Consider the following 72,089-nt stretch of genomic DNA (forward strand, 5'->3'; position numbering starts at 1 on the left):
TACAGTTATGCATGCTTAGTCAATGGAACGGGGATTATGCAGATCTGTCTCAGAAGACAGTTCTAGACCAGTCGATGAGAGACTCTCTTCCGTGGTGGTTGCCTCAGGAGCATCTATCGCAGGGGACATGCTTTCGGAGACCCTTTTGGGTGATTGTGACCACGGATGCCATCCTGATGGACTGGGGAGCAGTTGGGACTCATTGAAGGTGCAGGGACTTTGGTCTCACAAGGAATCTGCTCTTCCCATAAACATTTTGGAGTTGAGAGCGATCTTCAATGCCTTGATGGCTTGGCCTCAGCTAGCCTTAGCCCAGTTTATCAGGGTCCAGTCAGAAAACATAACCTCAGGGGCTTACATCAACCACCAGGGGGAAACTCAGAGTTCCTTAGCCATGCAGGAGGTGGCTCGGATCATACAGTGGGTGGAAACTCACAAGTGCTGTCTTTCTGCCATCCACATTCCAGGAGTGGACAACTGGGATATTCTGAGCAGACAGACTTTTCATCCCAGGGAGTGGGAATTCCATCCGTAAGTGTTCTCCAGGTTAACCATCAAATGGGGGGTACCGGAATTGGATCTGATGGCATCTCATTAGAACGCCAAGCTTCCAAAGTATGGTTCAAGCTCAAGGGACCCTCAGGCCTTCCAAATAGATGCGCTGGCAGTTCCTTGGAACTTCAGGTTAGCATACCTCCGTTTGCTCTCCTTCCATGAGTCATTGCTCGTATAAAACAGGAGAGGGCATTGGTGATTCTAATAGCACCTGCTTGGCCATGAAGGATCTGGTATGCAGACTTAGTGGAGATGTTGTCTCTTCCTCCTTGGAGACTTCCTCTAAGAAAGGATCTTCTGCTTCAGTGTCCTTTCCTTCACCCAACTCTTGTTTCTCTGAAGCTGACTGCTTGGAGATTGAACGCTTAGTTCTGTCTAAGTGTGCATTTTCCGAGTCGGTCATTGAGACCATGATTCAGGCTCGTAAGCCTGTTACTAGATATTTACCATAAGATATGGCATAAATATTTTATTGGTGTGAAGCCAAGGACTACTCTTGGAGGCCTATTTATTAAATGTCTGTCGGACCTGATCCAACAGTGGGAATCAGGTCTGATTGACATCGCTGAATGCAGAAAGCAATACGCTCTTCATATTCAGAATTGCACCAGCAGCTCTTGTGAGCTGCTGATGCAACACCGCCCCCTGCAGACTCGCGGCCAATAGGCCGTCAACAGGGGGTTGTCAATCAACCCAATCATACTCGATCAGGTTGAATTCCGGCGATCTCTGTCTGCCTCATCAGAGCAAGCGAACAGGGTTATGGAGCAGCAGTCTTTATTATTATTATTATTATTATCGGTTATTTGTAGAGCGCCAACAGATTCCGCAGCGCTTTAGACCGCTGCTTCATAACTGTTGTTTCTGCCGAGTTTAAAGACTTGCCAGAAACATGGGCCCTCAAGCTCCATTCAGAGCTTGATAAATGGGCCTCTTGGAGTAGAGTCAGGATTCCTAGGATCTTGTCCTTTCTCCAAGAAGGTCTGGAGAAGGGTTTGTCAGTACTCTGAAGGGTCAGATTTCTGCTCTATCTGTGTTGCTGCACAAGCTTCGGGCAGAAGTGTCAGATGTGCAATCGTTTTGTCAGGCCTTTATCAGAATCAGACCTGTGTTTAAGTTTGTTGCTCCACCTTGGAGCCTTAATCTTGTTCTTAAAGTTTTTCAACAGGCTCTGTTTGAGTGGCTTCATTCAATAGATATTAAGTTGTTATCTTGGAAGGTTTTGTTTCTTACTGCTATTGCTTCGTCTCAGAGAGTTTTGTAACTCTCAGCTTTGCAGTGCGAGTTGCCTTATCTAATTTTTCATGCAGATAAGGCAGTTCTTCGTACAAAGTTTTGTTTCCTTTCTAAGGTTGTTTCGGATAGAAATATCAGTCAGGAAATTGTTGTTTCTTCTCTCTGTCCTAATCCTTCTTCTCATAAGGAACGTTTGTTGCACAAACTGGATGTTGTCCATGCTCTTAAATTCTATTTGCAGGCAACTAAGGATTTTCGGCAGTCTTCTTCATTGTTTGTTTGTTTTTCTGGAAATGTAAAGGTCAGAAGGCAATTGCTACTTCTCTTTCTTTCTGGTTGAGAAGTATAAATCGTTTGGCGTATGAGACTGCTGGACATCAGCCTCCTGAGAGAATCACAGCTTACTCCACTTCTTCCTGGGCTACAAAAATGAAGCTTCTGTAGAACAGATTTGCAAGGCTGCAACTTGGTCCTCTTTGCATACTTTTTCCAAATGTTATAAATTCGATACTTTTGCTTTGGCTGAGGCTTCTTTTGGGAGAAAGGTTCTTCAAGCAGTGGTGCCTTCCGTTTAGGTATACCTGTCTTGTCCCTCCCTAGTCTTCTGTTTCCTTTAGCTTGGGTATTGGTTCCCAACAGTAATTGAGGACTCCGTGGACTCACCATATCTTAGGAAAGAAAACAAAATTTATGCTTACCTGATAAATTTCTTTCTTTCCGGATATGGCGAGTGCATGTCCCATCCTGTATTGTTAAGACAGTTTTTTTACTAAACCTCAGGCACCTCTACACCTTGTGTTTCTCCTTTTCTCCATTTTCCTTTGGTTGAATGACTGGGGATTGTGGGAGGGGAGTGATACTTAACAGCCCTGCTGTGGTGCTCTTTGCCTCCTCCTGCTGGCCAGGAGTGATATTCCCAACAGTAATTGAGGACTCCGTGGACTCACCATATCCGGAAAGAAAGAAATTTATCAGGTTTAGGTGTCCAGTATATTTGTATAGATTTTACTGGACAGCCTGCTAAAATATCGGACTGTCCGGTTAAATACTGAGCACCTGGCAACCAGTTTTCCCTCGAAGGCAAGAGAGTGAGTCCCGATGTGCAAGCTTGCAAAAATAGATGTTTAGCAGTTATACAACAGAGTCCTGGGAAGAACTCTTCAGTATACTCTCCAGCTATGCTGGTATCCAGAGAAGTAGTTTGCAAACCACTCAACCACAAAATGAAAGAGACCGTCCTTAGGTACACGGTCAGAATCCAGACACATTCACAGTCATCCAAAGCTCACCTTGCATGTCCAGCAAAGTGTGTGTACTAATCTCACTGTCTTGTGGTCCACACTTGCTGATATGTACAATTGATTGAAATGAGCATAATGTGTTTTAGTGAAATAGATACAAAGTTACTTCAATTCTTTAATCACAGTATCATTTTGTTTTAAATAGAAGAATAATGAACTGCAAATAATACAATTGTGAGACATTATTATGTATCAATTATATCTAAATGTGGTTCACACAATCATGTCTCACAATTGTATTATTTGCAGTTTATTATTCTTCTATTTATAACAAAATGATACTGTGATTAAGGAATTGAGGTAACTTTGTATCTATTTCACTAAAACACGTTATGCTCCTTTCAATCAATTGATGAGACTATCTAAACCTGTTGAAGCCACATAGAATCATCTTGATAAAGGCCCACAGGTGGCTGAAATGCGTAGATGATTACAGCAGGACAGGTTCCTGACTTTTTAACACAGAGTGTTCTGTTTGTTTTTATATAAATATCATTCCTATGCGAACACAGAGAAAAGAGAATCTGATTGGTTGTAAGAATCACGTGACCGGAGACACAAGAGTTTCACTGCTCTGAGCTGAGTTGAGACAACGAGGAGGCTTCACTCATAATCACCTAGAAGTGTACATATCAGCAAGTGTGGACCACAAGACAGTGAGATAAGTACACACACTTTGCTGGACACGCAAGGTGAGCTTTGGATGACTATGAATGTGTCTGAATTTTGACCGTGTACCTAAGGACGGCCTCTTTCATTTTGTGGTTGAGTGGTTTGCAAACTGCTTCTCTGGATACCAGAATAGCTGGAGAGTATACCAAAGGGTTCTTCCCAGGACTCTGTTGTATAGCCGCTAAACATCTATTTTTGCAAGCTTGCACATTGGGACTCACTCTGTCTCCTTTTTTTTACCCGCTAGTGGTATATTAAGGATTATTTTAACAATCCCCCTTTTTTATACTTTAGTTTTTATTTAATTTAGTGTTTAATATACTAGTCAAATTGTGATTATTCATATTGGTGGTTGTGATTGCTTTTGTAGCACATTTTTCTTTTTCACTTATGTTTGCACTCTGGGATTGGCTGTAGAGGACAACCCCCTTTGTTAAGTTGCCACATCACACCCTTAGAGTTAGTTTAGATACTTGTTTTCACTTTTTATTGTCAGGGCAGGACTGGTCTCTTGAGAAGTGAGGCAAACTGCACAACTTTATCTACAAATAGAAGGACAAGATTTATACTTGTACTGACATTAGACTGTCTAAAAAAACAAAACAAAAATGTATCTTTCATAAATTATCCTGTATGCAGCATGTCTTCAGGTCAGTAATTCTTCCTAGTTGATCAAATTATTTCTGTTGTGCGCAGAGCCAATAATTTCATCACCATGAAAAAGAAGCCAGATATGGTGTAGTATTTGGTGCCAGTTTTTTTAACTGTCTGACTAGACTTCTATCTATTTGCTATCCAGACAGTTTCCAATATGTTTTGTTTAGGAATCATTATTTTCATGCCTGCTTACATCTCTTGTTGAATGTCTCCAACCTGAATATTCATCGGAAGCAAACTGTACTACTTCCTATTTTGGAAATAATTTGCAAAGAGCACAAAAATTTCAACTGTACTTTGTAAAATAAAACGTTGTACAGTGCCTTGTAAAATTATGCAAGCTGTCAGAGACATTACTTTTTTAAGAGATTTCCTCTTGTGCTTCTGAAAAGTCTATAATCCAGCTGATTTAATTAGTAGATCATTTATTGTTCTTTCACAAAAGGAGTTTTTAGAGGCTAACCCTGTTATATTACTTGAACTGGATCAGGGGAGTAACTAGACCTCACTGGGCCCCTGGACAAAGGCTGTAAGAGGGCCGCCAATTTCTTCAGTGCCCTTTTCCCTTCCTGGTTGTTTGTAATCAGCAGAAGCTGAGCTGACAGCCACATATATGCAAGAGAAGCTGTTTCTGTGTGACTGTGGGCATCCTTCCACCTTGGTTAGCCAAAGGATATGCATTTCCAGTACAAATATGCTGGCAGGTTTTCTGTACAACAACATTTTGGTGGCAATCTTGGTAGCCCTACCACCATATTTGTAAAGGCAAATCCAAATACTTATCTTACACTGTGAGCCCTTTAATTTGAGACCCCTTTAGTTACTTCCCTGGTCTGACCCTTACTCCAAACATGTTCATGAATAATTCCTTACAGCTTAATACTCAATCTCGAGATACTTAGGGGCCTATCTATCAAGCTCCGAAAGGAGCTTGACGGCCCGTGTTTCTGGCGAGTCTTCAGACTCGCCAGAAATAGCAGTAATGAAGCAGCGGTCACAAAGACCGCTGCTCCATAACCTGTCCGTCTGCTCTGAGCAGGCGGACAGACATCTCCGGAAATCAACCCGATCGATTATGATCAGGTTGATTGACACCCCCCTGCTGGTGGCCCATTGGTCGTGAGTCTGCAGGGGGCGGCGTTGCACCAGCAGCTCTTGTGAGCTGCTGGTGCAATGCTGAATACGGAGAGCGTATTGCTCTCCGTATTCAGCGAGGTCTGGCGGACCTGATCTGCCAGACCTTGTTAAATAGAGGCCTTAGACTCACATTTTACAAAAGGCATAAGTGGGCTACAAGTTTCTGTACTCATTGATTTTCTACAACAAGGATAGCATTTCCAATGTGCCTTCTATGCACAAGTGTGTTGCTTCCTTTAGTACTTTAAGGGACAGTAAACACCTTGAGATGTTTATATAAAATGTTTAGATGGCATAATGAAACAACTTTTATATATATATATATATATATATATATATATACATTCTCATATTTAGACATGTACAGACGTGGCCGACAGTTTTGGTACCCTTGCATTATAAAGTATTGGTAGCTTTGCATTTTAAGAGAGAAACACAAAAAGACCAGACTGGAGTTTTACAAAATGCATGTTGGCAAGTTGGCAAGTCACTACCTTTGTAGAGCTTTTTGGCAAATCACAACAACTCCATGTTTACAGAAGGAAAAAGAATCTTTCACAGAAAAGAACACCAACCCTACAGTGAAACATGGAGGAGGCTCAGTGATGTTTTGGGCATGATGAAATCAGAAGACTATCAAGGCATTCAAGAGTGAAATGTACTGCCCAGTGTCAGAAAGCTGTATCTCAGTCGCAGAACATAGGTTCTCCAGCAGGAAAATGACCTGAAATATATTTTAAAAAGCACCCAAGAATGGATGAGAAGAAAACATTGGACTGTTCCAAAGTGTCCTTCTATGAGTCCAGATCTGAATACCATCAAACATCTGTGGGAAGAACTGAAACTTTCAATTGGAAAAAGGCACCCATCAAACCTGAGAGACCTGGAGCAGTTTGCTTAAGAAGAGCGGGCCAAAATCCCAGTCAAAAAAGTGTCAAAATCTTATTCAGAGCTACAGAAAGCACTTGATTGCAGTTGTTGGAGCCTATTTATGATTGTGCGAGTGGACATAATCCGATATTGTGGATCATGTCTGCTGCACATTGATAAATTCTGACAGCATATGCTCTTGGCATTTATCATTGCAACAGATTGAACCCTGCAGATTCGTGGCCAATCGTCCGCTAGCAGGGGGTGTCAATCGACCCGAACATATTCGATCAGGTTGATTTCTGGCAATTTCTGTCCACGGCCTCAGAGCAGGCGGACAGGTTATGGAGCTTGATAAATATGCTCCATTGTCTTAAAAGGCTGTCTTTCAAAATATTAGGTTGAAAAACAATATTTTTGTCCGTCCCGTTCTTATTTGTTTTACTGTATAAAGTAACATGTGAAGTTATAAATCAAAAGTTAAGTACTGTTTTATTACATTTGAAATAAAGAATGGTAGTTGCCAAATACTTTTGTAAATTTTTACTCAGTGCAGAGAAAATTGTAAATTTTCCTAAAAAAAGTGAAAGGGTACCATCTATCTATGTCTCTATATCCCTATCTATCTATCTATCTATCTATCTATCTATCTATCTATCTATCTCTCTCTCTCTCTCTCTATATATATATATATATATATATATATATATATATTATAGCCCTTTGCAGTCAAACACCTTGTCATATATGTATATGTAAATATATAGGGGCCAATTTATTAAAGTGCGGACGGACATGATATGATTTAGCGTATCATGTCCGCCACACATCGATAAATGCAGACAGCATACACTGTCTGCATTTATCATTGTACAAGCAATTCTTATGTCCTTTATAAAAGCTATTTAGTTGTGCTAATGTGTCAAGGTAGTGCAGGAGCATATTTCTTTATCGTGCACACTAACGTTAGTGCGCAACTTGTAATCTAGCCCTAAGTCTTGTCTGATATGTTATTCTATAGCAACACAACATAAATGTCTTGTAATAACAAGATGTCTACTGTCCCTTTTATTAACCTGTTGTATATTGACTAGTCTCTTGGTTTGAATTAGGTTTTGTTCTGTTGTATATTTTTCTGTTTTATTATTTTTGAAAACTGAGGAGCTTAGATCACTTTAACCATAGAAATCACATTGCAACTATTTACTTCATTTTGAAATCAAGCTATTCCTACTTGGGACCTCTTGTTGATTTAACCTGCTTTCTGCTCTTCTTACCTATGAAGCTGGCAAAACATTTGTATATGTTTTCTGTCTGCTTTGTGTTTGCTATGTATCACATATGACTATATGGCATGTGAATGTGTTAAAACTATTTCTGCACATAGACAACTGTAACTTGTATACTGGCTGTTTTTTCAGAGTTTATATTTAACTGCTCTTGTTGGAGACAGCAATGGTAACTTATTTTGTATTTATGCTCTTTTTGTGGATATTCAGCATTTTTTATTTTTTTTATTGTGGAAGCATGAAGGCTCTGTTTTATACTGTAATAAAGGAAACACGCCCATGATAACTATTTATAGCCAGATATAACATTTGTTTAGCAAGTTACACAGTACTAGAGCATTTAAAATGATGACCTCACCAAGAAACAAATGCAGAATATTTATTGTAATTTTTGCATGGGATAAAGGAATGAACATTGTATAAGCCATAGCTCTGTATAGCTATATCATTTTCTAGAATTGTGCATTAGAATAAAACAAGGGCAGAGCTAGCATATGTTTAATGGTTTATTGATTTAGAAGTCTTGGAACAAGAAACTTTGCTGAACTTATTTTCACTTTTTGTCGGTTGAGGCTGTCTCTTCCTTCACAGTCGTGTGGACTTTGGTAGTGGTCGTGGTTGTGGAGCTCACATTGGTACCTAAAAAGATAAAGATGATCAAAAACTCGCTGGTATGGAAGAAATCATGCAACATCTTTTTTTAGCCTTATGTTGTGTATGTGTCTTCCCTTCGTAGCCAGAAACCTACATTGATAGATAAACAGCTTCAAAGCAAAAATTTGACTTTCTAAAAATCATTGAGGAACCTCACAGTACTGGAGAAACTTTTTAGATAATCTCACCAGAGCGGAGAGGTTTAGATAATATGTACCAAAGTGTGATTCCCAAACAGGAAATAGCATTCTTATGTCTAAATACATTCTCCCTAGTTAAACTGATTTTTGTAATAATTCTATCTGTAGATAGTGTGAATAGTATTTTATATCTAGCCTTAGTGATTTAGTAATGGGAGATCATGTATTGAGGCTCTTGGGTTTGGGAGTGTACTAACCAATGGGTGAATTGGGTTGTGTAGGATCTTTTCAGTGTTATGGGAGCTTACTTTAGGGGAGGTATCTCGGGAGTTCCTTGGGTATTATAGTGGCTGGTGTCAGAAGCCTTTTATCTAAGCTTTAATTTGCTACAAATTGATGATGTACATTGTCACTAAACCGGTTTGGTCCTTTTATAATACAGCTGTACAAATTGAAGTGCTATACAAAATGTGTTGCCAATAAAAGTTTGGTTAGTAGCTCCATTTGTAAGGATTATCTGAGTATTTACAAGCTTCTTTTAACTTGAGAAGATTTTACCAATGCGCCAATAAATATTACAGTTTTCAGAAGTACCAAATGGTACGAATGCCATAAAAGGGAAAGGGAGGAGACGGAGATATCAGGTTTGATTAAAGAGTTGTGAAAAGGATAAAAAGGAAATAAAAGCAGAAAGGATGAAAGGAAAAAGTTGAGATACACTGTAGAGAGTAAATAAGTTTTACCTAGGAAAACAACTTTAAAAAATAGAAAGATAATAAAATACTGATATAGGGACATATTTATCAAGCTCCGTATGGAGCTTGAGGCCTCTTGTTTCCGGTGAGCTAGAAGTTCTGAAGAATTTATGAAGCAGCGGTCTAAAGGCTGCTGCGTCATAACTTGTCTGCCTGCTCTGAGGCGGCGGAACGAAATCAACACGATCAAATACGATTGGGTTGATTGACACCACCTGCTAGCGGCCGATTGGCTGTGAATCTGCAGGGGGCGGCATTGCACCAGCAGTTCACAAGAATGGGCAGCGATGTGCGGCGGACATGATACGCTACTTTGTATCATGTCCACTCGCACATTGTTAAATATGACCCATAGTGTGGAAAAGAGAATAAAGGAATCAAAAGGAGGACAGTCTTACGACCACTGCTTCTTAACTTACGTTTCCGGCGAGCCAGAAACGTTGGGTATAGAAAGCAGCATTCGCTGATTTTTTAATCTACCCCTTAAGAGAGACCTTTTGAAAATGTGTTCTGTACAGTGAGTTCTGCACCTTTGGGCTATATTTTTAAACTCATAACTTAGCAGTTTCAAAATTTATAGTATGAAAACTGTAATTAATACAGTTGGAAAATATGAGAATAGTTGCAGCCACTTTCTTTCACAAGAATACTATTTCCCACACACTTGTTTTTTAATGAAAAACTTGCCCAATCAGGAAAAGTAGTTTTCTCAATCAAAGAGTTTTCTCAATCAGAAAGTTAAAAATATAAACATTGATCAGATTGTTTAATACTACTCAAAATGGATTTGGATTACAAAAGTTTCATTTTACACATGTAAATTACGTTTTCCTTAGTCCCTATGCAAAGGAGTTTGGTTTCGGGTATATGTTCACATTATTTTGCCTGTTCTTTGCTACTTAAAGGGACATGAAACCCCAAAACGTTCTTTTACAATTTGGATAGACCATACAATTTTAAACAACTTTTCAATTTACATCTATTAGAAAATTTGCTTCATTTTCTTGTTATCCTTTGCTAAAGGAATATGACTGCACTACTTGCAACTAGCTGAACACATCTAATTAACCAATCACAAGGGACAAATGTGTGCAGGTACCAATCAGCAACTTGCTCCCACTAGTATAGGATATGTGAGTACTCTTTTTCAACAAGAGATACCAAGAGAACATTTGATTTATCTATGATTTCTTATCCCCAACAATATAAATACAGCCTATATATTTCATATTCTAGTGAATATTTCCATTCTCCCCCATAAAGAACAAACTTACCTGAACTCTCTCTGTTTGTTCCACTCATGCTGTAACAACAGAAAAATTAAAATATTTAGACAAGATTGCTTCTAAATGAACATTTAGGGGCCGATTTAACAAGGGCTGAATGGTCCCTGATGCGCCTGTTTCTGTACAAGCCTTCATGCTCGCTGGAAACAGCAGTTATGAATAATCTGTCTTAAGCCTATGACGCTGGGGACAGCAATGCCCCGATCGTATACGATCGGTTTGATTGACACCCCCTGCTAGCGGCCAATTGGCCACAAATCTGCAGGGGGCGGCATTGCAAAAGCAGTTCACCAGAACTGCTTGTGCAATGTTAAATTCAGACAGCATATGCTGTCGAAGTTTAGCGATTTCAGGCAGACATGATTCGCTACAGCGAATCATGCCCGTCCACCATTTAGTAAATCGGCCCCTTAGAATAAAGTGTCTATCCAGCCATTATCAACATATTTCCACCTATAAATAATCTCTATCCTAGCACTTTTCAACACAATAATCTTCCATTCTAGAACCTCCTAATAATGATGAATAACTAATGATGTTATCCCAATTTCTTTTTTATGATTTGTTTTAACAAAGAAAATAGTTTATTTCATTGTCTGGAATGTAGAATTATCGTATTAGGGCAGCAAGAGGCAATCTTTGTACGATATTGGTTCCTACCTTATTGCAAGGATCTACATTATGCAATAAAATGTAATTATTTAGTCTGCATCATAAGTATTTCAGGGATTGAATCAATACAAACTAGGCAGCTGCTTAGAGTCATCTTATTTTTAACTAGTCTTGTTCTACAATCTAAAATTATGACATAATACATAACAATGGTCTAATGCATGGAACTACAATATAATGTTCTTTTGTCATTAAAGCAGAGAATACAATTAAAAAAAAAAAAGTTTCCAATTTACTTCTATTATCAAATTTGCTTTGTTCCCATGATATTCTTTGTTGAAGGTATAACTAGGTAGGTGTCTGGAGCACTACATGGCAGGAAATAGCGCTGCCATCTAGTGCTCTTGCAAATGGATAACATTCTTGTAAAACTGCTGCCATCTAGTGCTCTTGCAAATGGATAACATTCTTGTAAAACTGCTGCCATCTAGTGCTCTTGCAAATGGATAACATTCTTGTAAAACTGCTGCCATCTAGTGCTCTTGCAAATGGATAACATTCTTGTAAAACTGCTGCCATCTAGTGCTCTTGCAAATGGATAACATTCTTGTAAAACTGCTGCCATCTAGTGCTCTTGCAAATGGATAACATTCTTGTAAAACTGATGCCATCTAGTGCTCTTGCAAATGGATAACATTCTTGTAAAACTGCTGCCATCTAGTGCTCATACAAATGGATAACATTCTTGTAAAACTGCTGCCATCTAGTGCTCTTGCAAATGGATAACATTCTTGTAAAACTGCTGCCATCTAGTGCTCTTGCAAATGGATAACATTCTTGTAAAACTGCTGCCATCTAGTGCTCTTGCAAATGGATAACATTCTTGTAAAACTGCTGCCATCTAGTGCTCTTACAAATGGATAACATTCTTGTAAAACTGCTGCCATCTAGTGCTCTTGCAAATGGATAACATTCTTGTAAAACTGCTGCCATCTAGTGCTCTTGCAAATGGATAACATTCTTGTAAAACTGATGCCATCTAGTGCTCTTGCAAATGGATAACATTCTTGTAAAACTGCTGCCATCTAGTGCTCATACAAATGGATAACATTCTTGTAAAACTGCTGCCATCTAGTGCTCTTGCAAATGGATAACATTCTTGTAAAACTGCTGCCATCTAGTGCTCTTGCAAATGGATAACATTCTTGTAAAACTGCTGCCATCTAGTGCTCTTGCAAATGGATAACATTCTTGTAAAACTGCTGCCATCTAGTGCTCTTACAAATGGATAACATTCTTGTAAAACTGCTGCCATCTAGTGCTCTTGCAAATGGATAACATTCTTGTAAAACTGCTGCCATCTAGTGCTCTTACAAATGGATAAGATTCTTGTAAATCTGCTGCCATAAAGTGCTCCAGACTCATGCATTCCCCTGCTTTTAAACATAAGATACAAAGATAATAAAGAAATTGTTTTAATAGAAGTAAATTAAAAAGTTGTTTAAAATTGCATTTGCTTTTTTAGACAAGGGAGCCTATTTATCAAGCCGTCAACCGCAAATACGCTGGAATTCCACAGCAAAATTGTGGCGAGCCGGTTTCGCCTTATTTATCAAAGGCTACATACCAGCAAAAGTAGAATTTTGTGACGTAACATACGATCCGCCGGTCTCAGTCCGACACAGATCGATGCTTACTTCATTACAGATGATCTGACTACTTTTGCTAGTTAACAAATATCTACCAGGTACGCTCTGCACTATTCCGGCCCAGCGTACCTGATTTTTTAATCCGCCGCCTCCAGGGCTATAGGAATCAATGGGAGTCTTAAAGCAACGAAAGCTCATGTTCGCTGCTGCCCAATATCCCATTGATTCCTATGGGAGAATAAAAGTTATGTTTACACCTTACACCCTAACATGTACCCCGAGTCTAAACACCCTAATCTGCCGCCCCCTACACCACCGCCACCTACATTATACTTATTAACTCCTAATCTGCCGCCCGACACCGCTGCCACCTACATTATACTTATTAACCCCTAATTTGCCGCCGCGACACCGCCACCTACATAAAAGTATTACCCCTAAACCGCCAGCCCCCCACATCGCCATAAACTAAATTAAGCTATTAACCCCTAAACCTAACAACCCGCTAACTTTATATTAAATATTAACTCATCCCTATCTTATAATAAATTTAAACTTACCTTTAGATTTAAATTAAACTATATTAAACTATTACTTAATCTACCCTATTAGACTAAAATTACTTTAAACCATATTAAATTAATAATTAATCTAACCTAACTTTTAAAATAAAAGTACATTAAACTATATTAAACTAATAATTAATCTAACCTAACTTTTATACTAAAATTACATTAAACTACAAATTAAATTAACTAAATTATATATTTAATCACCTAACCCTACTCAAATAATTTAAATCTACACTTTTTGTAACTTTGTAATTTTTTAGTGTAGAATTACATTTTTTGAGTAGGGTTAGGTGTTTAAATATATAATATAGTTATTTTAATTTGTAATTTTATGTAATTTTAGTATAAAAGTTAGGTTAGATTAATTATTAATTTAATATAGTTTAATGTAATTGTATTAGAATAGATAGAATAGATTAATTATTAGTTTTATATAGTTTAATGTAATTTTATTATAATAGTCAGAATAGATTAATTATTAGTTTAATATAGTTTAATGTAATTTTAGTCTAATAGTTAGGGTAGATTAATTAGTAGTTTAATATAGTTTAATTTAAATATAAAGGTAAGTTTAAATTTATTCTAAGATGAGGATGAGTTAATATTGAATGTACAGTTAACGGGTTGTTAGGTTTAGGGGTTAATAGGTTCATTTAGTTAATGGCGATGTGGGGGGCTGGCGGTTTAGGGGTTAATACATTTTTAAGTTGTGGTGGGATCCGGGAGCTGCAGGTTAGGGGTTAATAAATGTATGTAAGTGGCGGCAGTATAGGGGGCAGCAGATTAGTGGTTAATAAGTATAATGTAGGTGGCGTGGGCTCTGGGAGCGGCGGTTTAGGAGTTAATAACTTTATTTAGTTGCGGCGGGGTTCGGGAGCGGTGGGATAGGGGTTAAACAGTTTAGTATAGTGTGGGTGCTTAGTGACAGTATACAAATAAAGCTGTGAAAAAGCCGAAGAGCAGCGAGATCGATGACTGTTAGTTAACAACAGTCCGCTGCTCATCACCCTGTACTTGGTGCGTGGCTTTTTTGTTAAATAAGGAGAGCGTATTCATGTCCGCGAAAGCGAAGTTAGGCAGTGTCAGGCGAGCGTATTGGTCCCGGCGAATGCAGCACAGTTGACGGCTTGATAAATAGGCCCCAAGATCTGCATTTTGTTAATGCTTAGTGGGCACACCTAATATTTTATGTTTGTGACACTCACTTGTCATGCTCCTCCAGCAGTTTACGGTAAGTGGTAATCTCTGCCTCTAGGTGAGCCTTAATTTCTAAGAGGGCCTTATATTCCAAGTTCTGGCGTTCCTGGTCAGAGCGGAGATCCCCCAGCTGGGCTTCATTGCTGCTAATCACTGACTGAATGTGGTTTAGCTGGGCAGCATAACGTGACTCGATCTCTCTTTGTGAGGCCTCCAGGCCAGCTTTCTGCACAGAAATCACAGATATATAATTTACAGACAACTGGTGATAGAAAAGTATGGACCAGATTACGAGTGGAGCGCAAATGAGTGATAAGGGGTTTATCGCAGGTGTTTGCACTCGTCAGGTTTACCGCTGGTATTACAAGTTGAAAGTAAACGCAATTTACATAAGAATGATTACCGTTACTTCAGAGCTCTAGTTAACTATTTCACAAAACATAAAAGTTGCACAAAACACATCAAGAATACATTACAAAGTTTAGTTACACCCATAATAACAACATCTTTATATGTATTTACAGATACATACATATATATATATATATATATATATATATATATATATATATATATATATATACACAGTTAAACACATACATGCATATGTACACATCTATAAACATATATACAAGTGCATTGGGGCCCTTTGCAGTAAAGAAGATGAAAACATGTTAAAGCAAATTATCCAATATTAATTTTTAATAAAGGTTTTAACTATGTATTTACTGTAAATATTTCACATTTCAATGTTCTGCACATAGCAGAATATGTTCTTTGTATTTATAAATAGATATTCCTAAATATATATGTATATATCTACACCTATATATATTCATGTATGTATGTATGTATGTGTGTGTGTATATATATATATATATATATATATATACAATATACTGTATGTATGTATGAGTGCACTTCTCTCTGTGTATATATATATATAGATAGATAGATAGATAGATAGATAGATAGATAGATAGATAGATAGATAGATTTTGTACCAAAATACCATCAGATATGTATGTGACTAATGTATTTATGATTAAATAGAACATATTTTTGTATGTGTGGAATGTGAAATATTGATATTTGCATGTTGGGTTAACGCAAATGAGAATATGCAATCAGGTTTGCGCAAGAGTGGGGTGTTTTTTCCACTTTTTTCTGCTTTGACTTCTATGGGGGAATATGTGAAAACGCACACAATATTCTAAATGGATTTTTGCGCTTGTAAAACAGTTTACTCTCAACTCGTAATATGAATGCAACTCGACGAGCTCAAAAAGCTTACTTCTAGCGCTATTAACGCTTGAGAGGAGGCATTAATTTGCTCTTCACTCGTAATCTGGCACTATATATTTTAAACTTCTGAATTTATACTTGCGTTGTCAGGTTTCATTTCTTATTTGCGTTGTGAGTTACATGAACTGTAGGTTGCCATGATTATATTGCTACTTCCCCCATGTCCATAAACTCTTGTGTAAACATTACTAAAATGTTTGTCATGGATGAGCCCAGCAATATATTACACTCATTCTAACAACAAAAGATGTTCATTCCACTGAGATTACTGGGGATTCATGGAGGGTGGGGAGCTTCATATATCTCAACAAAGTAAATTGTTTTGTTTCCTAGACACAACCTAAGGAGCTTGTAGCATCTTAGAACTTAAACACTTATTGTCTTACAGTTTGTTGTCCTCCCCCACCAAAAAAAAAAATAACCTTAAACTTTTTCAGTTTAGAATTTGCCATAGTTTTATCTTTTTATGCCATTTTTTGCATGAGCCTTAAAAATGATTTCAGTTGATGTACTAAGTATATGAAACTCTACATGTACAATTTTTACACAAAGCCAAATATTCATGTGCTCAATTGGCATTTTGTATCTGAGGACTCTGGTAGTGCAAAATATACTTGTTATTTATGTTAACCTTTTCAACTCCATGTTTATTCATAGTCTTTATCAGAGGCAAATATTGAGTTGTCCACAGACTTATGTGCTAAAAAAAAATCTATTTTATTTTACTGTTTTTCTTGTTCACAAAGCCTGAGTATAGTTAGTAAAATGGTAAAAATGCATTGATTCACTATAGATTTTCATGCAGAAGTAATTAACTTTCTGTCTATATTGTTCTTACACCAGTGCACTATGTAGAATTCTTATTATCCACTAAGTACAGTACAGTGATCAATTCACCATATTCTTTACACATACAAACACATATGCACACACACACTAACACACACACTCACACATACACACACATATATACACAAACACACATATACACATATATACGCCCATACATATATACCCATACACATATACACAAACACATACCTACACATAAGTACACACATACATATATACCCATACACAGACACATGTTCACAAACACATAAACACACACATACATATATACAGACACATATACAGAAACACATAACTACACATACATATATACCCACAAACACATATATACACACATACACCCACATAAACACACACTTACATATATACACACACATATACACAAGCACAAATACACACACACATATATATATATATATATATATATACATGTACACTCATACACTCACACGCATACAGAAACATATACCTACATATAAACACACACATACACATATATACACCCATACACACACAAACATATACAGAAACAAATATCTACACATAAACACATACATATATACCCACAAACATATATATATATATATATATATATATATATATACACACACATAAACACACACTTACATATATACACACACATATACACAAACACAAATACACACACATACACACACACACACATATATATATATATATATACATACATATGTACACATATACACCCATACACTCACACGCATACAGAAACACATACCTACACTTAAACACACACATATACACACATACACACACAAACATATACAGAAACAAATACCTACACATAAACACATACATATATACCCACAAACATATATATATATATATATATATATATACACACATAAACACACACTTACATATATACACACACATATACACCCATACACACAAACACATATACAGAAACACATAACTACACATACATATATACCCACAAACACATATATACACACATACACCCACATAAACACACACTTACATATATACACACTCATATACACAAGCACAAATACACACACACACACACACATATATATATATATATATATATATATATATATATATATATATATACATGTACACTCATACACTCACACGCATACAGAAACATATACCTACATATAAACACACACATACACATATATACACCCATACACACACAAACATATACAGAAACAAATACCTACACATAAACACATATATATATACCCACAAACATTTATACACACATACACACACATAAACACACACTTTCATATATACACACACATATACACAAACACAAATACACACACACATATACATAAACAAATATCAACACATAAACACACAATTAAGCTGTACTTTATTTTTAAAATGTTTGTATAATATTAAATTGTCTCACCGTGCTGTATTGAGATTGAAGCTCAATTTCTAAGCTCTGCAAATTGCGACGGAGCTCTGTGATTTCAGTCTTACTGCTCTGCACCTGTTCTGTGTGGGTTACGACCTCCTTGTGAAGGGATTCACTCTGGAAATGATAAATATGTAGCCATGAATAACCACACTAGTGTAACCAATAGGACAGACATTGGAGAGACTTTATACCTGAGTCAGAAACCAAGCCTCAGCATCCCGACGGTTCTTTTCTGAGAGGTATTCATATTGCTCTCTCATCTCAGACAAGATTTTACTTAAGTCAGTCCCAGGAGCAGCATCCATCTCCACATTAACTGTTCCACTCATCTTTTGACCCATCTCACCCATCTCCTGCAAGAAGAGACCAGGAAAGACACAGATTAAGAAACATAGTCCAGTAGCTATTTTTTCCACTGTAGTATACATAATTTTCCTATTGCCTCTAAGTCTATAAGAAACCAATTTAGTTATATATCAAAATCTCTACTTGTGTGATAGGGATTCTATGTGAAATTTAAAGGGACAAGCACCTCCCTCTAACTACAGGTTCAACAATTTTGGAACCCAGGTTTCATTGCATGTATCTGAAGCAGAAGTTTTTGTACATGTGCAAACACGTCAGAATTGGAAAGCAGTGATTTAAACATGGCAGCACCCATGACTAGAAAGAGTGGGAATCATCTAAACATTATGTTTATGAAATGTATTTAGCATTTAATGTCCCTTTAAAAAGCAAAGTAGGTTTTAAAATAAAATATATGGAAAAAGTGTATGGAAGCATGTAAAACCTTGCATTTGTGTGGTATAATATATTATTAAACAATAACTAACCTCTTCATGGTTCTTCTTGAGATAAGCCAGCTCTTCCTTCAGGTTTTCAATTTGCAATTCAAGGTCAGCTCTGGAAAGGGTCAGCTCATCAAGTACTTTGCGCAAACCATTGATATCCGCTTCCACACTCATCCGCAAAGAGAGCTCATTCTCATACCTGGAAAACAAAGATCTCTTTTGAAATGATTGAATACAATTATACTTTTTCAAGTTAAAAATAATTCATTTGCCTCAAATGTTTGAGGTTTCTCTCAGTAGAGATGAATATAGCTATTGTACTCAGTTTTGACAAGTGACCTGAGGGATTAACCAATCACATGATGCACAAAAACATACAACACTTTCTCTTGAAAGGTATTTGCAAAGTAACTTACTTCAGTTTGAAGTCATCAGCAGCCAATCTTGCATTGTCAATAGCCAAAATGACCTGGTTGTTTTCAATTGAGGCATTGAGAATCTGTATGTTGAAAACAATTATGTATATTTTACACATAGTATATACCAGCAATTAAGCACTGAAAAAGATCTTTATACATAAATAAATGTTATCAATGCTGTCATTTTCTGAGCCATATTTGCATTGTTCTTCAGTCCACGCATCAACCCTTTGAAAAACCTATTGAATATTCTTTATCTAATCTTCAATGTTGTGGCCAATTAATACTACACTAATCAATATATGATAACATATAGCATAAATATTAAAGTATCTAAATTTGAGTTATGTGTCCCTTTTTTATTCCCACTATGAACATCAGTCGCCAATAATGGTATCTTACAAAAACGGCATTGACCTGCTCACCTTTTGAAACATATTACCGTCTTAATGATAAAACTCCCTAAACCCTGATGTTAACTACAGTCAACTAAATTTAGTAACTGCCTCTCAAGATTCTCCTGTTTTTCCTTCCTCTAATTTTAATTTGAGACCATTTACTAAAGCTATCACATCTCATAATTTTTTCAGTAAATGCACTTCTAGATAAACAAAAAGGTCACTTTTTTAGCGATTTACAAATACTCTGTTTGTCATGTTAACAAACTTCATGCAGAGTTTTTGCAAATCGTGATGACTATGTTTATCTTTATTGTGTCCAATTAGAGCTATCCCTAATGGGTGTTTCATTGTCCTAAGTAATCAATGTGTACTATAAAGCTGGTTAATTCAATTTGCAGCATTTTGGTTACATAATTTGAGTTCCACCTTCTGGTGTGGGATACACCCAATTTTTAAAGCATAAATAAATATATATATATATAACACACAGAGAAAACCCAGCACTCACTTACAAGCTCTCAGCTAAGATTTAAAAGCAAAAATGGAAAGGTTAGTCACGGCATCTGGCCAAATGGGGCAAGCTCAGGGTCTCAGGTATTGGAAAGGACCTTGACGTGGTACCTGAACTTGTCCCATTTGGCCAGATGCGGTAACTAACCTTTCCATTTTTGCTTTTAAATCTTAGCTGAGAGCTTGTAAGTGAGTGCTGGGTTTTCTCTGTGTGTTGTATTAATTTGTTTTGTAATTTTCCCTATGGTTCTTGCACCCAGACCTGTCTGGGGTTGACTGCTTGTGGCTCTGGGGACAGCACAGCTTCCTGTGAGTGCCAGTGGCACCCAGGGCTGAGCATGTTGCAGGGTCATGGGATGTGTACCCGGTCCGGTATGAGAGTGCAGTTCCCTTCCGTGTTTTGTGTATATATATATACTGTGTATATATATAAATATACATATATATATATATATATATATATATATATATATATATATATATATATATATATATGCTCTATATTAGTGCTGTATATTACATTTTTGTTTTATGTCCATTTATCAATGCATCATACAGCTTTATGAAAGAAAACTGTGGGCATTAGAGAGCAAGAGAGATATGTTGGGTGTTTGGAGGGATGTGGTAATTCGAGACTGGATGAGAGAGATAAGATTTAGTAATGTAAAGTGACAGACATATTGGGAGTAAAGGTATTGAGGGAATAAGAAAATAAATATAGTATATGCAGACTAGAAGTATATGTGAATACTGTGGTTAGAGTTTAAAGATGTCAGAACAAACACTTGGCATAAGAAGTATCTAACAGCTAAAATAGGATCATTGTGCATTGATAATCTGTATTATTTTCCACAAGAGGAAGAATGTGGTATGACAGAAACTTTCAACAAAGCCACACAGGAAGGGATATTACAAAGATCTGCCTAAACAAACATATGGCTCAGTTAAAGGGACATGAAACCCAGCATTTTTCCTTTGTGATTTAGAAAGATCATGCAATTTTAAACAACTTTCCATTTTACTTTAATTATCTAATTTGCTTCATTCTCTTGATATCCTCTATTGAAATGCATATCGAGATAGGCTTAGTAGCTGTTGATTGGTGGCTGCACATAGAAACCTCATGTGATTGGCTCACCCATGTGCATTGCTATTTCTTCAACAAGGGATATCTAAAGAATGAAGCAAATTAGATAATAAAAGTCAATTTGAAAGTTTAAAATTGTATTCTCTATTTGAATCATGGAAGAAAAATGTGGGTTTCATGCCCCTTTAATGAGTAGTAACTATGTGACATAACCTCTCAGAATAAGCAAGAATTAAAGCGAGAGAAGCAAAGTTTAATCAAGATCAATATGAATAGCAAGTTAAGGAGCTGACAGAGCTTGTTTTCTTAAGCAATTCCATTATTGCTTTCTATGCAAGGCAGGTTTATGATATATTACAGATTGCTTCAGAACAATCTTTCTCTATTGTGTTAAAGGGACAGAAAAGTCAAAATTAAACTTTCGTGATTCGGAAAGAGCGTACAATTTGTAAAGAGTTTTCCATTTATCAAATTTCCTTTTTTTTGGTATTCATTGTTGAAAAGTATACCTAAGTAGGCTCCACAGCAGCAATTCACTAAGGAGAGCTATCTGACGATTGGTGGCTATACAAATATGCCTCTTTTCATTGGCTCAACAGATGTTTTTAGCTAGCTACTAGTAGTGCACTTCTGCTTTGAAGTTGGCTTTAACTATGCAGGGGTTAAGTGCTTAATTATATGCAAACAATAGTTCAGCAATAACATGCTCTGACAAGTAATTAGAGGATTTTATTTTTGCAATTTTATGTCTCTTTAGAATAACCCTTCTTGCAGCTTTACTCCCATAACTTTATGCAGAATACCTTATCCACCCCTATAAGAAACCCTTCATGACCCTACTAATGCAACACCCCACTAGTCACCAGAGCTTTTTCTTTCTGCACTCTTATGTCTCTGTAATTTTATGTATATGTTTGCCTTTTGTGCTTAATGTACTAACTAATTACACCTTTGAATCTTTTTTCTATGCAGATATATATTTTGTTTTGAATAATAATAACCTGTTTAAGATTTTTTTCAGCTCTAGAAGTGAAAACAAAAATTTGAATGCAGCTCTTTGCATGAAAAACACTTTACATGTTACATACCTTCTCACGTAACTCATCAATTGTTGTGTAGTAGTGAGAATAGTTCTGCTCGCGCACAGTGACTGAACCTTGCTTCTCATACCACTCATGGATTTTGCGCTCAAGGTCACTGTTGGATTCCTCCAAGGACCGAACACTGTCTAGGTAGGTGGACAGGCGGTCATTCAAATTCTGCATAGTATATTTTTCATTCCCAGAGAGTAAGCCATCTCCCCCAGAAGAGGAATGACCTGCACTGTGGACAGAACCACTGCCAAAGGATGACACAAAACCATACCCAGGGTGGGCACTTCCAAAACCAGAAGACATTTGTCTAGGAATGCTTTGGGAAATCCCTGAACTTCCATAGCCCCCATGAACACTTGATGCTCCATAGACACCCCTGGAGAGCCGGGAGGAGACACCACTTCCTACTCTAGAAGAGCTACTTTGAGCAAAGCTGATACTCATAGTGAACAGAGACTGACAGAAGTGTAGAGTAGAAAGGCACCTGCTGAAGAACGCCTGTCCTAAACTCACTCAAGCCCTCTTTATGCTGCTCTCAACTTGTGTTGCCATGGCAAAGCTCTGTAGTTGTTTTATGTCCCCACCTATCTGGATAAATACCAAACTGATACCTTTCCAAACTTATAACAGATTCCATTGTAACTGATGCGTATCAGGATTTCTCTTGTTTTCTCTTTTAACAAAAGAATCAGTCCGTACGAGCAGTTCTTTCCCTCAGGCTATGATTGTAACACGTGGGTCACCTTTCACTGATACCAAAGCTAGGGCCAAATAAATAATCTCTCTCACACACACATGCCCATATACATACCTACTGTACATACTCACACACACACACACATACATGCCCATACACACACACACACATGCATACACATGCACATACAACACATACATCTGTGCACAAACTGTAAAAACTACAGAAATAAGAAAAATGGAGGAAATTTTGCATTTGTAAGAATTCTTTGTATTTTTATTCTACTAACAAAGAACAAATACAAGAAAAACAACATATGGCAATTGAACCCAAAAAGATAAAATCCCACTGTAAACTATGCAGCTCATTTGGCATCATTTACTATATTTCTAAATTAAAGGAAACAATATTCATACATTTTAGTCATTTGTTTCCATTTATGTTTTTACTTAATTTTAAAGCTGTGCTAGTTGCTGCCACAATAAAGCTTGCATCAAACTGTGAACAGCACCTAAATAATGAAGTATATTGGTTTCTGAGGTACTGAGCTTGCAACTTGAAAAAATGAAGGATTTTTTTTATTTAGGACAAACACAAATAAATATATTAGACTAGAATTTCTAATAAAAACCTTCAAGTATGTTAAAGGATTTTAAAGGACAGTAAAGTCAAAATGAAACGTTAATGATTCGGATAGAGCATGCAATTTTAAACAACTTTCCAATTTTCTACTGTTATCAAAGTTGCTTTGTTCTCTTGGTATCTTTTATTGAAGAGTAAAACTAGGTAAAACCCACAAAGCCATAAATTTATCTCTTTCGCCCCTGTTACTGAGGAAGAGGTTTCTGCACTTATACCCTCGACCCCATCCTCTCACAGCTACTCCCCTCCCTCTCTTCTACCCTTACCCCTATACTCACACACATTTTCAACCTCTCCCTATGTACCAGTATATTTCCCTCATCTCTAAAACATGCACTGGTCACACCTATCCTCAAAAAACCTTCTCTCGATCCAACCTCCCCATCCAACAATCGCCCTATTTCCGTACTCCCTCTTGCCTCAAAGCTTCTTGAAAAGCTAGTATATGCACGCCTTTCCCATTTCCTTACAGTAAACATCCTCCTTGACTCACTGCAATCTGGATTTTGTCCCCATCACTCCACAGAGACAGCAATCGTTAAGGTTACTAATGACCTACTTGAAGCAAAATCCAAAGGCCACTTTTCTCTGCTTATCCTCCTTGATCTGTCCGCAGCCTTTGATACTGTTGACCATCCTCTTTTGCTCCAAACCCTTCAATCCTTCGGTATTTGTGACACTGCCCTCTCATGGTTCTCTTCCTACCTGTCTAACCGTACCTTTAGTGTAGCCTTCTCTGAGGCCTCCTCTGCCCTGTCACCACTTTCTGTCGGAGTACCGCAAGGCTCTGTCCTCAGTCCCCTTCTCTTCTCAATCTACACGTCATCATTAGGTTCCCTAATAATGTCCCACAGGTTTTTATGCCAACAACACCAAAATCTACCTCTCTGCACTAGATCTTTCTCCGTCCTTGCTATACTGTGTCCCTAACTGTCTTTCTCACATCTCTTCCTTAAAGGGCCACTAAACCAAAAATCTTTCTTTCATGATTCAGATAGAGAATACAAATTTAAACAACATTACAATTTACTTCTATTATTTATTTTGCTTCATTTTTTAGATATCCTTAGTTGAAGAAAAAGCAATGCACATGGGTGAGTCAATGACACAAGGCTTCTATGTGCAGCAACCAATCAGCAGCTACTGAGCATATCTAGATATGCTTTTCAGCAAAGAATATCAAGAGAATAAAACAAATGAGATAATAGAAGTAAATTAGAAAGATGTTTAAAATTGCATTCTCTTTCTAAATCATGAAAGAAAAAATGTGGGTTTCATGTCCCTTTAAGCTAAATCTCTCCAAAACGGAGCTCCTTATTTCCCCCCCTTTTTCCAAAATCTCCACCACAATCTCTTTATAACTGTCAACAACTCCATCATTACCCATAGCTCGCATGCCCGATGTCTTGGGGTCACATTTGACTCAGATCTTTCTTTCACTCCTCACATTCAGTCCTTGGCAAAATCCTACCGCTTCCACCTTAATAACATCTCTAAAATTAGACATTTCCTTAAACAAGACACAACTAAGATTTTAATCCACTCTCTCATCCTTTACTGTCTCGACTACTGTAGCTCTGTCCTTTCTAGTCTCCCTAGCTGCCGCCTAGCTCCTGTACAATCCATAATGAATGCTTCCTTTTGCCTCCAGGATTAAACACAAAATTCTAACTCTGACATACAAGGCCCTGAACTGCATTTCTCCCCCCTATATCTCAGACCTTGTCTCCAGATACTCTCCCTCCCGATCTGGTCATGATCTCCTACTCTCCTCCTCTCTTGATACCTCCTCACATTCCCATCTACAGGACTTCTCCAGACTGACTCCCATCTTGTAGAACTCTCTACCTCGCTCCACAAGACTCTCCCCAAGTTTGCTTCAAGCACTCCCTAAATACTACTGTTCAGGGATGCATACAACCTATACTAACCTTTCCTTATACCAGTTCCTCTCCTCCATTGCTATCCCCTTGAACCCCCTTAGCATGTAAGCCTAAGAACCCAACTGTTTGCAGATCACCTTCATAAGAGCTGACTACAACAGTGTGACTCTTGGCAGGGCCCTCTACCCATTTGATCCCTATAAATGTTACCTTGTATACTGCCTATGTTTATAGTGCTATAGAATCTGTTGGCGCTCTACAAATAACCGAGAATAATAATAATAAAAGAGTCATGCATGACTAAGGGTCTACATGACTCGAAAGAGGAAGCTTGATACTCAAATAATATAAATCTAATGTTGAGTAAACTTCTGCAAGCATAGTTTCTGACTGACTGGCTAATCTGGCTTCCTTTAGCATGCATTGTTTCCTCAGGGTGATGGGAAGGTGCTTGCATGTGACCAAACTCTTATGGTCGCTCTGCTAATGTGCAGTTTCAGTAATTTAGTGAAAGTCAGACATTAACTGTACAGCAAATTGTCAGACCCCACATAGCTGCATCTCTTTGCCAGTCCTGATTCCATCCGTGTACTGTGATGTGCATGGTTTAATCTTTACACTTCAGTTGCTCTTTCTCAGGCTGATCTGCTGCATTCACTGAGAAATGGACCGTAAATGTCTGTCTGAGCAGCGCAGCAGCCATCTTTCTTTAGGACAAATGTATTAATATCTATGGGGAGTGAGGGCAGAGCCGCACAGGCGCCCCTCTATGAAAGGGATGGGTGAATGTTTTTCAAGTTTCAAAAATGAAACAAATTTTAACACATTCATTTCTTCGTTTTGAATTTTGAATGTTTGGACAACATTCTAACAATCGTTTAATGTAAAAGTATTTCTAACGCTATTGTTAAATGTAATCTTCAATTAGATTTTTTCTAATTCAAAGTTTAATAATTCAAATCTAATTATGCAAAATTTGAATTAGAAAAGTTTGAATCTATTTATTTGTAATATTATTTCTTAAGTTCTTTTTAAATTTAATATTAAATTTATGCAATATTCGAAATAGAAAAATTCAAATTGATGTATTTGTATCTATTATGTATAAATTTTATAAGTTTCCTAGCACATAAACTATTGAACTTCTGAATAGTATTTGTTAAATCAAACGTTACATTTAAAATTTTAAATGTGGATATTCGATCGAATTATAAACATTTAAAAATTTAAGTAACATTCGAAAACCAGAAATAACATTTGAAAACTAGAAATAACATTTGAAAAAACCAGAAATAACATTTGATTACCGAATTTTATTGGTTTCTTGTTTTTATCAACAATCAATTGTCCAAAACAAATGTCCACAGGACTATTTATCCTACCAATCTAATTCCACTTTCACCACTTTTGCCCATCCCGAGCTGCAGACACATGCATTCACTGCCTAATTATAAATACGGTCCTGCAGTGACCCTGAGGTTCAAACCCTTTATAAATCTTGGAACTATGCACTTAAAACACCTCAGCTCTTACCACCGCCCATCTTGCACCTCTAGTGGAATACCCTTACCCCACCCATGAAACACCATGAATCACCCTGGCTACGCCTCCATCCTCCTAGTCCCAGATACTAGCCAGGAAATGCTGACAATGATGAAAAAAGAAACAGACATATACCATTTATGGTTTCATTCCAGTAAAAAATAATTTTTATTTTATTAAACGACCATTAAATATAGATGAATTGCATATTAACAAATGCACAATAAAAGAGAATTCAAACAAGTAGTAGAATGTTTTTCTGACAAATGTAAAATTTGTTAATTTGTTCCTGCTTCCTGTATTATGTGACATCCATCAGCAAATCACAAAACACATATAAGTTTACACTGTGAACTCTTGCACATGCTTAGCAGGAGTTGGTGCCTCAGAAATTGTGCATATAAAAATATTTGGCATATTTTAATAATGGAAGTAAATTAGAAAGCTTCTTTTTTCTTACGTAAAATGATGATGTTCCACAGTCCTCCATAACATATGAGATATTTTCCCAGCACTAGGAGGAGGTCAAGAACCCATATGAGAGCATAAAATCCTCCCATCTCTCTCTTTTTGTTCTTGGCCTCATAGGAGTTGGTTGAGAATAGAGGTGTTCCAGCTACTTGTTTATGGATTTAAATTTGGGAGCTAAGACCAATTTGAGACCTAGAGTCCCTGGAAATTATCATTCACAAAGAAGACAGAAGAGAAACTTCACAGCAGCTGAATTATACAGGGCAAAGGAATACCCTGTTATAGCTCAGTATTTCCCTATGGGACTTCAGCCATAACTACCCTCAGGCATCACAGGGACTTGTCCTTATCCTCTCCCTGAGGGATACAGGTATTTCCTACTACAATCCTCTGCAGTACCCATACCTGCACTGGCTCTGTTCTGGATACTGTCGAAACTGCGTTGACAAGGGTTTGACATGTCTGGTAAGCCAGTGGAAGGGTGCTGCTCAAGGTAATTGACTTAACACAGCACACACACAGCCCAGAGGCTAAATGCAGGTACGTACACAACCAAGGTACAGTGGCACCACAACGGCTAGCTTCCCTGTTATTTCAATAGTTTAGAGACTATTTGATTTCACTCGCAATATATATATCTTAAAAGGGGAGTGGTGCTGTGCAGTTAGCACTCTCAGCCTGGACTCTAATTAGGAGAGATAAGTGTAGATAAAATATATTTATTCGTATATAATTAAAATAAGGGACCCAATGTGAGAACACATTAAAAACAACTGAAGATCTATTGCCGTAATTCCTGTTATTAATATAATATTGCCTTTGAGATACATTTGTATCAATGCAGGAACAAATTTATCTCAAAGGTAGTATTATATTAATAACAGGAATTACGGCAATAGATCTTCAGTTGTTTTTAATGTGTTCTCACATTGGGTCCCTTATTTTAATTATATACAAATAAAACTTATATTTTATCTAAACTTATCATCTCTCCTAATTAGAGTCCAGGCTAAGAGTGCTATATGTGCAGCCTTTTCTTGAGGGGTTTCCCTCACCAGTACGTAGCTATTTGCAGGCAGGGCTGTCTTTAACACAATGCAAAAGGGGCAGTTACCCAGGTCCTAGTCTTTGTTGTGGGGCCCAACAGTCCTAAAAAAAAAAAAAAAAAAAATTTTTTTTTTTGGTTCCTGCCAGACTGCTGATGTCAGTCCTATCATGCACAGTCAGTCCTAATAATGTCACAGTAAAAAGTTCTCTGCTTATATTTATTTGTGAGAAACTATGCAGTGCCGTGTCATGTGACATGCCAAGCTAGTGCCATGTGCTGTTTTAGGTGTGCACTGTGCAGCACTGAATGCTAAGCCCTAACTCGGCATCCAGGCATCCAGCCAATCCCACTGCTTCAGAAAAATTCCTGCTGGGGTTACCTCTGTTACCAGGTAACTGGCTGCTCTGGTGGTGGGCATTGTTCAGGGTAGCGCTGACTGTAGGCGCATGCAGAAAAAAGCTGGAGCAGCAGGCATGTGAGGATTTGAACATCTGTGCAGCTGCAGACACTGCTCTCTTCAGTCTTAAAGCTGTGTGACTTGTCTCACACTGTATCCATGCAGCCTTGGACAGACAGCATCCAGTCTGCTTTTACCATTAGCCCTGCTCTTTCTGCTGTGGCCCTCAGATCAACTAACTTAAGTTTGTTATGGGAACAGTGCTTTGTAGAAAGGAGTCAGTGGGAAGAATAAGTAAGTGCATGCGCGCCCTTCCCCCATGCAGCATTGTCTAGTGCAGGGTGAGAGGGAAGTGACATGTGCTTCTGTGGCTGATGTTTAGGGGCCTATTTATCAAGCCGCCAACTCTGGAATTCCGCAGCGTAATTGTGGAGAGCTTTATTCACCTTATTTATCAAAGGCTACAGACCGGCAAAAGTAGAATTTTGTGACGTAACATACGATCCGCTGGTCTCAGTCCGACATAGATCGATGGTTATGTCACTACAGATATTCCGAATATACATTTGGCACTATCTGACTACTTTTGCTAGTTATCAAAAATCTAACAGGTACGCTCGCCACTATTCAGGCCCAGCGTACCTGTTTTTTTTTTTTAATCTGCCGCCCTGGAGGCGGCGGATGCCATAGGAATCAATGGGAGTCTGAAAGCAGCGAAAGATTATGCTCGCTGCTGCCCGATATCCCATTGATTTCTATGGTATAATAAAATTAACGTTTACACCTAACACCCTAACATGTACCCCGAGTCTAAACACCCCTAATCTACCGCCCCCTACACCGCTGCCACCTACATTATACTTATTAACCCCTAATCTGCTGCCCCTACACCGCCGCCACCTACATTATACTTATTAACACCTAATCTGCCGCCCCGACACCGCCGCCACCTAAATAAAAGTTATTAACCCCTAGCCCGCCGCTCCCGGAGCCCACCGCAACTAAATAAAGTTATCAACCACTCTACCCCTGGCCTCCCACATCACTATCACTTACTAAACCTATTAACCCCTAAACCACCAGCCCCCCACATCACTACAGACTTTTTTGGCCTTACCGCAAACCGACTTCCGTAAACTTCGTAAAGTCTATTTTCAATGGGACTTCCATAGTGCCGGTATTATTTTTATGGTACAACGCCGTAACATAAAACTCATAACTAAAGTGCTAAAAAGTATACTAACACCCATAAACTACCTATTAACCCCTAAACCGAGGCCCTCCCGCATCGCAAACACTATAATACATTTTTTAACCCCTAATCTGCCACTCCGGACATCCCCGCAACTATAATAAACATATTAACCCCTAAACCGCTGCACTCCCGCCAAACATTAGTTAAATATTATTAACCCCTAATCTGCCGTCCCTAACATCGCCACCACCTACCTACATTTATTAACCCCTAATCTGCCACCCCCAACATTACCGCCACTATATTAAATGTATTAACCCCTAAACCTAAGTCTAACCCTAACACCCCCTAATTTAAATATAATTTAAATACATCTAAATTAAAATTACTATAATTAACTAAATAATTCATATTTAAAACTAAATACTTACCTGTAAAATAAACCCTAAGCTAGCTACAATATAACTAATAGTTAGATAGTTTAAATATCTGTAATTTGTTTATTATGTTCTGTAATTTAGTGTTTGTTTTTTTTGTACTTTAGCTAATTTAATTTAATTTAGGTAAATGTATTTAATTTAGTTAATTTATTTAATTATAGTGTAGTGTTAGGTGTTATTGTAACTTAGGTTAGGTTTTATTTTACAGGCAAGTTTGTATTTATTTTAACTAGGTAGAATAGTTATTAAATAGTTATTAACTATTTAATAACTACCTAGCTAAAATAAATACAAAAGTACCTGTAAAATAAAACCTAACCTAAGTTACAATAACACCTAACACTACACTATAATTAAATAAATTAACTAAATTAAATACATTTACCTAAATGAAATTAAATTAGCTAAAGTAAAAAAAAACACTAAATTACAGAACATAATAAACAAATTACAGATATTTAAACTATCTAACACCTAATCTAATAGCCCTATCAAAATAAAAAAGCCCCCCAAAATAAAAAAAAAAAACCCTAGCCTAAAAATCCATCAGCCAATAGGATTGAGCTTTCATCCTATTGGCTGATCCAATCAGCCAATAGGATTGAGATCGTATTCTATTGGCTGTTTGGATCAGCCAATAGGATGAAAGCTCAATCCTTTTGGCTGATTGCAACAGCCGATAGGATTTTTTCAACCTTAATTCCGATTGGCTGATAGAATTCTATCAGCCAATCGGAATCTAAGGGACGCCATCTTGGATGACGTCATTTAAAGGAACCTTCATTCGGCGGTAGTCGTCGGAAAGAAGAGGATGCTCCACGTCAGATATCTTGAAGATAGAGCCGCTCCACGCTGGATGGATGAAGATAGAAGATGCCGTCTGGATGAAGACTTCTGTGGGCTTGAATGAAGACTTTGGCCGCTTCGTTGAGGACTTCTGCCGGCTTCTTGGAGGATGGATGTCGAATCTTCAAAACTGTAAGTAAATCTTCTGGGGTTAGTGTTAGGATTTTTTAAGGGTTTATTGGGTGGGTTTTAGTTTTAGATTAGGACTTGGGCTGCAATAGAGCTAAATGCCCATTTAAGGGCAATGCCCAACCAAATGCCCTTTCCAGGGCAATGGGGAGCTTATTTTTTTTTAGTTAGCTTTTTATTTGGGGGGTTGGTTGTGTGGGTGGTGGGTTTTACTGTTGGGGGGTGTTTGTATTTTTTTTTACAGGTAAAATAACTGATTACTTTGGGGCAATGCCCTTCAAAAGGCACTTTTAAGGGCTAATTGTAGTTTATTGTAGGCTAGGGTTTTTTTTATTTTGGGGGGTCTTTTTTATTTTCACAGGGCCCTTAGATTAGGTGTAATTAGTTTAAAGCTTTGATAATTTCTTTTTTATTTTTTGTAACTTAGTGTTTATTTTTTGTTTAACTTAGTGTTTGTTATTTTTTGTAACTTAGTTACGGCTAGATTACGAGTTGTGCGTTAGGAGGGGTGCGTTAGTTACGTGTACTTTATTTCCATTGCGCACTTTTCTTAACGTTGGTATTACGAGTCTCCAAACAACCTTGTAACGCCTCACGGTAACACGACTACCGCGTTAATTTTTTATGCGTAATCACGACAGCGTTAAACATTCTCCCATAGAAATCAATGATAAATGAAAGAAGCACAGATTTTTCAGCTAACACTCGATCTCTCGAGAAATACGCACTGCTCTGTCATATTATGTATACCATATAATGTACAACAAAAACACACATCAAATGTACAAACAACAATCACGCAACATAGCACATACGCATTACACATTTACAATCAGAAAAGAAAAAGAATAAACAACATTTACACTAAAAGAGGAATACATAAATACCTTACAATCTTGCAACACGGAACAAAACAACACGAAAAAAGAATTGCACACTCATACACAAACAAAACATTTGCATTCAAGATTACGGAACATTAGTACAAAGAAACATTTACACCACTTCACAAATACGACACCATCACAAATATGTATTTACATTTACAGATAATACTTTTGGACAATGTTATACAAAACGATCACTATGACATCATCACATTATACACATACAAATACTAACTCAATATGAGCATGCGCAAATACACACAACTAATACACATTGCACACATACTAATTACTAACAAAGCACACCTGAACCTCCTTTACTTTGCAAACCGGTACATCATTAAACATTTACATAGGGTATATTAGCACGCTACAAGCATGGCTTCTTTGACTTTGATTGTGAGATTTAGTGTTAGTGAGTGAGTTAGTTAGTGGTAGTGTGAGAGAGTGAGTTAGTTAGTGGTAGTAGTGTGAGATAGTGAGTTAGTTAGTGGTAGTTTGAGATAGTGAGTTATTTAGTGGTAGTGTGAGATAGTGAGTTAGTTAGTGGTAGTTTGAGATAGTGAGTTATTTAGTGGTAGTGTGAGATAGTGAGTTAGTGGTAGTTTGAGATAGTGAGTTAGTTAGTGGTAGTGTGAGATAGTGAGTTAGTGGTAGTGAGAGATAGTGAGTTAGTGGTCGTGTGAGATAGTGAGAGAGCGGTAGTGAGCAAGAGTTTGTTTTTCTGAATACTTAACACATTTACACGCAAACACATTAAATACATACATACACTTATCAATAACACTACATACACTCCATACCCCATCCCCTCTCATACTACACTCCATACCCCATTCCCTTTCATCCCATACGCCATTCCCTGTAATCCTATACACCATTCCCTTTAAGCCCAAACCCCATTCCCTTTCAGCCCATACCCCATTCCCTGTAAGCCCATACCCATCCCATAGTTAGATTTTGTTTACATATCCTCATTTTAGTCTTTTTCTACATTTTTGTCTGTTTAATACCCCTTACCCTCTTTTATTTATATCCCTTTCACACTTTGAGCACTTTTTTTTTGTTTTGTTATTTATTTTGACCCCCTTTCATTTGGGCACATTCCCTTTTTGTTTGAGTATGTCGGGATGGGGGGATAGCCCGGAGCTATTAGAGGTCATCAGGCAGGAGGTCAGAGAAGAGATTGTAGAGGAGGTTAGTCAGGAGAGGGGGAGGGGGAGAGGGAGAGAAAGAGGAACAGAACAGGAAGGGGGACAGGAAGGGGGAGAGGAAGGGGGAGAGGCAGGGGGGGAGGAAGCGGAGGGTGGACATGGCCACTTTGTTCAAGATGAACAAGTGGCTGGGCCAAGTGGCGTGCAGTGTAGAGCTTCACAGTCTGGGAAACAGAGGCTCACATCACAGGGGAAAGCCAAGCTGACTAGGGAGGCGAGATATGGGATGAGAAGGAGGCCCTCATAGAGGCTTATATGGAGAGGGCTAGGGGGCTGCAGGCTCAGAAGGCCACCCCTAAGGAGAAGAGGAAGCTATGGCTGAAGATCAGGGATGCCATTAATGCAGTGGGGGTCCATAACAGGGATGTCAAGTCCATACAGCATCGCTACCGGGACTGCAAAATGGAACTCAAAAGAAAGCTCTCAAGGGAGAACCAATATCTAACAGGGACCGGTGGCGGTCCTGAAATGATCATGGAATATTCCAGATGGGAGGAAATGTTGCATTCCAGCATCTCCAAGGTGGCCATAGTCAGTATCGGAGGAGTCGATACCGGGAACCTGCCACTCTCATCTTCCAGTAAGCTCATTTAATAATCTCTTTACATCAAAAATAAAGAATGTATTTAAGGATATGATTAACGCAAGTATGCTTTTTTAGACATTATTACATAAACACATTCACAATTACCTTGCGAAAGTTGCATTTCACGAAAAGCCATCACATTAGTATCTTGTCTACAGATTAGGTGTGCATTTAATCAGACTGAAGACAAACGAAAAAACACATTCAGATTGACCATATAAATATCAGAAACATGGTTTGGAAAATGCGGAAATCGTATTGATTGTTGTATTTGAAAGTGTATTAATGAGGCTGCCTTTGTAATTCTATTGTAAGCAAAGTTGCCCCCCCCCCCCCGAGCCTCAGTCTCGTGGGAAGAGGGGAAGGAAGAGGAAGTAAGTTTTATATATATATATATATATATATATATATATATATATATATATAATTATTTAATGTGTAATGGATAGGTATGTGATGATGTGGTCTTCTTACACTTGTAGAGCACACTCTGTATATAATCTGCTTCTATGGGACCGGGTCCATGGAGGCCGATTCTTTGCAGAGTGTGTTTTACAAGTGTGTGGAGACCACATCTTCACATAACTATCCTTGTTGATTACATTGATTGATTTCTGTGATGTGATGTCCAAACTGTTTACCTAATCTCAAACAAAATGACCATTACAATTATACATGATGGTATATCACTGTTTTGATGCCAACAACACAGCTTAAAGGGACAGTCATAACATTAATTATTGTTGGTTACAAAGAAAACACTTTATTACGCATTATCAAGTTTGGAAAAACAAGACTTAGAGAAATACACGTTTTACTTCTGTGATTAACCTTGTATCTATGGCTCTGAAAAATGACCACTTATTTCTGTTCTTTTGACAGACCGTCATTTCAGCCAATCAGTGATCAATCCAGGGTAACTATACTGCATGAGCTCAATGTTTTCTATATGAAACACAAAAAATAATGTCTAGTGTCTAGTGGTTAAAATGCATTCAGATTAGATGCACTCTTCAAGCTCGAAGAAATGAGCAGATGTACCTCCTAGGTTTGATATCAACTAAGAACACCAAGAGAACTAAGATAAATTGGTGATAAAAGTTTGTGATATATTTTTTTAAAATTTGCATTTTTTGAGATTTAAATCATTACTGTTTTGCTTGACTTGACTGTACCGTTAAACAAGAACATATGCTAACATATACTAATCCTTAGGGATTGTTGGTATATCTACACGTACTTGTTCAAGCAAGAAAATATTTGATTAGGATACTAAGCCTGTATTCCATATTTCTCTCTACGTGTTAAATAAAGTCTATTTTCTTAAAGATACATTATTGTGTTTGAATTATTTAAGAAAGACATTTCATTTAGAAGGAATCTGGTTTCATGTCCTTTTAAGAGTTACATTAGAAATATATGCTCACAGTAATATATTTGGAGATTAACAATGTGGGAGTCATACATGAAACAATACTGAGCATATACATTAAAGGGACAGTATACACTCATTTTCATAGAACTATAGAACTGCATGTAATAGACACTACTATAAAGAACAAGATGCACAGATACTGATATAAAAATCCATGAGAAAACTTACTTAGAAACTCTCAGTTTAGCTCTGTTGAAAAATTAGCTGGAAAGCCACATTGCAAGTGGGAAATAAAACACTACCCACTCCCCCTTCTTTTGCATATGAAAAGACCCTTTACACAAACAGGAGCAAGCTGGAGAAGGTAGCTGATGGTATTCACATCAAACTTTGGGGCTTGGTTAGGAGTCTGAAAATCACAGCAATGGTATTTAAAAATAAGCAAAACTATATATTTAAAAAAAAAAAAATATGGGCTATATAAATAGATCTACAAAACATATATGCTAAGAAAAAATGAGTGTATAATGTCCCTTTAAGAAAAAAGATCAGGACATAACATCTAGAATAAGTAGGCATCACATATATTTATCATATGATAAAGGTCAATGCATATTGATTTCTTGATTTCAAAGCTCTGCTTAATTGTTTGCAAAACTAAAAAATTGCACAAACACATCAAAAATACATTACAACGTATAGTTACACTTATAATAACACTATCTAACAAAAATTATTAAACTAAATATTGCACACAAAAGTAAAAAGGGCTCAAGATATGAAATCGCTTTAACATTGAGATACATACATGTCTAAAGATGTATAATATTGTAAATATATATATATATATATATATATATATATATATATATATATATATAAGTATACATATGTATTTATATGTGTAAATATGAATTTACAGACATATAAACACATAACTAAACATATATAGAAATACAGGGAGTGCAGAATTATTAGGCAAATGAGAATTTTGACAACATCATCCTCTTTATGCATGTTGTCTTACTCCAAGCTGTATAGGCTCGAAAGCCTACTACCAATTAAGCATATTAGGTGATGTGCATGTCTGTAATGAGAAGGGGTGTGGTCTAATGACTTCAACACCCTATATCAGGTGTGCATAATTATTAGGCAACTTCCTTTCCTTTGGCAAAATGGGTCAAAAGAAGGACTTGACAGGCTCAGAAAAGTCAAAAATATGAGATATCTTGCAGAGGGATGCAGCACTCTTAAAATTGCAAAGCTTCTGAAGCGTGATCATCGAACAATCAAGCGTTTCATTCAAAATAGTCAACAGGGTCGCAAGAAGCGTGTGGAAAAACCAAGGCGCAAAATAACTGCCCATGAACTGAGAAAAGTCAAGCGTGCAGCTGCCAAGATGCCACTTGCCACCAGTTTGGCCATATTTCAGAGCAACATCACTGGAGTGCCCAAAAGCACAAGGTGTGCAATACTCAGAGACATGGCCAAGGTAAGAAAGGCTGAAAGACGACCACCACTGAACAAAACACACAAGCTGAAACGTCAAGACTGGGCCAAGAAATATCTCAAGACTGATTTTTCTAAGGTTTTATGGACTGATGAAATGAGAGTGAGTCTTGATGGGCCAGATGGATGGGCCCGTGGCTGGATTGGTAAAGGGCAGAGAGCTCCAGTCCGACTCAGACGCCAGCAAGGTGGAGGTGGAGTACTGGTTTGGGCTGGTATCATCAAAGATGAGCTTGTGGGGCCTTCTCGGGTTGAGGATGGAGTCAAGCTCAACTCCCAGTCCTACTGCCAGTTTCTGGAAGACACCTTCTTCAAGCAGTGGTACAGGAAGAAGTCTGCATACTTCAAGAAAAACATGATTTTCATGCAGGACAATGCTCCATCACACGCGTCCAAGTACTCCACAGCGTGGCTGGCAAGAAAGGGTATAAAAGAAGAAAATCTAATGACATGGCCTCCTTGTTCACCTGATCTGAACCCCATTGAGAACCTGTGGTCCATCATCAAATGTGAGATTTACAAGGAGGGAAAACAGTACACCTCTCTGAACAGTGTCTGGGAGGCTGTGGTTGCTGCTGCACGCAATGTTGATGGTGAACAGATCAAAACACTGACAGAATCCATATATGCACTCCCTGTATATATAAAAGCACATTGGAGCCCTTTGCCGTTAAGTAGAGGAAAACATGTAAAAGCAAATTTATGTAATATTCATATTTATTAAAGTGTTATACTGCGTGTTTACTGTAAATATTTAACATTCCAATGTTCTGCACATAGCAAAATATGTTCTATGTATTTATAAATAGATATTCCTATATATATATGTATATATCAATACCTATATATAATCATGTGTATATATATATATATATATATATATATATATATATATATATATATATATATAGATACTGTATATATTGTACCAAAAAAACATCATATATATGTATGTATATATATATATTGGAACCGAAAGTAAAAAGGTTACAAAAAAAGCTGCATGAGAAAATCTATAATTTTAAAAGAATATAAGCTTATAAAATGTTACCCTTGATATCATGGAGAATGTGGAAAATCTCATGTGCATGTTCAGTTTAATAAATATGTAAATTAAAATGCCATTATGAAACCCCATAACATTTTACAGGTATTATGTTGTCCCTTTTCCCTTATGATTAAGGGTTAATAGAGGAGGGAAATATGACAGGTTAAGTTTGTTGGGTGAATTCAGCACCTAATTTTGTTGAAAGTCGGAGCGCTACCCGAGTGCCAAGATAAATGCATCATGGTGTGTGGTATATCTGAGTTTATTGAAATCCAGGATACAATAGACACAAAGGGTTAAAATATACCAGGAAGCTTAATGAGTAGGTGGCAGGCAGGTTCATTATGGAGCAATTAATATGTGACAGGCTGAGCACACTGTCACAAAATCTGATCTGTTTCCTGCATTAGTTGTGTACTTCCTCAGAAATAATGGGGCTGAATTATCACCTATACGATCAAGCTGATTGACACCCCCTGCTAGTGGCAGTGAATCTGCAAGCCTTTCTGGTGAGTGTGTAATCCCCGCCCCTTTATTCACATGACCAATTGCATGAGTGAAGAGAATGTCAATCACAGAGAGCTAGCGAGCTCTCGGCGAATGTCCTTTACCACTGCTGAGGTCAATTGACCACTGCTTCTTACATTGCGGGAAGCAGGCTCGCATATGCGAACCTACCCCACAAGGGCTCCGGAGCAGCTCTTGTTACTTCGTACATGGAGCCCACAGAAAACAAATTAAGATGCAAAATACTACAACTTTAAAACCAATGATATAACAATAGTATAGAAACTGGACAAGTGCACAGGCAAAAAATGTAGTTTCTACTGGAAGATTCAATTCAGATTTTCTGCTAGGTTCATTTCAGCAGAATTTCGGCCATGACTGCGTGTCAGAATATTCAGTAAAGAAATATATTTACAACAAAATGAGTTCATTACTGATATTGCCAATGAGAAGCCATGAGAAACTGATTTTATCAACACAATTACTTAATAGAATGCCAATAACTAAAATAAACTACCTTTAAATACTAACTGGGACAGGAGAACATACAAGAACTGCAGGAATTTTTAGAAAGACAAGAGGCCTATTTAACAAATGTCTGTCGGACCTGATCCGACAGTGCGGATCAGGTCCAACAGACATCGCTGAATGCGGAGAGCAATACGCTCTCCATATTCAGCATTGCACCAAAAGCTCAAAAGAGCTGCTGGTGCAACACCGCCCCTTGCAGATTTGCGGCCAATCGGCCGCCAGCAGGGTGGGTCAATCAATCCGATTGTACTCGATCGGGTTGAATTGCGGCGATTCCTGTCTGCCTCATCAGAGCAGGCGGACAGGGTTATGGAGCAGCGGTCTTTGTTTCTGGCGAGCTCCGTACGGAGCTTGATACATAGGCCCCAAAGAATAAATTTAAATCACGTGATAATAAAATTAATATCAACTAATTGTTCACTTACTACTTTTTTCCATCTCCCTATTGTCTCACCCCATCTAGCCTTTTACTTCCCACCTGAACATGCTTCTTGTACCATATTATTTTCTACGCTCCCTCATTCTTCCACTCAAACTATGTGCTATCATATTCTTTCATTGCACTCCATGGGGTCCATTTATCATTTTGCGGACGGACATAATCCGCTATAGCGAACCATGTCTGCCGCACATCGATAAATGCCGACACCATATGCTGTCGGCATTTATCATTGCGCCAGAAGTTCTTGTGAACTGCTGTCGGCATTTATCATTGCGCCAGCAGTTCTTGTGAACTGCTGGTGCAATACTGCCGATTGCAGATTCGCGGCCAATCGGCCACTAGCAAGGAGTGTCAATCAACCCAATCGTATTCGATCAGGTTTTTTTATTTTTTATTTATTAGTTTTTAGACAATTACATACCATAAAAAAACAAAAAAGAGAAGAGAGCATTTCAAAAACATGCATGATACAAATTTTGTTCATAGAACAATCCTATAATTATGGTTATAAATCCCATGTTTCAAATAATGCTCCATAAATAACAAGTTTGTAGTTATCTTCAGAGACTGACTTCAGTGATCTGTTTAAAAAGACTGTGTGAAATTCCTTCAATGTGAGCAAGAGCAGTATTTCTCCGAAGCCCAACTTACACAGAAGAGAGATATCTCCTTTGAGAAAGATGCTTTGGTGGAGGGAGGGGACTTCAGGTAGATGCACAATGGTGTGGATTACCATAAATTTCAGCAGGTGAGACAGCAGCAGGCAGCCACATTACTGAAGTAGGCCTTTGATTAATTGTACACAAACCCCAAAAATACACCTCCAATGAAAGCGAACAAACAAGTGCCTAGAGTCCCTTGGACGGTTCCCTAAGGATTGGGCATTGAATGATGTTGACCACCACAGAGTAGGAAAGGCAGAGTGGCAGCATCAATCAGCAGAGTTACTGAAATAGGCATCTAGGTTATAATACACCAACCCTATAAATGCACCTGCAAGGAATGCGAAATGGAGTGAAAATAGTATGGGTGAAAGGAAATAAAGTTCTCACATGACTCACCTTCCCACACACCTACTCCTTAAACATGTTTAAAGTGATCCTTGGAGACTCGTTTCAGAGATCTGTTTACAAAGACCTTGTGAAATTCCTTCAATGTGAGCATAATAGTAATTCCACAGCACCTTTTTCAAAGTAAAATGTCCTTTATTAGCAACATTTGGACAAAAATGTATGCAACGTTTCGGGAACGCAGTCCCTTAATCATGCATATCTCAAATCACACCTGTACCTTTACTTAGACAAATAAATAGAAAATTGTAAAATGGAACTTACAAAATTAGTATCAACGGAAGCTTTGGATGATTACATCAAAAAGATGGATGAAAAGATCGCACAGCTGAAAAAGGATATCCAGGAGCAGAAAAGGTTAAAATTCATCCGAGACGAAGATGATTATATCAGGGGGAATGTATACAAGTGGAAATCAGGATACATGGACTCTAACAGGGGATTCCCTAATACGTCATTGGGACGTCAAAACCCCCAAGCCTATCGACAGAAAAAACGTAAAGAAGGAGGCGGAGTAACAACGGATCAGTCGTCAGAATCGTCATCACCCTCTTCCTCTTTTTTATCCAGCGATGTAGGAAACATTACAGCGGACGGAAACACAGACACAGAAGGCAACAAGCGGCTGAAGACAAGGGGCCAAGGAAATCGGAAGAGAGGAACACCGAAACAGTAATAAACATTTCCAAACAGACATTAGATGTCAGTGAGTATAAACTTTTGGAAAAAGGACTCTCTTTTTGCCCTTATAAAGAGTTGGACTTATTTCAGTTAAACAAGGATCTTTATAAATTTTTTAGGAGCATTAAGCTACGCATGTTTATTGATGGTAATAGCGGTAAGGAGTACATCAATGTGGGTAATAAGGTCAAACAACTAGGAACCTCTAAAGTTAATACTCCCTCTATAGGGGCTAGTGGCGAATCAAATTACACTGATATGTTTAACCCAAAAAGATTTGAATTATACAAAAAAAGCACATTCACTCTGGCAATATAGAACAGTAGTTTAGACACTTTTACTAAGTTAGTAATGTCTGATATTAATGCTTTGTATACTAAAATGTTGCAGACCAAAAATAAGACCGGGATAGCTAAACCTTATAATCTGTCCAGAGATGAGTTTAAGGCCATTGGCCTCTAGTTATCAAGCCGTCAACCGCAAATACGCTGGAATTCCGCAGCGTATTTGTGGCGAGGCTGATTCGCTGTAGTTATCAAGCCCTACAGCCCGGCAAAATTAGAATTTAGTGACTTAACCTACGATCCGCCGGACTCAGTCCTACACAGATCGATGGTTATGTCACTACAGATGTTTCGAACGCAAGTTCGGCACAATCTGACTACTTTTGGTAGTTATCAAACTACTACCAGCTACGCTCGCCACTATTCCAGGCCAGCGTACCTGGTTTTCAATCCGCCGCCCTGGAGGTGGCGGATCCCATAGGAATCAATGGGAGTCTGACAGCAGCGAGAGCTTATGTTCACTGCTGCCCGATATCCCATTGATTCCTATGGGAGATGTCTGCACCTAACACCCTAACATGTACCCCAAGTCTAAACACCCCAAATCTGCCCCCCCTACATCGCCGCCACCTACTTTATACATATTAACCCCTAAACCGCCACTCCCGGACCGTGCCGCAACTATAATTAATATATTAACCCCTAAACCGCCGCTCCCGGACCCCACCGCCACCTACATAATACCTATTAACCCCTAATCTGCTGCCCCCTATACCGCCGCCACCTATATTAAATTTATTAACCCCTAATCTGCCCCTCCTATACCAACGCCACCTATCTTAAACTTATTAACCCCTATCCTGCGGATCCCCGACCCCGCCGCAACAAAATAAATTGTTTAACCCTAAACCACCGCACCCGGAGCCCACCGCCACCTACATTACATTTATTAACCCCTATCCTGCCCTCCACTACACCACCGCCACCTACATTAAACTCATTAACCCCTAAACAACCGCTCCTGGACCCCGCAGCCACCTATATTAAACTTATTAACCCCTATCCTGCCCCCCTATACCGCCGCCACATATATTAAACTTATTAACCCCTAAACCTAAGTCTAACACTAACACCCTCCTAACTTTAATATTATTTTAATAAATCTAAATAAAAATTACTACAATTAACTAAATTATTCCTATTTAAAACTGAATACTTACCTGTAAAATAAACCCTAAGGCCTAGATTTAGAGTTGGGCGGTAGCCGTCAAAACCAGCGTTAGAGGCTCCTAACGCTGGTTTTTACCACCCTCTGGTATTTGGAGTCAGTCATTAAAGGGTCTAACGCTCACTTTTCAGCCGCGACTTTTCCATGCCGCAGATCCCCTTACGTCAATTGCGTATCCTATCTTTTCAATGGGATCTTTCTAACGCCGGTATTTAGAGTCTTGGCTGAAGTGAGCGTTAGAAATCTAACGACAAAACTCCAGCCGCAGAAAAAAGTCAGTAGTTAAGAGCTTTCTGGGCTAACGCCGGTTTATAAAGCTCTTAACTACTGTGCTCTAAAGTACACTAACACCCATTAACTACCTATGTACCAATAAACCGAGGTCCCCCCACATCGCCGCCACTCTATTAAATTTTTTTAACCCCTAATCTGCCGACCGCCACCTACGTTATCCTTATGTACCCCTAATCTGCTGCCCCTAACACCGCCGACCCCTATATTATATTTATTAACCCCTAATCTGCCGCCCCTCAACGTCGCCTCCACCTGCCTACACTTATTAACCCCTAATCTGCCGAGCGGACCGCACCGCTACTATAATAAAGTTATTAACCCCTAATCCACCTCACTCCCGCCTCAAAAACCCTATAATAAATAGTATTAACCCCTAATCTGCCCTCCCTAACATCGCCGACACCTAACTTCAATAATTAACCCCTAATCTGCCGACCGAATCTCGCCGCTACTGTAATAAATGGATTAACCCCTAAAGCTAAGTCTAACCCTAACCCTAACACCCCCCTAAGTTAAATATAATTTAAATCTAACGAAATAAATTAACTCTTATTAAATAAATTATTCCTATTTAAAGCTAAATACTTACCTGTAAAATAAACCCTAATATAGCTACAATATAAATTATAATTATATTATAGCTATTTTAGGATTTTTATTTATTTTACAAGTAACTTTGTATTTATTTTAACCAGGTACAATAGCTATTAAATAGTTAAGAACTATTTAATAGCTAAAATAGTTAAAATAATTACAAAATTACCTGTAAAATAAATCCTAACCTAAGTTACAATTAAACCTAACACTACACTATCAATAAATAAATTAAATAAAATACCTACAATTACCTACAATTAAACCTAACACTACACTATCAATACATTAATTAAATACAATACCTACAAATAACTACAATTAAATAAACTAACTAAAGTACAAAAAAATAAAAAAATATTTACAAACATTAGAAAAATATTACAACAATTTTAAACTAATTACACCTACTCTAAGCCCCCTAATAAAATTACAAAGCCCCCCAAAATAAAAAAATGCCCTACCCTATTCTAAATTACAAAAGTTCAAAGCTCTTTTACCTTACCAGCCCTGAACAGGGCCCTTTGCGGGGCATGCCCCAAGAAATTCAGCTCTTTTGCCTGTAAAAAAACACATACAATACCCCCCCCAACATTACAACCCACCACCAACATACCCCTAATCTAACCCAAACCCCCCTTAAATAAACCTAACACTAAGCCCCTGAAGATCTTCCTACCTTATCTTTACCTCACCGGGTATCACCGATCGGTCCTTGCTCCAAAATCTTCATCCAACCCAAGCAGGGGCTGGCGATCCATAATCCTGCGGCTGAAGAGGTCCAGAAGAGGCTCCAAAGTCTTCATCCTATCCGGGAAGAAGAGGCGATCCAGACCGGCAACCATCTTGATCCAAGCGGCATCTTCTATCTTCATCCAATGAGGAACGGCTCCATCGTGAAGACCTCCAGCACGGATCAATCTTCTTCCGACGACGTCCAACTGAAGAATGACGGTTCCTTTAAGGACGTCATCCAAGATGGCGTCCCTCTAATTCCGATTGGCTGATAGGATTCTATCAGCCAATCGGAATTAAGGTAGGAAAATTCTGATTGGCTGATGGAATCAGCCAATCAGAATCAAGTTCAATCCGATTGGCTGATCCGATCAGCCAATCAGATTAAGCTCGCATTCTATTGGCATTCTATTGGTCTGGAAGATGGAGCCTCAGTTGGATAAAGATTGAAGACACTGCTTGGATGAAGACTTCTACCGGATGGAGGACCTCTTCTGCCCCGCTTGGATGAAGACTTCTATCGGATGGAGGATCTCTTCTTGCCCCCTTGGATGAAGACTTCTACCGGATGGAGGACCTGTTCTTGCCCTGCTTGGATGAAGAATTCGGTTCGGCTACTCAAGGTAGGGAGATCTTCAGAGGGTAAGTGTTAGGTTTTTTTAAGTTGGGTTTGGGTGGGTTAGAGTAGGGGTATGTGGGTGGTGGGTTTTAATGTTGGGGGGGTTGTATTTTTTTTTACAGGTAAAAGAGCTGATTACTTTGGGGCAATGCCCCGCAAAAAGCCCTTTTAAGGGCTGGTAAAAGAGCTGACTACTTTGCAATTTAGAATAGGGTAGGGCATTTTTCTATTTTTGTGGGCTTTATTATTTTATTAGGGGGCTTAGATTAGGTGTAATTAGTTTAAACGTCTTGTATTTTTTTATTTTCTGTAATTTAGTGTTTGTTTTTTGTTTGTACTATAGTTTAGTTTATTTAATTGAATTTAATTTTAGGTAATTGTAGTTAATTTATGTAATTATTTTAATGATAGTGTAGGTTTAATTGTAACTTAGGTTAGGATTTATTTTACAGGTAATTTTGTAAGTATTTTAGCTAGGTAGTTATTAAATAGTTAATAACTATTTAATAACTATTGTGCCTGGTTAAAATAAATACAAAGTTGCCTGTAAAATAAAAATAAATCCTAAAATAGCTACAATATAATTATTAATTATATTGTAGCTATCTTAGGGTTTATTTTACAGGTAAGTATTTATTTTTAAATAGGAATAATTTAGTTAATAATAGTAAGTTTTATTTAGATTTATTAAAATATTATTAAAGTTAGGGGGGTGTTAGTGTTAGACTTAGGTTTATGTGTTAATAAGTTTAATATATGTGGCAGCAGTATAGGGGGCAGGATAGGAGTTAATAAGTTTAATATAGGTGGCGGCAGGGTCTGGGAGCGGCGGTTTAGGGGTTAAACATTTAATTTAGTTGTGGCGGGGTCCGGGAGTGGAGGTTTAGGGGCTAATGAGTTTAAAATAGGTGGCAGCAGTGTAGTGGGGGGCAGGATAGGGGTTAATAAATGTAATGTAGGGGGCGGTGGGCTCCGGGTGCGGCGGTTTAGGGGTTACACAATTTATTTAGTTGCGGCGGGGTCCGGGATCCGCAGGATAGGGGTTAATAACTTTAATATAGGTGGCGGCGGTATAGGGGGCGGCAGATTAGAGGTTAATAGGTATAATGTAGGTGGCGGCGGGGTCCGGGAGCAGCGGTTTAGTGGTTAATACATTTATTAGAGTTGTGGCGGGGTCCAGGAGCGGCGGTTTAGTGGGGTAATAACTTTATTATAGTTGCGGCGGGGTCCGGGAGCGGCAGTTAGGGGTTAATAACTTTATTATAGTTGCGACGGGGTCCAGGAGCGGCGGTTTATGGGGTAAAAAGTTTATTTAGGTGTGGGGGGGCTCCGGGAGCAGCGGTTTAGGGGGTAAAAGAGTATAGTATAGTGTGGGTGCTTAGTGACAGGCTAGCAAGAAAGCTGCCAAGAAGCCGATGAGCAGCGAGATCGATGACTGTCAGTTAACAACAGTCCGCTGCTCATGGCTCCGGACTTGGTGCACGGCTTCTTGACAGCTTTCTTGATAACTTTGGTGAACGTATTCAGGTCCGCGGCAGCAATGGTAGGCGAGATTAGGCGAGCGTATTGGGCCGGCGAATGCAGGAAAGTAGACGGCTTCATAACTAGAGGCCATTGAATCTATTAAGAAACGCAATATAGTTATAAAAAGAGTGGACAAGGGCAGAGCTACAGTAGTGCTTGAAAAAGACTACTATATTCAAGAAATTAATACCCAACTTAGTGACCCCAATACGTACCAGGTGCTAGACAATAATCCAATTTTTAAAATCCAAAAGGAAATTAAGAGAATACTTATTAGTGCTATGAATAAAGGTATTATTGACAAGAAGATGTGTGATTATCTTTATAATGAACACCCTAGTACACCAGTGTTCTATACAGTGCCCAAGGTACATAAGAATTTACAAGAACCACCTGGGCTCCCCATAGTGTCTAATGTTGAATCAGTATTCACCAATATAGCTAAATTTTTGGATAAGGTGTTGCAACCATATGTAGAAAGAATGACATCTTATATTAAAGACACAGGGGATTTTATACAGAAATTATCAACATTGGCATTTGAAAACACTAAATATATTTTATTTAGTTTAGACGTTAAAAGTCTTTGTACTTCCATAAAACACGAAAGTGGTATAGGGGTGATCTGTCATCTGTTGTCAAATAACAGTCAGTACAACACAGCACAAGTAGATTTCTTTGAGAAATTATTGAGGATTGTATTGTATTATAATTATTTTCTGTTTAGAGATAGTGATGTCGCAAATTGTTCGCCGGCGAATAGTTCCCGGCGAACATAGCTTGTTCGCGTTCGCAACGGCGGGCAAACATATGCGATGTTCGATCCGCCCCCTATTCGTCATCATTGAGTAAACTTTGACAGTGTATCTCACAGTCTGCAGACACATTCCGGCCAATCAGCAGCAGACACTCCCTCCCAGACCCTCCCAGCTCCTAGACAGCAGCCATTTTAGATTCATTCGGAAGCTGCATTGTTAGTGAGAGGAGGGACAGTGTAGCTGCTGGTGATTTTATAGGGAAATTGATAGCTAGGCTAGTGTATTCAGTGTCCACTACAGTCCTGAAGGACTCATCTGATCTCTGCTATAAGGACAGCACCCCAAAAAGCCCTTTTTAGGGCTAGAACATCATTTTTTTCCCTGTGTAATCTTATTGCAGTTGCTTGCCTGCCAAGCCACTTGCCCAGTGCCACCACTCATATCTGGTGTAACAGTAGTGTAAATTAAAAAAAAAAAAAAACTTTTTTGACTGTGAAACATCAGTCTGCTTGTGTAATCTAATTGCAGTTGCCTGCCTGCCAGCGTTTGTGCCAGGCCCACTTGCCCAGTGCCACCACTCTTGTCTGGTGTAACAGTAGTGTAAATTTAAAAAAAAAAATACTTTTTTGACTGTGAAACATCAGTCTGCTAGTGTAATCTAATTGCAGTTGCCTGCCTGCCAGCGTGTGTGCCAGGCCCACTTGCCCAGTACCACCACTCATATCTGTTGTAACAGTAGTGTAAATTTAAAAAGAAAACTTTTTTGACTGTGAAACATCAGTCTGCTTGTGTAGTCTAATTGCAGTTGCCTGCCTGCCTGCCAGTGTGTGTGCCAGGCCCACTTGCCCAGTGCCACCACTCATATCTGGTGTAACAGTAGTGTAAATTAAAAAAAAAATACTTTTTTGACTGTGAAACATCAGTCTGCTAGTGTAATCTAATTGCAGTTGCCTGCCTGCCAGCGTGTGTGCCAGGCTCACATCGTATACTGTGCCCACTTGCCCAGTGCCACCACTCATATCTGGTGTAACAGTAGTGTAAATTTAAAAAAAACCCATCTTTTTTGACTGTGAAACATCAGTCTGCTAGTGTAATCTAATTGCAGTTGCCTGTCTGCCAGCGTGTGTGCCAGGCTCACATTGTATACTGTGCCCACTTGCCCAGTGCCACCACTCATATCTGGTGTAATAGTAGTGTAAATTAAAAAAATAAAACTTTTTTGACTGTAAAACATCAGTCTGTTTTATTGTGTCAGGCTCACAGCGTATACTGTGCCCACTTGGCCAGTGTCACCACTCATATCTTGTTTAATAGTAGTGTAAGTGTACATTTAAAAACAAAAAAAACTTTTTGGACTGTGAAACATCATTCTGCTTTTTTGTGTCAGGCTCACAGCGTATACTGTGCCCACTTGCCCAGTGCCACCACTCATATCTTGTTTAATAGTAGTGTAAGTGTACATTTAAAAACAAAAAAAACTTTTTGGACTGTGAAACATCAGTCTACTTTTTTGTGTCAGGCTCACAGTGTATACTGTGCCCACTTGCCCAGTGCCACCACTCATATCTTGTTTAATAGTAGTGTAAGTGTACATTTAAAAAACAAAAAAAAATTTTGGACTGTGAAACATCAGTCTGCTTTTTTGTGTCAGGCTCACATCTTATACTGGGCCCACTTACCCAGTGCCACCACTCATATCTTGTTTAATAGTAGTGTAAGTGTACATTTAAAAAAATAAAAACTTTTTGGACTGTGAAACATCAGTCTGCTTTTTTGTGTCAGGCTCACAGAGTATACTGTGCCCACTTGCCCAGTGCCACCACTCATATCTTGTTTAATAGTAGTGTAAGTGTACATTTAAAAACCAAAAAACCTTTTTGGACTGTGAAACATCAGTCTGCTTTTTTGTGTCAGGCTCACATCTTATACTGGGCCCACTTGCCCAGTGGCACCACTCATATCTTGTTTAATAGTAGTGTAAGTGTACATTTAAAAAAATAAAAACTTTTTGGACTGTGAAACATCAGTCTGCTTTTTTGTGTCAGGCTCACAGCGTATACTGTGCCTACTTGCCCAGTGCCACCACTCATATCTTGTTTAATAGTAGTGTAAGTGTACATTTAAAACCAAAAAAACTTTTTGGACTGTGAAACATCAGTCTGCTTTTTTGTGTCAGGCTCACAGCTTATACTGGGCCCACTTGCCCAGTGCCACCACTTATATCTTGTTTAATAGTAGTGTAAGTGTACATTTAAAAAAATAAAAACTTTTTGGACTGTGAAGCATCAGTCTGCTTTTTTGTGTCAGGCTCACAGCGTATACTGTGCCCACTTGCCCAGTGCCACCACTCATATCTTGTTTAATAGTAGTGTAAGTGTACATTTAAAAACAAAAAACTTTTTGGACTGTGAAACATCAGTCTGCTTTTTTGTGTCAGGCTCACAGCTTATACTGGGCCCACTTGCCCAGTGCCACCACTTATATCTTGTTTAATAGTAGTGTAAGTGTACATTTAAAAACAAAAAAAACATTTTGGACTGTGAAACATCAGTCTGCTTTTTTGTGTCAGGCTCACAGCGTATACTGGGCCTACTTCCCCAGTGCACCACTCATATCTTGTTTAATAGTAGTGTAAGTGTACATTTAAAACCAAAAAAACTTTTTGGACTGTGAAACATCAGTCTGCTTTTTTGTGTCAGGCTCACAGCTTATACTGGGCCCACTTGCCCAGTGCCACCACTTATATCTTGTTTAATAGTAGTGTAAGTGTACATTTAAAAAAATAAAAACTTTTTGGACTGTGAAACATCAGTCTGCTTTTTTGTGTCAGGCTCACAGCGTATACTGTGCCCACTTGCCCAGTGCCACCACTCATATCTTGTTTAATAGTAGTGTAAGTGTACATTTAAAAACAAAAAAACTTTTTGGACTGTGAAACATCAGTCTGCTTTTTTGTGTCAGGCTCACAGCTTATACTGGGCCCACTTGCCCAGTGCCACCACTTATATCTTGTTTAATAGTAGTGTAAGTGTACATTTAAAAACAAAAAAACTTTTTGGACTGTGAAACATCAGTCTGCTTTATTGTGTCAGGCTCACAGCTTATACTGGGCCCACTTGCCCAGTGGCACCACTCATATCTTGTTTAATAGTAGTATAAGTGTACATTTAAAAAAATAAAAACCTTTTGGACTGTGAAACATCAGTCTGCTTTTTTGTGTCAGGCTCACAGCATATACTGTGCCCACTTGTCCAGTGCCACCACTCATATCTTGTTTAATAGTAGTGTAAGTGTACATTTAAAAAACAAAAAAACTTTTTGGACTGTGAAACATCAGTCTGCTTTTTTTGTGTCAGGCTCACAGCTTATACTGGGCCCACTTGCCCAGTGACACCACTCATATCTTGTTTAATAGTAGTGTAAGTGTACATTTAAAAAAATAAAAACTTTTTGGACTGTGAAACATCAGTCTGCTTTTTTGTGTCAGGCTCACAGCGTATACTGTGCCCACTTGTCCAGTGCCACCACTCATATCTTGTTTAATAGCAGTGTAAGTGTACATTTAAAAACAAAAAAAACTTTTTGGACTGTGAAACATCAGTCTGCTTTTTTGTGTCAGGCTCACAGCGTATACTGTGCCCACTTGCCCAGTGCCACCACTCATATCTTGTTTAATAGTAGTGTAAGTGTACATTTAAAACCAAAAAAACTTTTTGGACTGTGAAACATCAGTCTGCTTTTTTGTGTCAGGCTCACAGCTTATACTGGGCCCACTTGCCCAGTGCCACCACTTATATCTTGTTTAATAGTAGTGTAAGTGTACATTTAAAAAAATAAAAACTTTTTGGACTGTGAAGCATCAGTCTGCTTTTTTGTGTCAGGCTCACAGCGTATACTGTGCCCACTTGCCCAGTGCCACCACTCATATCTTGTTTAATAGTAGTGTAAGTGTACATTTAAAAACAAAAAAACTTTTTGGACTGTGAAACATCAGTCTGCTTTTTTGTGTCAGGCTCACAGCTTATACTGGGCCCACTTGCCCAGTGCCACCACTTATATCTTGTTTAATAGTAGTGTAAGTGTACATTTAAAAACAAAAAAACTTTTTGGACTGTGAAACATCAGTCTGCTTTTTTGTGTCAGGCTCACAGCGTATACTGGGCCTACTTCCCCAGTGCACCACTCATATCTTGTTTAATAGTAGTGTAAGTGTACATTTAAAACCAAAAAAACTTTTTGGACTGTGAAACATCAGTCTGCTTTTTTGTGTCAGGCTCACAGCTTATACTGGGCCCACTTGCCCAGTGCCACCACTGATATCTTGTTTAATAGTAGTGTAAGTGTACATTTAAAAAAATAAAAACTTTTTGGACTGTGAAACATCAGTCTGCTTTTTTGTGTCAGGCTCACAGCGTATACTGTGCCCACTTGCCCAGTGCCACCACTCATATCTTGTTTAATAGTAGTGTAAGTGTACATTTAAAAACAAAAAAACTTTTTGGACTGTGAAACATCAGTCTGCTTTATTGTGTCAGGCTCACAGCTTATACTGGGCCCACTTGCCCAGTGGCACCACTCATATCTTGTTTAATAGTAGTGTAAGTGTACATTTAAAAAAATAAAAACCTTTTGGACTGTGAAACATCAGTCTGCTTTTTTGTGTCAGGCTCACAGCATATACTGTGCCCACTTGTCCAGTGCCACCACTCATATCTTGTTTAATAGTAGTGTAAGTGTACATTTAAAAAACAAAAAAACTTTTTGGACTGTGAAACATCAGTCTGCTTTTTTTGTGTCAGGCTCACAGCTTATACTGGGCCCACTTGCCCAGTGACACCACTCATATCTTGTTTAATAGTAGTGTAAGTGTACATTTAAAAAAATAAAAACTTTTTGGACTGTGAAACATCAGTCTGCTTTTTTGTGTCAGGCTCACAGCGTATACTGTGCCCACTTGTCCAGTGCCACCACTCATATCTTGTTTAATAGCAGTGTAAGTGTACATTTAAAAACAAAAAAAACTTTTTGGACTGTGAAACATCAGTCTGCTTTTTTGTGTCAGGCTCACAGCGTATACTGTGCCCACTTGCCCAGTGCCACCACTCATATCTTGTTTAATAGTAGTGTAAGTGTACATTTAAAAAAATAAAAACATTTTGGACTGTGAAACATCAGTCTGCTTTTTTGTGTCAGGCTCACAGCGTATACTGTGCCCACTTGCCCAGTGCCACCACTCATATCTTGTTTAATAGTAGTGTAAGTGTACATTTAAAAAAAATGACAGGCAGAGGCAGGCCACTCGCAGGTGCCGTTGTGGTCGTGGTGCTGTGATTCCCTTTGGCCATACAATAATGCCCAGTGTTCAGAGGCCACGTACCATGAACTCGAAAAGTTCTGAGGAGGACATAGTCCTCAGACTTTTTAACACAGGACACCCAATCTTCTATAGCTTCCGCTCTGAACCTTGACGCACCATCCTCCTCCAGCTTATCTTCGGGCACCTCTCAAGTTACCACTCGCCCGCCTGCCGCCACCACCAACACTAGCACCACAGCCGCTTCACTTAATCTGTCAGAGGAGTTATTTACATAGCAGTTGGAAGAAATGAGTGATGCGCAACCATCATTGACAGAGGATGTAGATAACAGTGATATGTCTCAGTCAGGCAGCATTACAGACATGGACGTACGGTGTGATGATGATGATGATGTTGTACCCTTCCTTTGTTGATTTGTCAGATACAAGTGAAGCGGTTGATGATGACGATGCGTCCGTGGATGTCATGTGGGTGCTCGCTAGAAGAGAAGAAGAACAGGGGGAAAGGTCAGATGGGGAGACAGAGAGGAGGAGGAGGAGACGAGTTGGAAGCAGGGGGAGGTCGTCGCAAGGAGCTAGTGGCACAGTCAGACAGCATGCATCGGCACCCGGGGTCAGCCAGACAGCACGCCAATCAACGCATGCTGTTGCCACCACCACAATGCCGTCATCGCAGAGCTCAGCAGTGTGCCATTTTTTTTGTGTGTCTGCCTATGACAACAGCGATGCCATTTGCAAACTGTGCAAATAGAAACTGAGTCGTGGGAAGTCCAACACCCCCCTAGGTACAACTGCTTTGCGAAGGCACATGATCGCACATCACAAACGCTTATGGGATCAACACATGAGTAGAAGCAGCACACAAACTCAAAGCTGCCATCCTCCTCCTGGTCCAGCATCTTCAGCCACGTCAACCGCTGCTGTCCTCCTTGCCCCCTCTCAACCATCCGCCACTCAGTCTCTCGCCTTGAGCAGTTCCTGCTCATCTGCCCACAGTCAGGTGTCTGTCAAGGACATGTTTGAGTGTAAGAAGCCAATGTCACAAAGTCACCCCCTTTCCCGACGTCTGACAGCTGGCTTGTCTGAACTCTTAGCCCGCCAGCTTTTACCATACAAGCTGGTGGAGTCTGAGGCGTTCAAAAAATTTGTAGCTATTGGGACACCGCAGTGGAAGGTACCCGGCCAAAATTTCTTTTCACAAAAGTCAATCCCCAACCTGTACTCGATTGTGCGAAAGGAAGTAATGGCATGTCTGGCACACAGTGTTGGGGCAAGTGTCCATATGACCACTGATACCTGGTCTGCAAAGCATGGTCAGGGCAGGTTTATCACCTACACTGCGCATTGGGTAAACCTGCTGACGGCTGCCAAGCATGGAATGCATAGCTCTGCATAGGAGTTGGTGACACCACCACAACTCGCAGGCAGGCCTGCTGCCACCTCCTCTACTCCTCCTACTCCATCCTCTTCCATAACCTCCTCGGCTGAGTCCTCTTCTGCTGCTGCGTCTTGCTCCACATCAACGGCACCCCCCCAGCTCCCCAGGTACTATTCCACATCCCGTATATGGCAGTGTCACGCCGTCTTGGGGTTGACTTGCCTGAAAGCAGAGAGTCACACCGGACCAGCACTCATGTCCGCCCTCAATGCACAGGTGGATCAGTGGCTGACTCCGCACCAACTGGAGATCGGCAAAGTGGTTTTTGACAACGGAAGTAATTTGGTGGCGGCATTGAAATTGGGCAAGTTGACACATGTGCCGTGCATGGCACATGTGTGTAATCTGATCGTACAACGCTATGTGCATAAGTACCCAGGCTTACAGGACGTCCTGAAGCAGGCCAGGAAGGTGTGTGGCCATTTCAGGCGTTCCTACACGGCCATGGCGCACTTTTCAGATATCCAGCGGCGAAACAACATGCCAGTGAGGCGCTTGATTTGCGACAGCCTGACAAGTTGGAATTCAACACTCCTAATGTTCGACCGCCTGCTCCATCAAGAAAAAGCCATTAACGAGTATTTGTATGACCGGGGTGCTAGGACAGCCTCTGCGGAGCTGGGAATTTTTTTGCCACGTTACTGGGCACTCATGCGCAATGCTTGTAGGCTCATGCATCCCTTTGAGTAGGAGACAAACCTAGTCAGTCGCACCGAAGGCACCATCAGCGACATCATACCATTTGTTTTCTTCCTGGAGCGTGCCCTGCGAAGAGTGCTGGATTCACGTCTTGTAATTCTCTGTCTGGGAAATTATCTATCTATCAAATCTATCTATTTATCTATCAAATCTATCTATCTATCGTATCTATCAAATGTATATTGCATCTATTGATCTATCTATCTAATCAATGTATCTATCTATCTATCTATCTATCAAATCTATCTATCAAATCTATCCATCTCGTGGCCGGATTGTTTTGTGACAGCCACTTGTGTTTCAGCCAAATGTCCATCGGCCAAATGTCCATCGGCCAAATGTCCATCGGCTAAAAGTCCGGCCACGATTGCACGTGCAGTGCCCCAAATTTGAAGTAGGAGGACAGACCAAGCATCTTTTTCCATCTCCCGGTTCCTAAAATCCATGCCATATACACGTCCCCTGATAGGGGGCGTAACAGTTATTAAACTGATCAGAATAGTACTACACACCACTCATATCTGGTGGCACAGTAGTTTGCCCGCGCAGTGCCCCAAATTTGAAGTAGGAGGACCGAACAAGCATCTTTTTCCATCTCCTGGTTCCTAAAATCCATGCCATATACACGTCCCCTGGCGCTGCAACTGCCTCTGGGAACCTTACCATGGGTCCCAGACCGCACGTCTTGTAATTCTCTGTCTGGGAAATTATATATCTATCAAATCTATCTATTTGTCTATCAAATCTATCTATCTATCGTATCTATCAAATGTATATTGCATCTATTGATCTATCTATCTAATCTATGTATCTATGTATCTATCAAATCTATCTATCTCGTGGTTGTACAAATGGACTGTTTGCGGTTGTTTGCGGTGTGTTAAACGGGGAGTTTGGTCTGTCACTGGGAAGCGGGCGTAACCTTACACTACCTGATCGATACAACATCATACCTGATGTTTTAAAGCATGTTATTCCAAACAATTTAGGAATGTTAGGTGATTTATGCCCTTTATGGATTAAAACCAGACTCTACATCAACTATATAATTTTACGTGGGAGTTTTGCCATGGATCCCCCTCCGGCATGCCACAGTCCAGGTGTTAGTCCCCTTGAAACAACTTTTCCATCACTATTGTGGCCAGAAAGAGTCCCTGTGGGTTTTAAAATTCGCCTGCCTATTGAAGTCAATGGCGGTTCGCCCAGTTCGCCCGTTCGCGAACAGTTGCGGACGTTTGCGTTCGCCGTTCGCGAATGGAAAATTTTCATTTTGCGACATCACTATTTAGAGATACATGGTACATACAAAAGAAGGGGACAGCCATGGGGTCTTACGTTGCCCCATCATATGCCAATCTTTACATGAGTCATTTTGAAGAAAGGAGTGTATATAATAATTCTCTATTTTTACAGTATGGAGCCACATGGTGGCGTTTTATTGACAATGTGTTTGGCATATGGTGGGGCAACAAAGACTCATTGAAACAATTTGTCAGTGAGCTTAATCAGGAGGTCAATGGTTTAGAATTCACCTTAGTAGCTAGTGAGGAGAGAATGGTGTTTTTGGACACTGTCATATATAAGGAAGGATCTAAATTGAAAATTGATCTCTATCATAAAGAGACAGATCGCAATACATTACTTAGATATGACAGTTTCCATAATCAAAGACTAAAAAATTCTCTTCCAAGAAGTCAGTTAATGAGGGTTAACAAAATTGTCAGTGATATGCCCTTAGAGATATAAGACTTAAGGAAATGGGAGAGAAATTCCTGGAAAGGGAGTACCCTGAGGAGTTGGTGACTAGAGAAACCCTTAAAATTAAAAATGATTCCAAGACAAAGGATAAAGGAAAGCGGAATGAAAAAAAGATTGATAAAAATAGGCTTATTTTTATTTCTCAATTCAATGATCAAAGTGTAAAAATATCTGGAATCATCAGGAAGCATTGGCACATAATTCAAACATGTAATAAGAATGTAGACATATCACAGAAACCTCCAATGATGGCACATAGGAGAGTTAACAATTTGAGTGCATCTTGGTACAGTCTGACATGGGTTCTAATTATATTAGTAAAACTAGATACATTACTGAAAATAATTCAGGATGTTTCCCATGTCTAAATTGTGGCAGTTGCCATTCTATAATCAAGGGGAGTTAATTTGTCCATCCAAGAAGTGGACACAAATTTAAATTAAAATCCCATTATACTTGCAATTCAACCTTTGTAGTATACATGATAAAATGTCCATGCACTAAAATTTACATAGGGGAAACGACACGTAAGATGAGAGATAGACTTAACCAACATAAATCTAATATTAGAACAGGTGATCTTCAAGCCCCGGTGGCTTGTCACTTCCTTGAATGTGGCCACCAAATTAATCAAATTAGATGGCAGATCATTGATCATGTGGATATACCTAAGGGAAGAGGTGATAGAGAACGTAGTCTTAAACAAAAAGAAGCATATTGGATCCATCCATAAATTGGATTCAATTCATCCTAATGGACTAAATAGAGAAGTAGATCTGTCGGTCTTCCTCTAGGTTTATTCACAGTATATTTATAACAAATTGAGTTTTCTTTAAAGCAGTTTCATAATCTTTGTATTGATAAATTTTTGTATTGATGAATTTTAATATTTAGATATAATTTGTATGTTTTTATATTTTTAAATATAGTGTATATTTACATTTGAATTGCATTCTTAGTACCTATTTAGGAATAGTTGTTGTTTAACTGGTCATATCCTCTAGATGGCAGTGTTATTACAACCTGCACATGTAAAATAGTAAAGTAGGATGTGTTTAGTTTGCTGATCAGTGATTGGTAGGCTACACCTTTAAGTAAAGGTACAGGTGTGATTTGAGGTATGCATGATTAAGGGACTGCGTTCCCGAAACGTTGCATACATTTTTGTCCAAATGTTGCTAATAAAAGACATTTTACTTTGAAAAAGGTGCTGTGGAATTACTATTATACATTATTGTATGGCTGGAGGTCGCCAGCTGGACTTACGTGCACCTAGCCGGATCAGGCTATTCAAGGTTTGCTGGGTTTACTTTGTTTTGTTGCTTCTTTAATGTGAGCAAGTATCTCTCAGAAGCACAATTTAAATGGAAGGGAGAGATCTACTTTGAAAATTATGTTTAATATAGGGACGGATGTTGTGGAATGTGTATAAGTACCTACTGTCTTGCCCATTTCTATTCCCTAACTTTTATGTACTCCACGTATATGAAAAGTATCTTATCTAACTTCCAGGCATACCTCTATCCTTACATTATCATCATGAACGCATGCCTCTAAAAAATAGTAATGGCCTGAAACAAATTGAAAATCCAAGATTAAGCAATCAAAGAAATGTACAAAAACTCTGAACCAGATTACAAATGAAATGGTACTTATCGCTCATGCTTGCAAACTAACTCAATTAGAAGTACGTTTTTTTTTACTTTTTGAAAGTAAAAGGTTTTTGCTCAAATGCAAAAAGCCAACATTACAATATTGTGATCATGTTTGTCGATCCGCGCCGCTCTAGCTGTTGCTAGGGATGCGGCGCCTGCTGCTCGTTGCCTAGGGGGGAGTCGGCTCCTGTCTGCGTGCGGTGGTGACATCATTGCCGCACGCTCCCTCCATTCAGAAGCCGGTCAGGATCTCCTGTTGCTACCTATCACTGCCCAAGTATAGGTGTTACTGTTCTTCTGGGTGATATTGTTGCTGTATGCTGAACTGTTATATTGTTGATGAACTCTGCTTGTCTGACCACTCTGCCTGTTTACCCCTTAACTTCTGGATTGATATACTGCTGCTGAACTCTGCTTGTCTGACCTATCTCCCTGTTTACCCCTTAATTGCTAGATTGATTTACTGTTGCCAAACCCTGCCTGTCTGACCATCCTAGTGGTTTACCTCCGGACTGCTTTACTGTTGCCAAACCCTGCCTGCCTTACCATCCAAGTGGTTTACCTCTGGACTGCCTTGCTGTTGCCGAACCCTACCTGCCTGACCTTTCTGATAATTTACCCCTGAACTGCCTTTCTCTGATTTCCTGCCTGTTGCCGCTGAGGACTATCCTGCCTGTGGTGAGTGCCGCTTACCTCATCTTGTGAACTTTCTTTGCCTTGCGATATTCCCTATCATTCCCGCTCGACACTGGGATAACAAGACTAATGGCCGAGTTCGGTCTGATAGTGGAATATCCCACGAGAATTACAATGTTAATGTATTCCGTCTTGGACTTTCCCCATAGACTTCACCCTATTTTCACGTTAAAACTATTGCATTTAACCAAGAGCGCTAACTAAACATAAAATATTAATATTTAACATTCCAATGTTCTTCTCATAGCAGAATATGTTATTATTATTATTATTATTATTATTCTTTATTTATAAAGCGCCAACAGATTCCGCAGCGCTGTTCATAGGTAACAAAGATAAAAGGACAGTACAATATGAGACACCAGACAAAATTTAACAAACAAATACAGGGGGAATTGGGAGCCCTGTTCCCGTGGGAACTTACAATCTAAATGGGTAGGAGGGTGAGAAACAGGAGGTGGGGACTGCAAAGGTGGGAATGATGTTAGTGTGAAGTTAGATGAGGCCAGCTATTAGGCAAGTAGAATTCATTTGTTACTGATTTTGTGATAGGCTTTTAATGCAGAAAAAAAGTAGTATCTTGTTTAATAGTAGTGTAAGTGTACATTTAAAACCAAAAAAACTTTTTGGACTGTGAAACATCAGTCTGCTTTTTTGTGTCAGGCTCACAGCTTATACTGGGCCCACTTGCCCAGTGCCACCACTTATATCTTGTTTAATAGTAGTGTAAGTGTACATTTAAAAACAAAAAAACTTTTTGGACTGTGAAACATCAGTCTGCTTTTTTGTGTCAGGCTCACAGCGTATACTGGGCCTACTTCCCCAGTGCACCACTCATATCTTGTTTAATAGTAGTGTAAGTGTACATTTAAAACCAAAAAAACTTTTTGGACTGTGAAACATCAGTCTGCTTTTTTGTGTCAGGCTCACAGCTTATACTGGGCCCACTTGCCCAGTGCCACCACTTATATCTTGTTTAATAGTAGTGTAAGTGTACATTTAAAAAAATAAAAACTTTTTGGACTGTGAAACATCAGTCTGCTTTTTTGTGTCAGGCTCACAGCGTATACTGTGCCCACTTGCCCAGTGCCACCACTCATATCTTGTTTAATAGTAGTGTAAGTGTACATTTAAAAACAAAAAAACTTTTTGGACTGTGAAACATCAGTCTGCTTTTTTGTGTCAGGCTCACAGCTTATACTGGGCCCACTTGCCCAGTGCCACCACTTATATCTTGTTTAATAGTAGTGTAAGTGTACATTTAAAAACAAAAAAACTTTTTGGACTGTGAAACATCAGTCTGCTTTTTTGTGTCAGGCTCACAGCTTATACTGGGCCCACTTGCCCAGTGGCACCACTCATATCTTGTTTAATAGTAGTGTAAGTGTACATTTAAAAAAATAAAAACCTTTTGGACTGTGAAACATCAGTCTGCTTTTTTGTGTCAGGCTCACAGCATATACTGTGCCCACTTGTCCAGTGCCACCACTCATATCTTGTTTAATAGTAGTGTAAGTGTACATTTAAAAAACAAAAAAACTTTTTGGACTGTGAAACATCAGTCTGCTTTTTTTGTGTCAGGCTCACAGCTTATACTGGGCCCACTTGCCCAGTGACACCACTCATATCTTGTTTAATAGTAATGTAAGTGTACATTTAAAAAAATAAAAACTTTTTGGACTGTGAAACATCAGTCTGCTTTTTTGTGTCAGGCTCACAGCGTATACTGTGCCCACTTGTCCAGTGCCACCACTCATATCTTGTTTAATAGCAGTGTAAGTGTACATTTAAAAACAAAAAAAACTTTTTGGACTGTGAAACATCAGTCTGATTTTTTGTGTCAGGCTCACAGCGTATACTGTGCCCACTTGCCCAGTGCCACCACTCATATCTTGTTTAATAGTAGTGTAAGTGTACATTTAAAAAAATAAAAACATTTTGGACTGTGAAACATCAGTCTGCTTTTTTGTGTCAGGCTCACAGCGTATACTGTGCCCACTTGCCCAGTGCCACCACTCATATCTTGTTTAATAGTAGTGTAAGTGTACATTTAAAAAAAATGACAGGCAGAGGCAGGCCACTCGCAGGTGCCGTTGTGGTCGTGGTGCTGTGATTCCCTTTGGCCATACAATAATGCCCAGTGTTCAGAGGCCACGTACCATGAACTCGAAAAGTTCTGAGGAGGACATAGTCCTCAGACTTTTTAACACAGGACACCCAATCTTCTATAGCTTCCGCTCTGAACCTTGACGCACCATCCTCCTCCAGCTTATCTTCGGGCACCTCTCAAGTTACCACTCGCCCGCCTGCCGCCACCACCAACACTAGCACCACAGCCGCTTCACTTGATCTGTCAGAGGAGTTATTTACATAGCAGTTGGAAGAAATGAGTGATGCGCAACCATCATTGACAGAGGATGTAGATAACAGTGATATGTCTCAGTCAGGCAGCATTACAGACATGGACGTACGGTGTGATGATGATGATGATGTTGTACCCTTCCTTTGTTGATTTGTCAGATACAAGTGAAGCGGTTGATGATGACGATGCGTCCGTGGATGTCATGTGGGTGCTCGCTAGAAGAGAAGAAGAACAGGGGGAAAGGTCAGATGGGGAGACAGAGAGGAGGAGGAGGAGACGAGTTGGAAGCAGGGGGAGGTCGTCGCAAGGAGCTAGTGGCACAGTCAGACAGCATGCATCGGCACCCGGGGTCAGCCAGACAGCACGCTAATCAACGCATGCTGTTGCCACCACCACAATGCCGTCATCGCAGAGCTCAGCAGTGTGCCATTTTTTTTGTGTGTCTGCCTATGACAACAGCGATGCCATTTGCAAACTGTGCAAATAGAAACTGAGTCGTGGGAAGTCCAACACCCCCCTAGGTACAACTGCTTTGCGAAGGCACATGATCGCACATCACAAACGCTTATGGGATCAACACATGAGTAGAAGCAGCACACAAACTCAAAGCTGCCATCCTCCTCCTGGTCCAGCATCTTCAGCCACGTCAACCGCTGCTGTCCTCCTTGCCCCCTCTCAACCATCCGCCACTCCGTCTCTCGCCTTGAGCAGTTCCTGCTCATCTGCCCACAGTCAGGTGTCTGTCAAGGATATGTTTGAGTGTAAGAAGCCAATGTCACAAAGTCACCCCCTTTCCCGACGTCTGACAGCTGGCTTGTCTGAACTCTTAGCCCGCCAGCTTTTACCATACAAGCTGGTGGAGTCTGAGGCGTTCAAAAAATTTGTAGCTATTGGGACACCGCAGTGGAAGGTACCCGGCCAAAATTTCTTTTCACAAAAGTCAATCCCCAACCTGTACTCGATTGTGCGAAAGGAAGTAATGGCATGTCTGGCACACAGTGTTGGGGCAAGTGTCCATATGACCACTGATACCTGGTCTGCAAAGCATGGTCAGGGCAGGTTTATCACCTACACTGCGCATTGGGTAAACCTGCTGACGGCTGCCAAGCATGGAATGCATAGCTCTGCATAGGAGTTGGTGACACCACCACAACTCGCAGGCAGGCCTGCTGCCACCTCCTCTACTCCTCCTACTCCATCCTCTTCCATAACCTCCTCGGCTGAGTCCTCTTCTGCTGCTGCGTCTTGCTCCACATCAACGGCACCCCCCCAGCTCCCCAGGTACTATTCCACATCCCGTATATGGCAGTGTCACGCCGTCTTGGGGTTGACTTGCCTGAAAGCAGAGAGTCACACCGGACCAGCACTAATGTCCGCCCTCAATGCACAGGTGGATCAGTGGCTGACTCCGCACCAACTGGAGATCGGCAAAGTGGTTTTTGACAACGGAAGTAATTTGGTGGCGGCATTGAAATTGGGCAAGTTGACACATGTGCCGTGCATGGCACATGTGTGTAATCTGATCGTACAACGCTATGTGCATAAGTACCCAGGCTTACAGGACGTCCTGAAGCAGGCCAGGAAGGTGTGTGGCCATTTCAGGCGTTCCTACACGGCCATGGCGCACTTTTCAGATATCCAGCGGCGAAACAACATGCCAGTGAGGCGCTTGATTTGCGACAGCCCGACAAGTTGGAATTCAACACTCCTAATGTTCGACCGCCTGCTCCATCAAGAAAAAGCCATTAACGAGTATTTGTATGACCGGGGTGCTAGGACAGCCTCTGCGGAGCTGGGAATTTTTTTGCCACGTTACTGGGCACTCATGCGCAATGCTTGTAGGCTCATGCATCCCTTTGAGTAGGAGACAAACCTAGTCAGTCGCACCGAAGGCACCATCAGCGACATCATACCATTTGTTTTCTTCCTGGAGCGTGCCCTGCGAAGAGTGCTGGATTCACGTCTTGTAATTCTCTGTCTGGGAAATTATCTATCTATCAAATCTATCTATTTATCTATCAAATCTATCTATCGTATCTATCAAATGTATATTGCATCTATTGATCTATCTATCTAATCAATGTATCTATCTATCTATCTATCTATCTATCAAATCTATCTATCAAATCTATCCATCTTGTGGCCGGATTGTTTTGTGACAGCCACTTGTGTTTCAGCCAAATGTCCATCGGCCAAATGTCCATCGGCTAAAAGTCCGGCCACGATTGCACGTGCAGTGCCCCAAATTTGAAGTAGGAGGACAGACCAAGCATCTTTTTCCATCTCCCGGTTCCTAAAATCCATGCCATATACACGTCCCCTGATAGGGGGCGTAACAGTTATTAAACTGATCAGAATAGTACTACACACCACTCATATCTGGTGGCACAGTAGTTTGCCCGCGCAGTGCCCCAAATTTGAAGTAGGAGGACCGAACAAGCATCTTTTTCCATCTCCTGGTTCCTAAAATCCATGCCATATACACGTCCCCTGGCGCTGCAACTGCCTCTGGGAACCTTACCATGGGTCCCAGACCGCACGTCTTGTAATTCTCTGTCTGGGAAATTATATATCTATCAAATCTATCTATTTGTCTATCAAATCTATCTATCTATCGTATCTATCAAATGTATATTGCATCTATTGATCTATCTATCTAATCTATGTATCTATGTATCTATCAAATCTATCTATCTCGTGGTTGTACAAATGGACTGTTTGCGGTTGTTTGCGGTGTGTTAAACGGGGAGTTTGGTCTGTCACTGGGAAGCGGGCGTAACCTTACACTACCTGATCGATACAACATCATACCTGATGTTTTAAAGCATGTTATTCCAAACAATTTAGGAATGTTAGGTGATTTATGCCCTTTATGGATTAAAACCAGACTCTACATCAACTATATAATTTTACGTGGGAGTTTTGCCATGGATCCCCCTCCGGCATGCCACAGTCCAGGTGTTAGTCCCCTTGAAACAACTTTTCCATCACTATTGTGGCCAGAAAGAGTCCCTGTGGGTTTTAAAATTCGCCTGCCTATTGAAGTCAATGGCGGTTCGCCCAGTTCGCCCGTTCGCGAACAGTTGCGGACGTTTGCGTTCGCCGTTCGCGAACGGAAAATTTTCATTTTGCGACATCACTATTTAGAGATACATGGTACATACAAAAGAAGGGGACAGCCATGGGGTCTTACGTTGCCCCATCATATGCCAATCTTTACATGAGTCATTTTGAAGAAAGGAGTGTATATAATAATTCTCTATTTTTACAGTATGGAGCCACATGGTGGCGTTTTATTGACAATGTGTTTGGCATATGGTGGGGCAACAAAGACTCATTGAAACAATTTGTCAGTGAGCTTAATCAGGAGGTCAATGGTTTAGAATTCACCTTAGTAGCTAGTGAGGAGAGAATGGTGTTTTTGGACACTGTCATATATAAGGAAGGATCTAAATTGAAAATTGATCTCTATCATAAAGAGACAGATCGCAATACATTACTTAGATATGACAGTTTCCATAATCAAAGACTAAAAAATTCTCTTCCAAGAAGTCAGTTAATGAGGGTTAACAAAATTGTCAGTGATATGCCCTTAGAGATATAAGACTTAAGGAAATGGGAGAGAAATTCCTGGAAAGGGAGTACCCTGAGGAGTTGGTGACTAGAGAAACCCTTAAAATTAAAAATGATTCCAAGACAAAGGATAAAGGAAAGCGGAATGAAAAAAAGATTGATAAAAATAGGCTTATTTTTATTTCTCAATTCAATGATCAAAGTGTAAAAATATCTGGAATCATCAGGAAGCATTGGCACATAATTCAAACATGTAATAAGAATGTAGACATATCACAGAAACCTCCAATGATGGCACATAGGAGAGTTAACAATTTGAGTGCATCTTGGTACAGTCTGACATGGGTTCTAATTATATTAGTAAAACTAGATACATTACTGAAAATAATTCAGGATGTTTCCCATGTCTAAATTGTGGCAGTTGCCATTCTATAATCAAGGGGAGTTAATTTGTCCATCCAAGAAGTGGACACAAATTTAAATTAAAATCCCATTATACTTGCAATTCAACCTTTGTAGTATACATGATAAAATGTCCATGCACTAAAATTTACATAGGGGAAATGACACGTAAGATGAGAGATAGACTTAACCAACATAAATCTAATATTAGAACAGGTGATCTTCAAGCCCCGGTGGCTTGTCACTTCCTTGAATGTGGCCACCAAATTAATCAAATTAGATGGCAGATCATTGATCATGTGGATATACCTAAGGGAAGAGGTGATAGAGAACGTAGTCTTAAACAAAAAGAAGCATATTGGATCCATCCATAAATTGGATTCAATTCATCCTAATGGACTAAATAGAGAAGTAGATCTGTCGGTCTTCCTCTAGGTTTATTCACAGTATATTTATAACAAATTGAGTTTTCTTTAAAGCAGTTTCATAATCTTTGTATTGATAAATTTTTGTATTGATGAATTTTAATATTTAGATATAATTTGTATGTTTTTATATTTTTAAATATAGTGTATATTTACATTTGAATTGCATTCTTAGTACCTATTTAGGAATAGTTGTTGTTTAACTGGTCATATCCTCTAGATGGCAGTGTTATTACAACCTGCACATGTAAAATAGTAAAGTAGGATGTGTTTAGTTTGCTGATCAGTGATTGGTAGGCTACACCTTTAAGTAAAGGTACAGGTGTGATTTGAGGTATGCATGATTAAGGGACTGCGTTCCCGAAACGTTGCATACATTTTTGTCCAAATGTTGCTAATAAAAGACATTTTACTTTGAAAAAGGTGCTGTGGAATTACTATTATACATTATTGTATGGCTGGAGGTCGCCAGCTGGACTTACGTGCACCTAGCCGGATCAGGCTATTCAAGGTTTGCTGGGTTTACTTTGTTTTGTTGCTTCTTTAATGTGAGCAAGTATCTCTCAGAAGCACAATTTAAATGGAAGGGAGAGATCTACTTTGAAAATTATGTTTAATATAGGGACGGATGTTGTGGAATGTGTATAAGTACCTACTGTCTTGCCCATTTCTATTCCCTAACTTTTATGTACTCCACGTATATGAAAAGTATCTTATCTAACTTCCAGGCATACCTCTATCCTTACATTATCATCATGAACGCATGCCTCTAAAAAATAGTAATGGCCTGAAACAAATTGAAAATCCAAGATTAAGCAATCAAAGAAATGTACAAAAACTCTGAACCAGATTACAAATGAAATGGTACTTATCGCTCATGCTTGCAAACTAACTCAATTAGAAGTACGTTTTTTTTTACTTTTTGAAAGTAAAAGGTTTTTGCTCAAATGCAAAAAGCCAACATTACAATATTGTGATCATGTTTGTCGATCCGCGCCGCTCTAGCTGTTGCTAGGGATGCGGCGCCTGCTGCTCGTTGCCTAGGGGGGAGTCGGCTCCTGTCTGCGTGCGGTGGTGACATCATTGCCGCACGCTCCCTCCATTCAGAAGCCGGTCAGGATCTCCTGTTGCTACCTATCACTGCCCAAGTATAGGTGTTACTGTTCTTCTGGGTGATATTGTTGCTGTATGCTGAACTGTTATATTGTTGATGAACTCTGCTTGTCTGACCACTCTGCCTGTTTACCCCTTAACTTCTGGATTGATATACTGCTGCTGAACTCTGCTTGTCTGACCTATCTCCCTGTTTACCCCTTAATTGCAAGATTGATTTACTGTTGCCAAACCCTGCCTGTCTGACCATCCTAGTGGTTTACCTCCGGACTGCTTTACTGTTGCCAAACCCTGCCTGCCTTACCATCCAAGTGGTTTACCTCTGGACTGCCTTGCTGTTGCCGAACCCTACCTGCCTGACCTTTCTGATAATTTACCCCTGAACTGCCTTTCTCTGATTTCCTGCCTGTTGCCGCTGAGGACTATCCTGCCTGTGGTGAGTGCCGCTTACCTCATCTTGTGAACTTTCTTTGCCTTGCGATATTCCCTATCATTCCCGCTCGACACTGGGATAACAAGACTAATGGCCGAGTTCGGTCTGATAGTGGAATATCCCACGAGAATTACAATGTTAATGTATTCCGTCTTGGACTTTCCCCATAGACTTCACCCTATTTTCACGTTAAAACTATTGCATTTAACCAAGAGCGCTAACTAAACATAAAATATTAATATTTAACATTCCAATGTTCTTCTCATAGCAGAATATGTTATTATTATTATTATTATTCTTTATTTATAAAGCGCCAACAGATTCCGCAGCGCTGTTCATAGGTAACAAAGATAAAAGGACAGTACAATATGAGACACCAGACAAAATTTAACAAACAAATACAGGGGGAATTGGGAGCCCTGTTCCCGTGGGAACTTACAATCTAAATGGGTAGGAGGGTGAGAAACAGGAGGTGGGGACTGCAAAGGTGGGAATGATGTTAGTGTGAAGTTAGATGAGGCCAGCTATTAGGCAAGTAGAATTCATTTGTTACTGATTTTGTGATAGGCTTTTAATGCAGAAAAAAAGTAGCAGGCACTACTCGGGGGTGAAATTCAAATGGCAGTTTAAGCCATACATAAAAGAAAACAGGCTTAAAATAAACACCAGCAGCATACAAACAGGAGAGTAGACACAGAGGGACTGACTGCCTGACGCGTTTCGCGCCCCCTAGTGGTGCTTAATCATAGGCTAAGTTAGTGACAACAAGACGCCCCTTATATACACACAAGGGAATTAACCCTGCCCCCACCAACAATACATTTAAAACATACTTATGTATTCTATAATGCATTTAAGGCTGAGACAGTTGAATTATAGAAGAGAGACAAAATATACCACCCTGCAATATTGTTATAAGTCTAGTACTAATGTGAATGCTTGAGTAATAAATAAAATACTCCAATCAGTTCACAATAAGATAAAAGGGCACAAAAAGATAAAAAAAAGGCATAAAAAAGGGGATTAATGAACTAATGTAATGAATTAATATCCAAAATTCTATCTACCTTCTATATACCTTTTGGATATTAATTCATTACATTAGTTTATTAATCCCCGTTTTTATGCCTTTTTTTTATCTTTTTGTGCCCTTTTATCTTATTGTGAACTGATTGGAGTATTTTATTTATTACTCAAGCATTCACATTAGTACTAGACTTATAACAATATTGCAGGGTGGTATATTTTGTCTCTCTTCTATAATTCAACTGTCTCAGCCTTAAATGCATTATAGAATACATAAGTATGTTTTAAATTTATTGTTGGTGGGGGCAGGGTTAATTCCCTTGTGTTTATATAAGGGGCGTCTTGTTGTCACTAACTTAGCCTATGATTAAGCGCCACTAGGGGGCGCGAAACACGTCAGGCAGTCAGTCCCTCTGTGTCTACTCTCCTGTTTGTATGCTGCTGGTGTTTATTTTAATCCTGTTTTCTTTTATGTATGGCTTAAACTAATAAACTGCTGTTTGAATTTCACCCCTGAGTAGTGCCTGCTACTTTTTTTCTGCATTACATACCTTGGGCTTGATCTCCCTGGCTACGGCACTCCGGAGTAGCTGTTTCATCATTGGAGGACCCTGTGGTCTACCCGTAGTTCCGGTTCCGGATTAGTGCAGCCGCACGCCGAACTCTTCCTCCAACACTTTGTGATAGGCTTCCCTGAACAAGAAGGTCTTTAGGGAGCGTTTAAAGGAGGAGAGGTTGGGGGAAAGTCTGACAACTCGAGGAAGTGCGTTCCAGAGGGTTGGTGCCGCACGAGAGAAGTCCTGTAGTCTAGCATGAGAGGAGGTGATGGAAGAAGAGGCAAGGAGTAGATCGTTGTTTGATCTTAGGGGATGGGCTGGAGTATATTTGTTGATGAGTGAGGACAGGTATGGGGGGCTGAATTGGTAAGGGCTTTGTAGGTCAGAGTGAGAATTTTGAATTTAATTCTGCTGTGAATGGGGAGCCAGTGAAGGGACTCACAGAGGGGTGCAGAGGATACAGAGCGTCGGGAAAGGTGGATTAGCCTAGCAGAGGCATTTAGGATGGATTGAAGGGGGGAGAGGTGGGAGAGAGGAAGGCCAGTTAGTAGGTTGTTACAGTAGTCAAGCCGGGAAATTACTAGGGAACAGATTAGCTGTTTAGTAGTTTCAGCACTCAGAAAAGGATGAATTTTGGAGATATTGTGTAGGTGGTTGCGACAGGATGAAGAGAGCGATTGGATGTGGGGTATGAAGGACAGATTGGAGTCGAGTGTAACTCCTAGGCAGCGGACTTGGGGTGATGGGGAGATAGTGGTGTCACCGACAGTGATAGTAAAGTTAGAAACTGGAGTAGAATTAGTTGGGGGGATTAAAAGAAGCTCAGTCTTGGACATGTTGATTTTTAGGTGGTGAGAGGCCATCCAGGAAGGAATGCCAGATAAGCAGTCGCTGATGTGGGAAAGGACAGAAGGAGAGAGTGCAGGGGTGGATAGGTAGATCTGAGTATCATCAGCATAGAGGTGATAGTTGAAGCCATAGCTACTGATAAGTTTACCCAGTGAGGAAGTATAAATAGAGAAGAGTAGAGGGCCTAGAACAGAGCCTTGAGGTACTCCAACAGACAGAGGCAATGGAGAGGATGAGTCGCCAGCAAATGAGACAGAAAAGGACCTATTAGAGATATAAGAGTGGATCCAGGAGAGGGCAATGTCACAGAGCCCAAGGGAGCTGAGAGTCCGTAGGAGGAGGGGATGGTCAACAGTGTCAAAGGCAGCAGACAGGTCAAGTAAGATAAGTATAGAATAGTGGCCATTGTTTTTAGCAGAAAGAAGATCGTTAGTAACCTTGTTGAGGGCAGACCCAGTTGAGTGTTGTGGATGGAAGCCAGATTGCAGGGGTCAAGCAATGAGTTGGAGGATAGTAAGTGTGTTAGGCGATCGAAAACTAGTTTTTCCAGGACTTTAGAAGCTAGCGGAAGTAGTGATATGGGGCGGTAGTTTGCAGGAGAACTGAGGTTGAGGGAGGGTTTTTTGAGGATGGGGGTGACCTTTGCATGTTTGAAGGATGATGAAAATGAACCAGTAGTAAGGGATCAGTAGAGGACAGAGAAGATATTAGATGTGAAAGGATAGGGTCAAGGGGGCAGGTAGTGAGGTGTGAGGAAGATATTAGTGAACTCACTTCATTCTCAGTGGTTGGGGGGAAGGTACTGAGAGTGTTGGAGGGGGTGACCGGGGGCAGAGATGAAAGGTTGCAGTCTTGTGGTGGGAAGTTACTTCTGATGGTAAGTGTTTTGTTGAAAAAGTAGTCTGTCAAGTCTTGAGCACTAAAGTCAGATGAGGGGGGTGGTGCAGGTGGATAGAGGAGAGTGTTGAAAGTGGAGAAGAGACATTTAGGGTTTGAGGAGTGAGAAGATATGAGAGAAGAGAAGTAGTTTTCTTGGCTAAGTGAAGGGCAGAGGAGTAAGAATAAAGAATGAACTTATAGTGTAGGAAATCTGGTTCAGAGCGGGATTTCCTCCAGGCACGTTCAGCAGCACGGGAGCATTTTTGTAGATAGCGTGTTTGCTGAGAGTGCCAGGGCTGGAGCTGATGACGTGGGGTTTTGCGTATTTGTGGAGGAGCAAGGGTGTCGAGTGCAGAGGAGAGAGTATTGTTATAGTGGCTTGTAGCAAGGTCAGGGCAGGATACCGTGGAAGTGTGGGGAAGGCATTTTTGAATAAGGTTAGAAAGTTGGAGAGGATCCACAGTGTGCAGATTTCTACAGGTGCGGAGGCGGGGGGGTAGAAATAGGTTTAGCCTGTACATTGAGATTATAGGTGAGCAGATGGTGGTCTGAGATGGGAAATGGGCGACAGGTGACATCAGAAGGGGAGCAGAGGTAGGAGAATACCAGATCAAGAGAGTGTCCGTCATGGTGAGTAGGGAATAGGGTGGATTGTGAGAGACTAAAGGAGTTTGTGAGTGAGAGAAGTTTAGAGGCAGCAGGGGTAGATGGGTTATCAATGGGGATGTTGAAGTCCCCTAGGATTAGAACAGGTGTATTTGTAGAGAGAAAGTGAGAAAGCCAGGCAGCAAAGTTGTCGAGGAATTGGGAGGTTGGTCCAGGGGGGGGCGATAGATAACTGCCACCTTGAGGGAGAGGGGGGGAGAAAATGCGGATGCAGTGGACTTCAAAGGAGGAGAAGGAGAGAGATGGATGAGGATGGAGGTGCTGATAGGAGCAGGAGGGGGACAGTAAGATTCCAACACCGCCACCTTGTCTCTCACCTGGCCTAGGTGTATGGCTAAAGTGGAGACCGTTGTGTGTTACAGCAGCAATGGAAGCAGTGTCAGAGGAAGAAAGCCAGGTTTCAGTAATTGCTAGAAGATTGAAAGCGTTAGAAACAACAGGTCGTGAACAGTTGTAAGTTTGTTACAGACAGAGCGTGCATTCCAGAGGGCACAAGAAAAGAGAGGTGATAAGTGCTGTGGGTTAATGGAGATGGGATTGTTGGGATCGCATGACCTTGATTTTGTTTTGTGGGGGACTGAGCGAGA

The 72,089-nt window shown here is 39.5% G+C and overlaps 1 protein-coding gene across 1 annotated transcript; it reads right to left on the reverse strand.

Annotated features, from left to right (window-relative positions):
- Window positions 1-8,081: 8,081 nt before the first annotated feature.
- LOC128645610 (keratin, type I cytoskeletal 19-like) lies at window positions 8,082-22,923 on the reverse strand. Its single transcript, XM_053698718.1, has 8 exons — window positions 22,474-22,923; window positions 19,385-19,467; window positions 19,011-19,167; window positions 18,369-18,530; window positions 18,166-18,291; window positions 14,591-14,808; window positions 10,541-10,569; window positions 8,082-8,356 (listed from the first exon to the last, which is right to left on the reverse strand). Exons 1-8 carry the CDS (start codon window positions 22,921-22,923, stop codon window positions 8,271-8,273), a joined length of 1,311 nt encoding a protein of 436 aa, XP_053554693.1. The 3' UTR covers window positions 8,082-8,270.
- Window positions 22,924-72,089: the final 49,166 nt, after the last annotated feature.

This window comes from Bombina bombina, chromosome 1 (assembly GCF_027579735.1).
Source record: "Bombina bombina isolate aBomBom1 chromosome 1, aBomBom1.pri, whole genome shotgun sequence".
Classification (NCBI taxonomy): domain Eukaryota; kingdom Metazoa; phylum Chordata; class Amphibia; order Anura; family Bombinatoridae; genus Bombina; species Bombina bombina.

What these genes read in the sequence shown, in the direction of transcription:
- LOC128645610 (XM_053698718.1), bottom strand. Translation starts at nt 22,923, where the DNA reads ATGAGTATCAGCTTTGCTCAAAGTAGCTCTTCTAGAGTAGGAAGTGGT. An exon ending in TTGATGAGTTACGTGAGAAG is followed by an intron (nt 19,468 to 22,473) that starts GTATGTAACATG and finishes TTCAACATACAG; the next exon opens with ATTCTCAATGCCTCAATTGA. An exon ending in GCTGATGACTTCAAACTGAA is followed by an intron (nt 19,168 to 19,384) that starts GTAAGTTACTTT and finishes TTTGTTTTCCAG; the next exon opens with GTATGAGAATGAGCTCTCTT.